The 70176-nt window shown below is 45.8% G+C and overlaps 7 protein-coding genes and 1 long non-coding RNA gene across 8 annotated transcripts in view; 3 read left to right on the plus strand and 5 right to left on the minus strand.

Annotated features, from left to right (window-relative positions):
- Nucleotides 1-3011, plus strand: part of LOC101780934 (signal recognition particle receptor subunit beta) — a 3166-nt gene extending 155 nt beyond the window's left edge. The window contains exons 1-7 of the mRNA XM_004984023.4: nt 1-4; nt 114-264; nt 1152-1234; nt 1604-1690; nt 1822-1970; nt 2167-2298; nt 2593-3011. The exon at nt 1-4 is cut by the window's left edge and continues 155 nt beyond it. Coding sequence (XP_004984080.1) covers nt 135-264; nt 1152-1234; nt 1604-1690; nt 1822-1970; nt 2167-2298; nt 2593-2782 — 771 coding nt within the window. The 5' untranslated portion in view covers nt 1-4; nt 114-134 and the 3' untranslated portion in view covers nt 2783-3011. The remainder of the gene's footprint in view (nt 5-113; nt 265-1151; nt 1235-1603; nt 1691-1821; nt 1971-2166; nt 2299-2592) is intronic.
- Nucleotides 3012-4442: 1431 nt separating this feature from the next.
- On the minus strand, nt 4443-6386 carry LOC106804502. Its single transcript, XR_002675613.1, has 2 exons — nt 6116-6386; nt 4443-5269 (listed from the first exon to the last, which is right to left on the minus strand). It is a non-coding gene; the product is annotated as an uncharacterized LOC106804502 (long non-coding RNA).
- A 5402-nt stretch (nt 6387-11788) lies between these two features.
- LOC101781339 (protein TIFY 10a) lies at nt 11789-14383 on the plus strand. Its single transcript, XM_004984024.4, has 5 exons — nt 11789-12170; nt 12495-12627; nt 13315-13550; nt 13640-13697; nt 13791-14383. Exons 1-5 carry the CDS (start codon nt 12053-12055, stop codon nt 13933-13935), a joined length of 690 nt encoding a protein of 229 aa, XP_004984081.1. The 5' UTR covers nt 11789-12052; the 3' UTR covers nt 13936-14383.
- A 5614-nt stretch (nt 14384-19997) lies between these two features.
- LOC101781736 lies at nt 19998-21256 on the minus strand. Its single transcript, XM_004984025.4, has one exon. It carries the CDS (start codon nt 21083-21085, stop codon nt 20426-20428), a length of 660 nt encoding a protein of 219 aa, XP_004984082.1. The 5' UTR covers nt 21086-21256; the 3' UTR covers nt 19998-20425.
- A 9750-nt stretch (nt 21257-31006) lies between these two features.
- Nucleotides 31007-32373, minus strand: LOC101774204 (chaperone protein ClpB1-like; the record flags this gene model as incomplete). The annotated part of the gene is made up of 1 exon (XM_022829770.1): nt 31007-32373. A coding segment is annotated over one exon (990 nt), but the record flags the coding sequence as incomplete, so codon positions are not given.
- Nucleotides 32374-50065: 17692 nt separating this feature from the next.
- On the plus strand, nt 50066-51496 carry LOC105915181 (probable serine/threonine-protein kinase yakA). The gene is made up of 2 exons (XM_012849108.1): nt 50066-51228; nt 51448-51496. Exons 1-2 carry the CDS (start codon nt 50066-50068, stop codon nt 51494-51496), a joined length of 1212 nt encoding a protein of 403 aa, XP_012704562.1.
- A 5066-nt stretch (nt 51497-56562) lies between these two features.
- On the minus strand, nt 56563-63868 carry LOC101782136 (3-oxoacyl-[acyl-carrier-protein] synthase II, chloroplastic). The gene is made up of 13 exons (XM_004984027.4): nt 63288-63868; nt 62293-62498; nt 61995-62198; nt 61774-61884; nt 61573-61668; nt 61452-61497; nt 61241-61320; nt 61004-61072; nt 60826-60910; nt 60559-60713; nt 60385-60465; nt 57456-57515; nt 56563-57056 (listed from the first exon to the last, which is right to left on the minus strand). Exons 1-13 carry the CDS (start codon nt 63466-63468, stop codon nt 56940-56942), a joined length of 1491 nt encoding a protein of 496 aa, XP_004984084.1. The 5' UTR covers nt 63469-63868; the 3' UTR covers nt 56563-56939.
- A 3030-nt stretch (nt 63869-66898) lies between these two features.
- LOC101782820 (40S ribosomal protein Sa-2) lies at nt 66899-69442 on the minus strand. Its single transcript, XM_004984028.3, has 5 exons — nt 69204-69442; nt 68319-68581; nt 68036-68233; nt 67728-67932; nt 66899-67279 (listed from the first exon to the last, which is right to left on the minus strand). The coding sequence occupies exons 1-5, from the start codon at nt 69349-69351 to the stop codon at nt 67164-67166; spliced, it is 930 nt and encodes a 309-aa protein (XP_004984085.1). The 5' UTR covers nt 69352-69442; the 3' UTR covers nt 66899-67163.
- Between the last annotated feature and the right edge of the window lie 734 nt (nt 69443-70176).

Genomic DNA, 70176 nt, shown 5'->3' on the forward strand with positions numbered 1-70176 from the left:
GTTGGTGAGTTACCCTCGGACTGGTTGTTCACGAGTTGGCTTTGTTGGCTGAGTATTTGCTTGGTGCCGTGTATCCTACTCATCTGCTCCATCCATACACCGTCTCGGAGTAGGTTCTTGGGCTCGCGCGCGCGATGGATGAGTGGATTCGGCAAGCAGAGGCCTGGGTAGGCCAAGCGGAGAGCTGGATCCGTCAGCAACCCCCGGAACAGATCTACGTCGCCGCCGTGGTGGTTGCCGTCACAATCCTGGTCCTTATTGCAGGTGTCGTAACGAACCTAAAGTTCTTGTTACCCTGCATTGTGTGTCCTCGGTTCAGGAGTCTTTAGTTGCTGCGTTCAGTTGGTGTAACGCACGATGCCCCAAAGAACATCCGGAAGGTGGCATTGAAATGAAATAGATGTGTTTCAGTTAACCGCTTGGGTGCAGCTCAATTTCTTCCTTCCTTGCTGGAAAGAGTAGAATTGTATATTGTGGTAGGTTGACCTTTTCTATTTGCCGTAGATGTTTGCAAAGTTAGCTGCAGCATGATGTGACAAGGTTCATAGGCAATTGAAGTGTAACTATGACCATGCCCTGTATCTTGCGGTTAACCATTCTGGACAATGAAGAAGAGATTATAATCTGTGCAACTTAGCAACTAAGGCTAGGAAAGCAATCCATAGTGGCCATTTAATTAGTCAAGAAACAACACAATTTTTGGTATGTATGCGTGCACTAGCCCTTCTGTGGAGGGTGTGAATGTTTATTAGTTTTGTAAGTATGATTGTGCTCGCAAAGGGAGGGAGCGGGCAGTAGAAATTTTCAGTTTTGGTGTATACCTTTTGGTTTCATTATGTCACAAGCCACCCGTGTAGTTGTGAAGTGCTATTGATTGAACTAACAGAACTTGAGCCCATGGTTTTGTTAATATGGGCAGGTGTGGCATAGAAAATTTTAATGCTCTTAGATGATATAGAATTTACAGGTTCTTAAACATTAGGTTATATGATGATGGCATGTATGGCGTCATGAAAAGAGGGTATTTGCTTAGAGATAAATTTTTTAAAGTATATGTGAAGTGTCCCCATGTATATTTTGTAAGCCTGTTACATTACTTGTCAAGATTTCTGCTTTTGTATAAGCAATGCGTTTGCTTTTTTTTCCCTCAGCTTCTTGTCTGAAATCTTCGAAACCGAACACCATAGTGCTATCTGGGCTCAGCGGCAGTGGCAAAACTACTCTTTTCTACCAGGTAATTGCCCTTTTTTGGCTCTGTGGTGTTTGGGGTCTTGCAAGCAAAGAACAATGAAGTATATCTAATTTGCAAAAATGATGCCATCCAAGTCCCATTTCACGCATTACAGTTCAATAGAATAGGGAATGGACTTTCAAAAAAAAAAGAATAGGCTATGGCCTCCTAGCTGGACTTCAGTTCTGATTGTTATGGTGATTGGATTTGGTTTGGCTGAATATGATCCTATCTGAGGACTTAACCATTAAAAAACAGAAATGTCTGTTTTTCTTCCTTTTAGTTCAGATTTATTTTGGGCTGTACCAATGTAAGAGTAGTAAGGTACCATGTTCTGTTTCCATGCAAATTTTGACATTATCTTCCTGTCAGCTTCGGGATGGATCATCACATCAAGGAACTATGACTTCAATGGAAGAAAACAATGATGAATTTGTGCTGAACTCAGAGAAGGAAAGAGTAAGGAAATTTTTAAAGCTATAATTTTTTCTGACATCTTGATGTGAAAGTGTGAAATAAATGGCTGCACTTTTAACCCTTTTTATACACAAACTTGTACTTACTAACAGCAACTCTTGTCCTTCGAGCAGAAAGGAAAAGTGAGACCTGTGCATATTGTTGATGTCCCCGGTCATGCAAGGCTCAAACCCAAGCTCGATGAAGTGCTGCCTAAAGCAGCTGGGATTGTTTTTGTTGTTGACGCTCAGGACTTCTTGTCTAGCATGCAAGCTGCTGCAGAGTAAGGATTCTGTTTGTAGGAAAAGAATCATTGGTGTTTATTTAGCTGTTTTCTTCCCTTCAATTGCATGCTCAATTGAAAGTAGCATTGTGACTAGGAGCATGATGTCAAAACATTTCATAAATGGCTGTATCATATCCTATCAATTTCTTAACAAAGCTGGTATTGTGGTACCATATCATGGTTTTTGTCGCAGGTACCTGTATGACACTCTAACGAAGGCCTCTGTAGTGAAGAAAAAGGTTCCTGTGCTAATATTCTGCAACAAGACAGATAAAGTTACAGCTCACTCAAAGGAATTCATCAAGAAGCAGTTGGAAAAAGAGATGTATGAACTACTTCCAACATTTAACTCACTAGCATTGTTATAATGCATCAAAGTGTGTCATTTAACAAAATGCTATGATAATGTGCTTCTGCCTAGATTTTATCTGCACCTTCGATTCGTCCAATCATTTTTTTCGTATTTGTCCCCTGCAAATAATAGAGTTATTTATATATTCTGTTTTTTCATGACCGTAAACACCTGTAAGGGTGGTTGCCAGAATCATGTGGACTAAGGTGAAGTGAAATCTATGGTTCACGAGGATTCTAACATGTGCCGATTTCTCCCATGTTGTAGAAACAAGCTTCGGGAATCAAGGAACGCCATATCATCAGCTGACATCTCTGATGAAGTCAAGCTTGGGGTACCCGGAGAGGCCTTTAACTTCAGTCAATGCCAGAACAAGGTGACAGTTGCTGAAGGTGCTGGTTTGACTGGTAATGTTTCGGCTGTTGAGCAATTCATTCGCGAATATGTGAAGGCCTAGTAGACTCATTGGATCATTTATCTGAGCTGTGAATGATTCACCTGATGGCAAGACACCTTCATAGGTTCTGCTGACCATGTTGGGTCCAGTACATTTTGCGTTGATTCTGCTGACCTTGTTAGTGGCATTACATTTTTCTTGCATTGCTAACTCGTGATGAGCGTTGCATATGCAAATATAGCCTTTTAAAGAACTATCGCTGATTATGTCTGTGCTGTGTTTGTTCCCAGTTTTGATCTTTGGCTGCCTAATGTGGAAAACATAGTGCAGAGCGCTGTCACCCTTGCACGCTTTTCAAATCTGTTTGCTATTAGAAAATCTTCCTGCGTCTTGGTTTCACTGAAGCCTTACTCTATTCCTGCCTTATTGCTGAACTCGTCGAAGGATCAGGGAGAAATCCTTGAATCTTGAGGACTGGCGTGGCCCTAAAAACTCTCTTTATATTCCGCTTGATTTTCAATAGCCTAGTCATTTTAATCCATGGACTGAGGACTGGTCCTCGATAGCGAAGGACCAAGGCCCAACTCTCAACTGACTCGGCTCAACCTGATGCCCTCGCATCTGCATGGCACTAGACTTGCCCATCCCCTCCACGTCTCCTCACACCCCCTCCCTCCACTCCTCTCTTCCATCTCCAAATCCTAGTGGAGCGGTTACACGCATCCCTCTTTGGCTCTCCCGGATTAGCAGAATCTGATAGGTTGAAGAAATGGATATTTTGCCAACATCTTTTCTTCATTTTCCCCCTACAAATATTTACAAGAGTTCAGTCAAAAAAAATATTTACAAGATTCATTTAAAAACTAAAACAATCGGTGCTTTGGAATGGTCGACATTATTATTAACTTCATTAATTTTTGTGGGGGGACACGACAACTGTGTTTCCCGTGTCAAAACCGCAAACGTTCCAAATTATAGGTCATTTTAATTTTTATAGATTTATAGATGTTTGTATACATCTAGATGCATACCAACATCTATGAACCTAGAAAAATCAAAACAACCTGTAATTTGGAACGGATGGAGTACAAAGGAAAACAATGCAGTCCTTCGAGAGCGCTTCACCTTTGAATTCTTCAGCGTGAATGCGACTCCTTTTGTTACGGTATAGTACTGGTTTGTACTGTCTTAGATGTCCCCTTCGCAATTTCCTTGTCTTAATACCTTCTCCGCTCTCATGTTTATTTGACAAACGTGATGGAGGGAGTAGTTTGCTTCTGGTCACCGGCGTAACATCCACAATCACAACGTTTGCTGTGGGTGCGCACTGTTTTTTAATGGCAAAATAGCCATTTCGATCCCTGAACTTTGCACTTTGCACCGAGATCAAGTTCATCCCTTAACTTTCAGACACCAAGGTCAAGTTCATCCCTCAACTTCCAAAAAGACGGTCAAGTTCGTCTCAACTTCCAAACAAACCAATCTAGCCCCTCAACTTTTGTGTTTGCAGGCGGGGCGGGTTGCGGACGTCCGCAAGGCCATCACGCTCGCCGCAAACTAATCACGTGGGTTTGCGGCTGGCCACTAATTCCACCGTGACGCTCACAAGCAAACTGTGGGCTTAGCGGCAGATATGCAGAACCCGCATGACCCGCAAACTCACTTAGCTAGCTTTCTTGTCTGCAAACTACAGGCTGCAGCGCTTCACTTGTAAGCCCAATAAAAAAAGCACTGCATATTACTTGTCAAGAGTCCATTAATCTGGCATCTTACATTATCCAGGATAGCTATATTACATTTTGACATGAACGTTATCAGTACAACAGTATATCAACTTGCTCTTCAGCAATTCAACTTGATACCTCGTAGGGTTTTCTGAATACTAATCAAATCCCTAACTTGCCACTGTGATAATCTTGATAGAAGTTAATGACCTGAAATCTTTGGACACTAACGATGGTGACAAGTAAAAGAATAAACTTTGAAGAATCTTTATCCTCCAAGCACCTTCATTCCTTCTTCAAATCTGAAGTGAAAAAACAAGATTTCTGATCGGAACGGTTTTATCATGGGAACAAAATACAGTTAGCTGTGAGCCAAAACAACTGCATCATATTCAGAATCAAAATTTCTGCCTCAAAGAGTTCAGAAAAATAATGGATGCCAACCTACTCATTGTAGTACTAAAAATACAAGCAGTCAGTAAAACCAAAACAAGTTGGTATTTTATTCAAGTTGGTTGATCTTATTCACATTCCAGGCTCTTTTGTTCACTTGGAAGATACTAGGCCGAAGGCTAAGAGTAGAACTAACCTGATCCCTAGCTCAAATTTACTACTAGTACTACAGCAATTCAATTAGATAGCACTGCCATAGTACAGTACACCTAGAGATTGAATCAATCAAGAACATGGCAGGACTGTACCTAGAGCCGTACAGCTAAAGAAATTACCACTGTACCATTCATCGAAAAAATTAGCTCTGTTTGCATACTCCTTTGCCGTCCTCCTTGAGCAACCTGTTCTCCTTGCGCAGCCTCCGTATTGTCTGCATTCATAGAAGAAGTTCACTGGACCCATAATTACACTTTGCTGCAGCTCATTGAGCGGCTGCTGCTGCAGCTGTGCTGCCTGTGCAGCCCAGCCATTCGGCTGCATGCCAAAATAGCAGTACAGCTGCGCTAGCTGGCTGGGAGCAGTTGTTGAAGAAGCTGCTGCTGTCCTGTAGCGACTGTGCCGAGCAGGCCGTTTTCAGTCCACTGCATCCCATTCAGCATAGCTGCATAGGCCCCCATGTGTATCCAGCACCGTGTGTCCTCCGAGAGTTAAGAAGCCTCTAGAGTTTAGAAAAATTAACAATGCCTAACATAGATCATAGTGAGGTTAAGAAGCTAATGTGAGAACTTCAGCTAGTTTTGTATATGTGAGGTGACTGTCCTGCTGCACAGTATCATCTTCTTCTACAACTTCTCCCAAATCATCAACTATCCTACCCAAAATTGAAGTGCTCGCAAATAGCACTGTCCCATGAGATTCAGGCCAGCGGCAACTCGGGGGAGGCACGAAACGTGCAACACTGAAAAAGTACATATGAGTTACAGTTTGCTTTACTTCGATTAATCACTATCATGCGGCAGTTTCTTATACAACTTTGTTTAGTAGACCATTCGTGCGCAACTAAACACACGATCCGCACATGCATCCACCCATCCAGGTGAAAACCACAACAAACCTAATCAAAGACTTGAAGAAATCTCCTGCAATTTATACCGTCATGAGAACAGATCGAAGAAAACTCGCAAAACCTGACACCGATCGATCCCCCGATCCCCAACCACAACAAATCATCGATTAATAAACCAAATCACGAAACCTCGGCAACAGGAGAGTTCACCTCGTCATCATTGGCGCCGGAAGAGAGCCCGTCCTCCTCGCGCACCCTCGCGGCTGTCGCCGCGGACACCGGTGGCAGCGGCGGAGGATGGGGCGGGGCTGGGGCGCTCTAGGGTTGGGATTGGTAGCAGGGCATACTAGCGGCCAACGTTGACGGTGGCGGCAGCAGCGGAAGGGCGGCCGGGCGTGGACGTGGACGGCGGCGGCAGCTAGGTTTCGCGAGGAGAAACGAAGATGCGGGTTCTTTGCGGATTTCTTCTCTGGTCCGCGGGCCTTAGCACGTTCACCAATGTTGGGCCACCAGAATTTCGCCGCTGGGCCGCATCGGCCAAAAATGATGATTTTGCGGGGCGGGTTCCGCCCCGCCTGCATTCATAGTTTGATCGAGCATGTCTTTTTGGTGATATGAAACTCCGTATTAGCATTAAACTAATATGGAAAGTTATTTTTGTTATAGGTTCCTTCTTTCCCTCCTCAATTTCCACCATATATTAGCAATATTATCCAAAATATATAAGTGTGAACATATACATGTTTACCACGTCGCAAAAGGATAAGTTGTGCTCCCACATCGCTCCTCTTGGGGCGGCTCGGGCGGAACCCGAGATCGGCACCGCCGCCCTTTCCAGCACCGCCTCCCCTCCTCTCCGTCGCCTGCAAGGAAGGTGACGGTGAGGCTCCACCATCCTCCTCATCTCCTTTCCTCCCCTCTAGCGCTCTCCTTGGTGGCGACCATGGCGGAGGCGGCGGTCGTTGAACGGCCGCAGCCGGATCTGCACCCCCGACCGCCGGATCTGCACCCCTGTGGCCTCAGTGTGTCGGGGATTGCAGCGGCGGTGGCAGGCCCAGCTATGCGTCGGCGGCCTCCTTCCACACCGGCGGAGTTTCAGCTAGGCCACAGCAGCGCCGGCGTCCACGACCGCGTCTGCGGCTCGGCTACGGCGGCGTGCCCCGCCGGCGGCCTCCTTCCACGATCGGTGAAGCTTCGGCTGGGCCACGATGGCGTCGACAGCCGGTGCGAGCGTGGCTGCGGCTGGGCACAGCCCAGCCACGAAGGCGCGTGCGTCCGGCGCATGGGGATTGGCTGCGGCGGCGCCCGCAGTGGCGTCGCGGCCTACCCTTGCGTCGGGCAGGCTCCAAGGTGCTGTGCAGCAGTGTGTCGGTGGCACCGTGGTGGTGTGGCTGACAATGGTGTGCTCGGGCGCATTCCAGCGTCGTCGTGGTAGTGTCGTTGGTTGCGACCATGCAGAGGCTCACCAGCAGCGCCATGGTGGTGGGGCTAGTGGCGTCGGCCATCTCTTTTCACCGTGGTGATGATGCGGGTGAAAACCCATCCCTCCTTGGGACGGTGTCGATGGCGCCATTGGCGTCATGTCCTTCCTGAAGGCGACATCGGGCATCTCTTGCACGAGCCTTGGCTCCTATTTGGCTTCCATGTCGGATGAGGCGGGTAAAAACCCAACCCAGTTTGGGCTGGCATCAACGACATCTTTGACATCTCGACCTTCTTGAAGGCGATGCCAGGCACTTCTGGCAAGGCAGTTTGCTTCGGCGATGGTGGCTCCCGAGAGGGTCCTTTTTTTCTTTTCCTTTCTTTCTCTTTCCTTTTTTTATAAAAAAATCCTGTTTGTGGCGTTGGTTGCATGGTGGCTCGTGTTGACGTTCCAATCCGACCGGGCAAAGTTCGTGGAGGCTCAGGTCGATGTCCCAATCCGACCGGGTGGAGTCTTCGTTGAGGCTCGTGTCGATATCCCAATCCGGCTAGGCGGAGTCTTCGTTGAGGCTCATGTCGATGTCCCAATCCGACCAGGCAGAGTTGAGAGAGACCCAGTTGATGTCCCAATCCAACCGGCAGAGTTGAGTGTGAGTTGTGCATTGGCATGGTACGGCACGGGTTGATGTCCCAATCCAACCGTTCGGTGCTGTTTCTTTGTTGTTTGCCCAGTCTAGGCTTAATCTTTTTTTTTATTATAACAAAAGCTTTCCTGCCAGGTTCGTTCAATATGTGTGTGTGTGTGTGTTTACTGAGAGAATACATACATGGAGGATGTACATCATACCATGAGTATATGAGCGCATGTAAACTTTAGAATATGTGTGCAAGTTGTATATATCATGAAAGATTATGAGTACGTACATTTTGCATACCAAAATTTAATTCGTACGAGCACATGCATGATTTTAAAATGTACGAGTACATACATTTTTAGAAACTATATTTTTTGTCAGTTTAAAAAATATATTGCTGTGTGTATGTATCAAGAGAGTATGAGCATATGCATGTTTGACCTACATGAGCCAGGGTAAAATGGACTCTTCACAATGGTCTCATACTAAGATATAACACCACATCAGTACAAGGATGAATTTGACCCAAAAATGGAAGTTGAGGAGTTAAGGGACAAACTTGATCCTTGATGTAAAGTTTAGGGACCAAAACACCTATTTTAGTTTTTTTATCTCTAATAGCCCAAGTCCAGTCATGCTCTCGTCCGTGAGTGGCACAAGAAATCCGGATCCTGCTGGTGTGGTATACTCCCTCCATACCTCCTGGGCGAGTGGGGTGTTTTCACATAGGATGTCGTTCTATACTCGCTGGGGAGTATTTGGACGCGTTTGCCCCCGGCATACATTTCGGCTGCCATTCCGCTGGTCAAAGCATTAATCGCAGCGCTTCGTTTCACTCATCTCCCTTCCTCGCCGCACTGCAGCATCGCCGGCTCGCCTCGCTTCCAATCCAGCAGTCTCCCTTCTGCTCGCATCATGGACTCGGCGATGGAGGTGGCGCCGATCTCGTCGGATGAGATGGCACCACCGGAGTCAGAGATGCTGGTGGCGCTGGACTTCGTCTCGTCCAAGAAGGTTTTTCCGGATTCCATGGAAGATGGCCTCAAGCAGGACTCCACGGTCTTTGCCGGCACCATGGAGATGACTTCGGACTCCTTCGTGCCAGACTCCTTGCTACCGGAGTCCCAACCTTCTCTTTGTGTTCGCTGCGGCACGTCCCATACCGACAACGACGATGAAGGCTGCTTCCAAGCTTGCCGCCGCGCTCGCAGGTGTGCTCGTTGCGGTCTTCTACATAGCGACTACGATATCGCAGCAAGGATATTGCATGACATAGAAAAATTTGATTGTGAGACCTATATTTCTGACGTGGAGAAACTTCAAATGGATGGTGACACCATACTTGTGCATGAGCACATTATGAAGAAGTTGGACGAGCAATTGAAGATGAAGCAAGATGCCTCCATGGAGATAGCGACGGTGGACGGCGCCATGGAAGATGCAAAGAAAGATCGGTAAGGTTACATGTCTCATTCATTCAACCTAAGGTGCATGCATCTCCTAAATTGCTTCTTCTAATTTGCTCCTAATTAACTTGCATCTTCTAATTGTTTGATGCAGGAAGACTAGCAATTGCTTCAGCTAACAAGGACGCTTCACAGGAGATTTGCAATGGCAACCGATCTTCTTTATCTAATTTTTCTTTTTGCACGTGAGGAATCTTGATCTTGTTGCATCCTTTAACCTTCATGGCTTCCTTCAAAACACTCTGAAGTGTTACAAAAATTATGTTTGCTTTGTGTGGACAATATTCTATGAATGCCTACAAAACATGTGTTGAAGAAATCAATCAATGAGTGGACAATATTAATATGAATGCCTACAAAACACATGTGAACAATCGATCCATTTACCTGTTGCACTATTGGAACTAGATCTTATATTGTTTTTGCATTCTTCGCTTGAATAGTTCGAAAAAACCCAAGTCCAGAATGTTAAAATCTGGAGAATTGGGTGGTTGACAAATTAGGCGAATGTCAAACCCTTTTTGCTTAGCAGCCTCACAAAAAACAGGATTATTCTCACGTAAATGTGAAGGTGCATTATCTTGTTGTATGAAAATTGGTTTGTTCACATCTTCTCTTGGCCATTTGGCTTGAATGGCAGGCAACACTATGTTTATCATGAAATCTCTAATCACATCTCTTATGATTGAAGTTATTGGCTTGATTACTTGTTCTCCACGAAGATGATTCTAACTTCTTCTTACAGCAGTTTCATAAGTGACAAGTGAAAAACAACCAATTTTCCCATCAAAAATTCACTCTCCATTCCTAAACCTTGGCCGAGCACAAACACACAAAAATATGAGCTTAGGGATGTAATTTTTATTCTTATAAGTGCGATGCGGTTCATCTTCCTCGGGTAGCAAGTAATATTTCTCAGATTTTTGAGAGAGGTAAAACCATTTTTCATCAATGAACACAAAGTTAAACAATGCCTTAAATCTTGGATCACCAAACAAACCCAGCTCAATCATGTCAACACACCACTTTAACCGAGATCTCTTGCTAGCATCTGTGAGGTATGGTTTGATGCTACTAGAGTGGCGCCTAAGAAAATCTTTTTTCAAATACCTTTGTATCCACGATTTGCTCATGTTAAGTTTGCTACACACATCTTCTATGGTCATCCTTTGCTTGAGAGAAATGTTGCGTAATTGTTCCAAATCAACAGGGACTGCCTTACGATCACATGTACCCTTCATTTGACTAGCAACCACAACCGAAATGTTATGAGCAAGTTAGATTGTACCTCGCTTCCATAAACGCTGAACTGACCGAATGTGTACTCCAAAGTGATCAGCAACAAATCTTGTATCTTTCTTGCCTAGTTTCTCATTCTTGCTTCTAGCCAACAATGCTTGATACACTTGTCTTGTAACTTCTTCTGTCATGTCTTTCCTTCGATGGTTTACTTCAATGGGAGTCTAGTAAAAGAAAAAAACAAGCATGTTCAAAATAAAAGCATTTTTTACTTAAAAAATCTAATAGTATCAAAAAATTACCAGCGAGATTTTGTACAAAATCGAAATCAACTGCACCATATTCGTCTAGTGGCAAGTTCAAATCCAATCCTGTCAAAAAAGGAAACAATGATATGAGAAACGAAACTAATTTGCTCATATGTTGTGAGTATCAAATCAAATCATATGAAAAAGAAAGTAACAACAGACATATTACCATTATCGTTGTGATCCTCCAATATTGACTCGTTGAGATTGAAGGTAAGATTGCCGTTGTCATCTTCTTCTATAGGAACGTTCAGATCAAAGCTAGGGGAAAAAATCAACAATTGCACTGTAGATGGAAAGAGAAGAGGTGGGAAGAGAAAAGGTGGAGCACGGCAGATGGAAAGACACCGTTTAAATAGGCATGGTGTAACCCAAATAACGGAGACAAAACACTCCAGAAACGATCACAACAGGGAAAAAAGCGCGCCATGCAGCCTCCGCGCACGCCAGGGCAAAAAAAATCAAAAACGAGCGCATGCAAATAGAAGCCACCAGCAAAAAAAGTACGCCCACCAAGTATCGAACTTAGCTCCTCAAGACTCACGCCTTGCTGCACTAATTGATTGAACTAGGAAATTTTCTCGCACGGAATGCACCCACAGCAGGCAGACAGGAAAACTCTACCTAATTAGTCGCTTATGGAGGGAGTATGATGGTGACGGTGATCCGATCACTCGGCAATCAAGCGCGCTGCTCCAAACACGAAGCACCAACCGTTCCAAACCACCAGAACCATGCCACCTGGAGCATCTCCACGCCAGCTGCCGGCTCGCCCAATCTCCAGTTCTCTCCACGGGAACAACGTGCTCAAAACATAAACTAACCGAGAAATGGGTAAAGGGTCCAACTTGCGGTTGCTAAGATAAGCTCAGCCCTTCAGGCATTTATACGTGCCCAGCCACGCCAATCGCCGGCGACGACGACGACACGAGGAAGGGGAAAGAACAAACACCAGGAGAGCAGCAAGGACACCTGACCTGGGGGCAGAGATCGGCCGAATTGAAGCAAGTTTCGTGTTGGTTAGGAGGTTTTCTACCTCTTTTCCCGTGAAGTTTGAGGTGTGTGTGCTCGGGAAAGATGGCTCCTGGGAAATCCATGGAGAGGGCCAGTAGCTTCGCCATGGCCTGCAGCCTCCTCAGCCGCTACGTCAGGGAGAACGGCGCCGCTGCCGGAGAGCTCGGCCTCGGCATCAGAGGTGAGCCCTGTTTCCTGAATCTTGACGAGGAGTTGGAATCTTTAGCAGCTGAGTCCGCTTTCTATATCAGTTGGAGTTTAGAACTGTAGGATGGGGAAAAGTTGTAACTTGAGCTTTGGTTCGTGCAAAAAACTGCGATTCGAGGTGCTCCCGTAGTTATCTTGTGTTAGATCTGGACCCAAAGTTCTGATTTTGGAAGCAAAAGTCCACCTTTTGGTTTCCGTCAAGAACTTGGGCATCGATCAGCTCGAACTTCTTGAATCTGACAGCTTCTTATCCATTTGGCGATCGTTTTGCTAAAGAAGTGCACTCCTATGGTTTCAGCTGAAGCAGCGGATGCACAGAGGACGCCGGCAGACGCAGAGAAGGGGGACGCCAGGAAGCAGACCATGGACCTCTTTCCACAGGACGCTGGGTTCGGCACCGAGGCCGCAGCGCAAGAAGCCCCTGATGCCAGGTATTGGACGAAACGAACAACTCCCATATGATTTGCTTCAGTTCAGAGTAGTTCTTGTTCATACAAGCAAACTGTTCTAGTTAGTTGATTCACTTGTATATATAGTAAGTAAATGGAGCAAACTCTTGTGAGGAGGAAATGCTTAGTGACCAGATCTTGTTCGAAGGAGCTTTGGTTTGAGTCATGGCCCTAATTCTTCGTATGAAGTAGGTGGTTCATTCATAGCAACATGGAGATCGATGTCTAGAAACGAATCTGTGATAAATATGTTCCCTGGTGGTTTTGGAACATGATCTGAACTGAATGTTAAATTCCTTACGCATGTTAGGTTGCAAGGCACACTTTGCCAAATTTTACATGGCAAGTCTGGCAAGCCCACAGTTTCTGCGCCAAACTTTCTTGTTATGAAGTTTTCTGTGCCAAACCTTCTTGTTATGAAACTTCTGAGCCAAGCTTTCTTGTTATTACATAGCAAGTAATTAATTCATGAGCATGGTGCTGAGAAATAAATGGATGGTAAATATGTGCAGCCCTAGTTCTGGAACATAAAACTTCAATCCAGCGAAGCTGTTATTCTGGATATGCTGGCTATCTATTAGACTGAAGATTATACATATGCATGTCAACCAGAATTTGTGGATCTAGTAACTGGGACTCACAGCTTTGTCTTGTCATAACTCTTGTCAGGGAGAAAGAGAAGCACCAGCTGACTATCTTCTATGCTGGGAAGGTCCTCGTGTTCGATGACTTCCCTGCTGAGAAGGCGAAGGACCTGATGCAGATGGCCGGCAGGGGTGCATCCGTGGCTCAGAGCTCTGGCTCGCTGCCTTCCCCTGCAGTTGCAACCGTTACTGACAGCACTAAGGTCGCAGCTGTGCCAGCTGCACCAATTCCTGTGGTCAGTGCCCAGAAGAATGCAGCAGGTAGTTAGTCCACCCCTTGTTCGAAGCACATGACATCTGAATGATCAATTTCTGTCTTGCTCATTGTTCTGAAAATGTATGTGCTGCAGATATACCTCAGGCTCCGAAGGCGTCTCTTCGCCGGTTCCTTGAGAAGCGAAAGGACCGGTAGGTTTCTCTTGCTGCTAAGATGGAACAACTGCTGTTCAGATTCCTCAAGTCTTTGGAGGATGATCTAACTTGCGCTATTCCCTGTTTCAGCCTTACTGCCAAAGCACCATACCAAGGCTCCCCTTCAGATGCTACACCTGTGAAGAAGGAGATGCCGGAGAGCCAGCCATGGCTCGGGCTAGGTCCTCAGACCGCCAACCCCGACCTGAGCCTGCGCCAGGAACGCAACCAGTGATCAGTGATCCAGCATCACCATCTTCAAAACCGCTATAAGTATACTCCTGTGACCAGAGGACAGGATCACACAGAGTCTCACCAATCATGTGTTTGTGCTAGGGCTATGATTTCGCTGTGATACTTTTCGCTCGGATAGTCGAATACATAGGTGGTTTGGATGTAAAGAAAGTAGCTGATGATGAAACGTGCATGAGGATTATTACAGGTGCCGGGGCTGGTTTGTTGGCTGATTAACCCGTGCCGACCTGACCCATACTGTACCATGGTAGAAAAAGGAAGAACCTGTGATGTAGTTGCTAGAAACTCCTCCGTATTTTGTTTCCGGGATGTCCTGTCATCCTGTGTCGTTTGGCTTTGGCACCGCCGCGTGCTACAGAGCTGGTGATTGTAAAAGAGATACATGCCGTATGATCATTTTACTTTTCATCTTCATGTTAATACTCTTAGCTTATGATTGGCTGCTGACTTATGGAATAATATGCACTGCCATGAAAATGTGCCGATCGATCAGGATCGTGCTATTGTGATGTGAGCAAACCAAGTTTGGGCACTCCAATTTTATCATCCGATCCATTTGCACGCAACTTGCCCCAAAGAAGAAGAAGAATGCGACCGCGAGACAGCGGCTACAGGGGGTGAGTGGATTCTGCACGCTGATCGCGCCTGAGCCAACATCGAGCACACAAGCGGTGAAGCTACTGTGGCAGCCCTAGACCAGCGTGTCTTGTGCGCAGCAAGTGCCGCTTCACAGACAGTAAAGAGAAATCTACACCAAAAGGAAAGAAAGCAAGAGAGGGATAGAGCTTTTCAAAAAAGAACAGAAATTAAAACAAAGAAACACGATGTCAGCTTCGATTGCCGCGATGATGGCTCGTGGCCGGCACCCGGGAATCTGCGTTCCGATTCAACAGATTTTGTTAATGGCCGATGGTACTCTGTCCACTGTCCTGCAGCAGCAGGGCAGATCCATTTCACCACATGCCAATACCGTATCGCCCATCATTGACATTGTTTATCAATTTTATTAAACCAAACGAGAGCAGACCAGATCTCGAGTGGCGAAAACCAGGGGCTGACGAGGAAGGATGTCCAGAGCTGCCGGCCCTGCTGCCGCGGTTTATAGTAATAACTTACATGCTGGAGTATCAAGTTAGCAAAACAAACACCCGCCGCGCTTTATTCAACAGTTTGCCCCCGACCAGTCGCCTTTGCCTGCGGCATGTTATGCATGGTGAATAGGAAATGGAAGGATAAGAAAAATATCTGCCGATGTGGCCTGCCCGTGGAAAGGAAAGGATCGTGGCCGGCAAGCGGGCAGCTCGCCTCACACACATCCTTTTAATAAGCAAAGAAATACAGTATTGTTGAAGTAGACTCTCATCTTCATCAATGTTTGGTTTTATAATGTTGTCAATTTGGGTTGTGGCGGTACGTAATTGGTATATGATGATTGGCCACATTGATCGCATAAATGAAATCTATTGGCTACAATAGAGATGGAGGTATTTGAGTTGCATGCACGAACCGATTCAACTTAAGAACAAAAAATAGACGAGTCACCTATACTTGACCATGAGGATTTCCAAACATTGGAAAGAATATATGAATATATATGTGGTTCAGTGGTTGCACGTAGATAAAATTGATTTACTCCTTCACTAAATGATAAATACTATATCATCAGCTTTATTTATTTGTAATTTAAATGAAACTTTGGATGGAAGTATCCAATGTGCACCGCACCTGCTAGCAATGTTCCAAAAAGGCGGTGATCCACGTTCGCCTAAGCACGCTTATGCGCTGGGTGGCGGGGTACCGCGACACCTAGGGGGTAGACGGTCCCCTAGGCGGCATTTGGCAGCGACGGAGGCAGGAGATGGGTAGCGGCGGAGGAGAAGGTAGGGGCGGGTGCGCGGCGGAGGCGGAGGAGGAGGAGGCAGGGCAACTGCAGAGGAGGCAGGGGTAGGTGCAGAGGAGGAGGAGAAGGAGGAGCAAGGGTGGTAGCAGAGGAGGTAGGGGCAGGCGCGAAGCAGGTAGGGGCGGTGGGGTCGGAACAAGAGGAGGCGAGGCATCAGGAACGAGAGAAGGGGAGGAGATAAGGTGGGAGGTGAGCTGTTGGGTTTCTTTGATGAACTTACTTTTCGACTGAAGGCCCATTGGTCCTTTGTTTTTCTTTTCTTTTAGAGGTATATGATGTGTATAGCGAGGTATATGTATGTATGTGGCATCGTCTAGAAAAACATCTTGAAACGCCTAGTCTCCCCTAGGCTATAGGTCAACGCCTAGAGAGCGCCTGGGGCCTTTTGCAACCTTGCCTGCTAGTAGAGCAGCTTTTCTTTCTTTTTTCTGAGAAAAAGTGTGCAGCACAGGCACAACAGCTGCGAACAAATTTGTCGCTCGTTTCACTGTTTGGGCCAACATGTTGCATCAGATGGGTGGGAATGAGGGGATAAACAGGCCGTCGATCTCCCTTTCGAAGGAGTCCTTTTTCTGGGCATACAGGCCCATCGTGGTTGCTGGACTGTTGAACAGAAGTCGAACAGAAGGACGGTTCGATCCCTCCTGTCCTGTGTTTAACATCGATGCGTGGGGTCCACATACCATAAAAAATATTCTCTCTCCCCTCCGTTCCTCTTCCTCCGCGCGAGCAGAGGAAAAATCCCAGCGCCGTCTCCATCTCTCGTTCCCCATCCTTTCTACTCTTCTTCCCCAACTCTATCACTCCAGCCATGGATCAAAGAATCCATGGAGGAGAGCAAATCAGAGCACATTGAGGGCCTGCTAGAGCAGAATAGCAGATGATGCTCCTCAGGGACAAGCGCCGCACGTTCTCCGTTTCCCATCCTTCTTCCTCCCTATTGCTCCTCAACAATTTGGCCATGAATCTACAAAATTAGTCTTAGATGTGAGCAGATTGGATCATTGGAAGGCCAGTTTGGTTTCTTTGCCCACATAAGCTAGCTGAGCAAGGATTGCCTAACCTTGCCCGGCAAAGCTAGGCAAGCAAAGAGCCATGCGTTTGGTTTCACAATCAGTCAGCCATGCAGGAGCCCCATGCGCTGTACGCAGCTTTTTTTGTGCCAGGCGCTCGCCTTGCCGGTGCGGGAGAGCGAAATTGGCTCGCCTGGCTCAGCAAGGAAATCCTTGCTCAAGCAAAGCTAGCTTGCCAAGCAAAGCTAGATTTTAAAGCTAGTACCAAACATATATCCTTGCCTGGCAAGGTGAGGCTAAGCAAGGCAAGGGTGGAATTGTTGCTGCAGAGGACAAGGCGGATCCGGACGGAGATGGAGCGGCGGCGGTTGCTTGCCATGGCGTCGCCGGCCTCGGCGGCGGCGGATCTGTATTCCGTGCAGCTCTACTCCTAGCCGTCGCCCCCGTCGCCGTTTCCATCCAAAGCTCATCGTCACCGCCTTCTTCGCTCGGTGGCCGGAATTGATTTTAGAGCAACACCGGAGCTGCCCTTACAATTGCAGTTTTGGCTGCAGTAACAGACTTGACGGCCACCCAATCAGCGCCCTTCGAATATCTATCTGGGCTATGTTTAGTTCACTCTAAAATTCTAACTTATCACTGTGCAAAAAGAAGATTTCCCATCACATCAAACTTGCAGTACATGCATAGAGTACTGAATGTAGACGAAATCAAAAACTAATTGCACAGTTTTGTTGTACTTTGCGAGACGAATCTTTTGAGCCTAATTAGTCAATATTTGAATAATAATTCACAAATACAAACGAAACGCTACAGTGTTGCTACAGTAATTTTGACACCTCAAAGTTGGGTAACTAAGACCCTAGTCTTGCCTCGTGTCATGCTGCACGGAGTTACAGCAAAACCAACTAATCCCAGAGATTAGAACAGAAACCTATAGAGTCTCTGTCAGAGTGTGCATGGCGTCCGGGACACCCACACAACGGCGCTCGGCGTGTTACTCAAGAGACGAGAAAAAAGAAACACGAGGGGCCCGGCGATAAGATAAGCCGGCCGGTTGCTATCAGCATGGCATCCAACGCTGCTAATCGCCACACGGCGACCGTGACACCTGCTGCATTTTCTTCTTCTTCCGAGTTCCAACCATGCGGCTACAACTATTGACTAGCATAAGAAATGCACACGCATCGATCGACTGATGACGATGCACGCCGCGTCACTGTTTTGATGACAACAGCGGTTAGTAGTAGTATATGGTTTGGCAGGATTGACTAATTCATTGTTAGATCAGTATATTCAGGATCGTCATGCATCCACTAGCTCGTTAAAATTGCTGTGAAAAACTGAATATATATAATGCTTATTCGAGAGGCGAAAATCGTAAAGTGAAGATGACTGGACAGGCTAAAGCGACGCGGTTGAACCTGGAGGTGTCAGGGTGTAGTGGAGAGAACAGCAGCTGATCCTTTTAGCGCAGTCAGCATTTCGTAGCTTTGGCCTTTATTAGGTGATGGATAACCCAATTGAATCTGTAAAAGGCCCCCCTGTTTCACGATCCTGGAAGCTATAAGACATTTTCTCCTCCTTTCAATTCCACAGGTTTATTGATATGGCGATCATATATAGCCTGGAAAGCATGGAGCTGAGGCCTCAGCAGCTACCGTTAGCCCATGCATCAGGGTACTTAACGAGATTTGGGTCCTTGTAGGATCGGAATTTACAGACTTGCATATGAATTTATGATCTCTGTGTTAGCTAGTTCAGTGGAACGGGCTGACCACAAACCACCAAAGGAAAAGAAAAAGAAAAAGGTTGCATCACGAAGATATAAACTACAAAGTCTGTCTCTTTCCTCCGTGACATTTCAAGCAGATTGCGATCTAATCTGTTTACCCCATCGAGAGCAACATAGTTTCTTCTTCTTCTTCTTCTTCTTGAAAGAGAGAAAAAAAAAAGAGGGTGGAGCCAAGTCCTGCTTTCCAGGTCATCCAAGTCCACGCAACTGTTTCATATACTGGACAGTGCTGTTACCTACAGATGGTGGCCCATCCGTGTGCGTAGTATTCAGACGAATTGCCGTATGGTTGCATCTGAACTGAAAACGATGTCAGTAGTTGAGCATGCAAAAGAAAGCACTCTTTCTCTTCTGAATCCAAAACATTTGCAGCGCTGCAGGTTTCCTTCAAGGAACCATACGCGTAAAGCATGTACTGATATACCGCAACGGGCAACGGGCAACAGCCGTGCTGTGATTCCTCGTAGCGCTAGTTGCTGCAGGCTGCTACGGCTAGTGCAAAACCTACGTGCTCCACTCCCAAGTCCCAAGTTCAGAGAGCGATGCAGTACAGAATCGGAGGAGACAAGCAGTGGAGGACCGCGCTCTGCAGGCGCACGGTCGTCACCTTGGACCTTGGCCTGGCGCTGAAAGGAAAGGAGTACGTACCGTGACCAATTGACGAGGAGGGGAAGGGAACACCCAGAAAGATTCTTTTCTCGAAGGCGTCACTTCACCTTGTCGATCTGTTTCGTTTCACCTAGCAGTAAAAGAAGATCCCGACTGCCAGTAAAACTGATCACTGTTCCCCAATCCCCATCGGCATCCTCCGATCCAGCTGCCAGCCGAGCCAGAAATGGGCCATGGATCCATCCATACTCCCCAGTAGGTATGCTACGTGTACGTACACAAGTAGTAGATGGGAAGGAAGGTCCAATCCAAACCCAACCACTCTTCTCCGTATGGAGTCCGGTGGCATGGTAGATGCATCGTCCATCAATTATTGGATTGGTTTGGCAAAAACCCTCCTCTCTTTCTTCCCCAACCCAACAGACGCATCAGGACGGACGACCTACGGCAGGGACCAGGCAGCCATTATGCTCGATTAAAGCGGCTATGCTTCTGTTCGGGCAGGAAAACAAGCCTAGGACAGTCGCAGCGTCAGATGAGATCTCTGGAATCCTGCTGCCTCTTTTCTTCCGTTGCAAAGTTTTCCAGCGAGTGCTTTGCTTTGAGAGAGTTTTGTGGTCAGATACAATCTTTCTTGATGCGTCGTTCATCAAACACGTTGACAGTTCTTTACCATACGGAAAGGCTCAGTTCGATAACATGATGATTCATTCATAGAGCAGAGCTTTCCGAACGCCATGGAATGGATTGAACTGAGGAGGACACAAGATGTTTATTCCTTTTGACAGTGGGGAAACAAAAGGGAAGCAACAATCCTTGGAAAACTTGTCATCATCCCTTCCCTTCCATCCCGCTGCTACGAAAACATCTCGCCCATCGCCGCATGATCATAAGAGTTTTACTACTAATAATACAAAAAAATCAAGATCCAAATAATATCAAAACCCCCGTGCTTCCTCCTCCTCGCAAAGAAAGAGAAACAGCAAAAATTCCCCACCCCCCTCTCTACACAGACACGCACGCACCCTTATTTTCTCTTCGTTCTCTTTTTTGTTTTATTTTTCTTCTTGTCTTTTTATGTTACAGCCGCCGCCGGTTCCTTCTCTAGCTGCCTTGTTTTGGTCACTAGATAGAAGAAAAGATCTGCCGCCCGTCAGGCGGCGACGATGCCGGTGGTGAAGAAGATCTGCCCGCCGCCGCCGCTGCACGGCGACCCGGCCATGTCGGCGGCCGCCTTCCTCGGTAGACCGTCGGCGGCGGCCGGGGACACGGCGGCGGCCGCGCGGCGCTTCCGCTCCTTCTCCTCCTGGAACTCGTCGCTCACGATGGCGTGGTACCGGCACTCCATGCTGCAGAAGGCGCGCTCGCCGCGGTACATGAAGATGTCCTTCCCGTCCAGCGCCCGTCGGCACATGTCGCAGCACGACAGGAACTCCGCCACGCGGAACGCGGCACCCGGCGAGCCCGGCCGGCCATCTGACGTCGAGGCCTTCTGCGCCTGCGCGCCGCCGCCGCACAGGCTGGTGGCGCACCGCCCGCTGCACCCGAGCTCCGACACCTCCAGCCGCGCGCGGCGCGCGATGGAGACGGGGGCGGACACCTTCGGCACCGCGGCGGCGGAGGCGGAGGGCTGGGCCTCCAGCGCGGCTAGGATCCCGAGTCCGACACCTCCGACGGCCTCGCGGTGGCGCCACCCTCGGGGCGAAGCGCGGTCCAGCGGGCTCGTCGGCGACGGCAGCCCGTCGGAGGACGCGCCGGACTTCCACTGCGGGATCTCTAGCTTGCGCGCCATGGTTCTGGTCTTCTCCACCATGCCTCGCTGCGGGATGCGGAGGAAGAGAGAAGGTCTTGTTTGCCGAACTGCCGTGCTCCGGTGTCCTTGGCTGGATGCTCCTCCCTGGATCGGTTGTCCTCCCTGGCTTGGTCGTCCAGAGGAGGGAGGGAGGTTGGGGAGGGAGGGAAGTGGGAGAGAGGCCGGAGCGGTTTCCTGTATTTGTAGCCCTTGCGAGGGCGGTTTCTTGGTCTGTGGGTTTTGTTTTCCTGCATTATTTTTTGCTATTTCTATTCCAGAAAAGCAGTTTTGTTGGTTTCCATGTGCGGCTAGAGGAACCCGGAGCAGTTGCAATATCTGTATGCCAACTTGCAAAGCCAGCTTATTAGTGCTGCTACACTGTTCATTGAGTTATAAACTATGAAAGATTCATAGTAAAATAACATTACGCAAATGACAATAAAATTTGACCATAATTTCGTCGCACAAGTGGCCAATGAATGCACCGATACTTGAAATATAATAATGGTGTAAAAAAACAAGTTAGCCACAACTCAATTTTTCTCATGTTTGTTCTTATATACATGTAATGCGTGCACAACTATTTTAAATGTAACATGAACATTTTGACATTTCATTTGTGTCCGTGATGTGATGTTTTTGACATATTTCACAACTTCTTTGTTGAGAAAAGTAACATAAAAACTAATTCAATCAATCCAACTTTATAAACACAAAGGTTGCCAAAAACATTATACAAACCTTATGATGGGATTACTACATTCAAATTATTTTCAATTATTTTGATTCTTTTGTTTCATAAAAGTAGTAGACAAAGAATTTAGATAAAATTCACAATAATCACACAAAATTTATACGGAAATCAGTTTGCACGTCATATTAGTAGAGTTGCACACGGCTATGGCTCTATTTCGTGAACCATGAAGCAAGTTAGGGGTCTTATAATATTTTTTGCAGGTGTAAATTTTATTGTTGAAAGGCTTGAATTGATCTAAATTAAATTTAAGATGCATACATTGTGGTTGGGGACATGTACGTGATGCAAAAGCGTGTGTAGGATGTAGGTGTACGCAAAGCAGCTCCGTTGGAGCAGTGAGCCTGTGGGGCGAGCGGAAAGCGACAGGGGGCGAGGGGGGTACGATCTGTTCGCTGAAAACTATGGGCTTGGAAAATGGTGTGCTGGCTGGCTTTAGGTGGAGCAGCATGGGAGTCTGCCCACGGCCAATACATCACGTCACATCCCATCGTCCTTTTCTTTAAGCATAGTTTCGTTGCACCCAGATTGGGCCGGAACTCCTCTCCTCTTCCTAATAGTCTTGCTAAGTCAGAAATTTTGCTAATATGGCAACAAAATTAATGCTCATTAAATTTCTATGAAACTTTTATTGAGATCGGCCTAATTTCTTCCCCAGTTCATGCCACTTGGTGACTTGGATGCCGGAAGCATTCGGTGAACGGGATGGAAATTATTGGGTGGTTTTTAGTAGTGCAAGTAATGTGTGAGGGAGGCGGAGCTTGGAGAACATTCCAAACTCCCCGGCCTCGGCCTCCAAGGGTAGATCTACTCTTGATATCTGCGTGGCACCGGAAATACTCCTCACTCCTCTTGTGAACAGTAGCCATCCGACCCACCCAAGCCATTGGTGAACGGAACGGAAATCAGGAAACGGGACGAGGATTGGGCCAATCCTATGAATGAAAAGACCGGTAAAAAAAGATGGGCAGTCGACGTCAAACGTACAATCCAATAGGGCAGTGCGTCCACCAAAACCACCCACCCCCGGCTCGGCAGCTCCTCTCCTCAACGGAGATGCGGTAAACAAAGACAAAGATCTGCGAGGTCGGAGTAAAAGATAAACGTGTCCCTCTCCGCCCGTCAATTGAAAATAGGCATCCACATCTGCTCAGCCTATTAGCGGGCGAAACAATTCCTATTGGACACGCTAATCCCCGATTAGAAAACGCTCCCGGGTCACTAACACCACCGTTGAACCTTCTAGAGTGTGGTAGAATTAACGCGAGAGTGGGGAGTGGGAGTGAGCCGATGAGAGTGAGAAACGGGGGTGGCGCAGCACGACTGGTAGGTGGGTCCCGGCGCACGCACTCGCAAGCAAGGCACCCGGCCGGCCAACCAGGCGAGGGATGGGACTCGCCTGGGAGTCGGAGCTCTGGTACTTGCCACTGCCCGTCTGCCCGTGTGGCGGACGCGTGCGGGGACACGCGTACGCTCGTGTCCCCCCTCCGTGCACACACGGCATCGCATGCACGGATCCGGGCTGCCACGCAGGGGGTCTCCTCGGGAGACGTGCCGAGCCACGTACGCGCTCTCCCGGCAGGACGGGCCCCACCTGCGGCGCGGTGGGCCCGCCACTTTTTATTCCCCTCGGTGATGGTGCGGCCGTTGTCTCCTTCCCTTCCCTCGGGCTGGCGATGATGGATGGACATGATGAATGGCGTTTTGGAGCGGTGCGGATCGCGCCGGATGGACGGAAATGCCCCACTTTCCTACGCCCGCCTACTGTACGCGTGGAGTGGTGTGAGGCCTGGTGTGGGCCGGTGGGCGTATTTCGGCCGTAGGAGTACGAATGCAGTGTGCCAGCCGTAGGATTGAGCGGAAGGGTTCAGAAGCATTGGTTCGAGAAGTCTAGCGATGTCCTGCATCCGAAAGTAGCGTGTATCCTCCCCATCGTAGCTCCATTGGGCTCGAGGGCTTTGCCCCTGCGTAATGCAACAATGTCTTTGATTTTCTTCAGCCTGTTCGCTTCAGCTTATTCAGCCGGTTTATCAGCCACCAAATAGTATTTTCCTCTCACAACAAATCAGCCGTTTCAGCTTTTCAACCGACTTATAAGCTGAAGCGAACATGCCTCTTGTTTTATTGCCAGTGCGGTCCTAAGGAAATTTGACTCGGTCGCAAGAGCATGAAAACCTATCGTTGCAAGGCAAGCTCAAAATGCCAACAGCATACCACAGTACTGTTCCGTGACGTTTGTATAAGGTAGCGCTTCCACACAGCTGTTGATATTTTCCGTCCGAACAGACCGGGTGCGCCCCACTCCGACGACTAGCTGATATCCGTATGAGCTCGAGGACTGCCGGACCAGACCCCATGCCTACCGAGCTGCCACACATATTCCGCTCATCTTTAAAACCCCAAACACTACACTACACGCCCGCTGGATCGGTCTCGCTCTCGCCATCGGGAGATCAAACCCGTGGACTCCGCTGCATTAGCGGTGCTACAGGCCTCCTCCTGTTTCGCCGTCACCATGCCCTGTCCCTCTTCATTTCTTTCCGCCAGGAACAATAAACTGCACCCGCATCAATCGCCAGTTCGTCACCATAACTTTTGGAAGTCGACAAGTGCGTACCCGCCTTGGAGCCTTGCGTCAATCTGTGTACCGGGAGGCACAAAACCTGGGCCTTCCACATCCATCAGCTTCCCTTCCTTCTTTTCTTATCTTTCTCTTCCAATTTTTTTTATCCGATAAAATGAATTCTAACGGGAGACGCTTGAGCCCTTTTGTTCCTCTTTCCTGACAGGGGAGCCGTGGCGGTAGGGCCGGGGGCATTCTCGTCCGCTCGCCCGAACAGCGACGCGCCCTGGCCCCCCGGGAAGTCCACCCTCCCGGTCACGTGGCCCTCGCCCGCGTGTGCGCCCGCCATTCGCCGGCGCGGCAGGCCCGCACGCCCCCGCTACGCGACGACGGGGGACGCACCACGTCAGGCGGGGGACCTCCCTGACGTTGACGCATGCTCCCCACTAAATGGGCCTGGGGCCCGGCGGTGGGCCCAAGGGGGCTATTTTAGCATCCAGACCCCTGGAAACTACTTTATCCGGAAAAAACCTCGCGATCATTTTTAATTTTGTACTACTTCCAGCATAGGAGGTGGTAGGGTGCAGGGCCGAGCCGGCACTTACGGAGTACGTGGAATTCAGGGGCGTGACCAGAAAACGTAGCGAGTACGAGCGCAGCGCGCTGCGGGGCCCGCGTGGCACGGCTGGAAAACGACAGGAGTAGGTGAGGTGTAGTACTACGTTCACTGTATATTCAATAATTTCCCCTGCACTGTCGTCACGAGCGGCTGGGTCCCACGGGTTGTGGGCCCACGAGCCTTGAGCCTGCGCCACTGTATACTAGTCGTTGTCCGTGACGAGCCGTGTGATGGACTTTGGAGGGGCCCCCACCGTGGGCCCCGCTCCGGACGGGGACGCTGCCGGGTCCGGCCCGGCATTACCATCATGATCCATCATCCGTCGAGCTCCATCATGCATTCATGTGCAGCTGTGCCTGCTTGCTGAAATCGCTCGAGCTTTCGCTGCTGCTCGAAAAGCTCTTCGAGTCTCCCTCAAAATTTGGGGGGGTACCGCAGCGATCGACGTTACATATATGTAAGTACAATACAAACGGCACCAAAATTGTCAAATTGAGGCACACGATAAGAACTCTTTCTTTTTTTTTCCGAAATACTTCACGATGAGAACTCTTTCTCTTTTTTTTTCCGAAATACTTCACGATAAGAACTCTTGAAGGAAGGCGCATGTCATAAACCAGAATGTTCTTGGCCCGTGGTACAAAACTCTCCGGTTCGTCAAACTCCTTTTTTCCCCCCCTAATGGCTTGTTTTGTCTAATGATTAGTAGCGGAAATCTCGATTTTTTATTATTTTTTCAAAATAAGAATGAAAACCAACTGCCCATTAGCAGTGGTCAGAAAATGACGTTGGGGCAAAGAAATTAAAAAGACTGTGTCAAGGCTCAATGATTTAGCTCTGACGACGCGTTCAATGGTTCTCCAACAGGAAGCAGGGGTTCAGTCTGTGTACGGTCGCTACCAGTGTACAGTGGGCGATTAGTGCGTTTCAGTGAAGCTATTACCTAGGTGCCTGAATGGCAGAGAAGCAGAGGAATCCAAGATGATCCCAACAGCAAACGGTGAAGCCGGTGAAGGTAGATATTGATCTGCATAAGCACGTTTTTCCAGTAAATAATAAATCTACTAGTGCATTAGCATTAGCTAGAAAGTGACCTGAGGCAAAGAAATTAAAGAGACTCTGTCATGGTTGGCTCAGACAACGTATTGAATGGTTTTGAAACAGGATGCAGTAGTACGGTTGCTACCAATGTACAGTGGGCGATTAGTGCAATTCAGTGACGACTGACGTTACTACCACAGTGGCAAAGGAATCCAAGATGATTCCAACAGCAAACGGTAAAGCTAGTGAAAGGAACCAACGATAATAGAGGTTGTCGAACATGAAACGCAGGTACAGTTGTTCCTCTGATGCACACCCTTGTTCTCCTAGTATCATATGATCGAAAACTGTGGTTTCTCTTTTTCGAAGAAAAAGATCATGGACTCAATAAAATACAAAATCAGCCAAAAATCTTGGAATAATAATAAGATTCATATAGCCCATTCTAGAACATAAATCGTACATGGCAGCGCTTTTTATGAAGGATGCCATCAATCCTTCGGACTTACTTCCTCCCCATCCTAAATTATAGGTCATTTTAATTTTTGTAGATTCATAAATTTTGCTATGCACCTAGAAATATATTATGTCTTGAAAGGTATGGATCTAGAAAATATGAAATGATCTATAATTTGGGGTGGAGGTAGTATATATGGAAGCTTGATCGAAACCAAGTGAAAGGAATTTTACCGCACATTTGTAGAAACAAAAGGGGCAACCAAACCTCTAGCTAGTGGCACACCGGCGAGTCCATGAATGATTTACCCGTCTCCAATTCACGATCGATATGGATGCTCTCATCCCGCTTTTCCCGACTGTACCACTAATGATATTGTTCCTCAATTGGTTTAGTTAGCACAATCAAAGCAGTACTGATAGCGATTCGAGAGTTGATCGCCATGATGGCACTCATTGTAGTGGGTGACATCTTTTCCTTTTTCCTTTGATCGCCTTTCTATCCCAACAAAACTTGTGGTTTGTGCAATGCTTTTTCTCCCCCTCTAGATTATATGCTAGACACGGATTGATCTGTTGCCACTTAGCAAACAAAACCAGCTAGTGCTTTGAATTAAGTAGTATACCCATCACTCGATGGCCCATCGATTCGAGACCTGATTATAATTATTAGCCATTGTTGGAGTCCAACTAGTGATTAGCGAAGAGGAAGGAATAAATAAACTCCATGATTATTTGACCCAGCCCCAGATCGATCTCTTTAGGTGAGCAAATCTGCAGATGCATCATCTAAAAACAAGTGGCCATCAGGCCTTGCCCCTCCTGGGAAATAAAAGCCAACTACAGGCATATCGCTTGTTCAGGATGCTGATGGCTTAAGATTCCCACTTGCGCATACAACTTGTTCTTTTTTTTTTTGAGGGAAACCATACAACTTTTGTTAGGGTTTTATGTTGCATGATGAAGTCCTATGTACTGTGTCCCAGTCTCCCTCTCATCTTGTTTCAAATCCTCAAAGCTTTGTTTTTTTATTCTATATTGTTCTGGTAGTAACTGATGAAAGCAAATCAAAGGGAGGATGCAAGCAAGCCAGCTCGCATATAAATTGTTAGCAGATCAATCGATCGAGTGATGCCGTTGTGTAGCATAAGGACAAGGCCATAGCAGAAGATCTCATGTATCAGCAGCGCAATAGAATAGAGCCCGAGAGCCCATTGTATAACGTGCACGGGATGGCCATCGGATCAACTGGGGACTAATGAAAATTCAGGCCCAAGGGGGTGACCTGTCTACTGCCTTGCTTTCATGCAGCAGAGCCTTATTCTATCCTGCCTCGCGCATCACAATCACGATTAACTTAAAAAGCTCTGAATCGACGGGTTCATTACAATACTGTCCAAGGCTACTGCTGGAAGTATCCGTGTATTCTAACGTCTAAGTACAATAATCTCCGGGGAGCCATCTCTGCTGTTTTTTCGCAGTACCCTCCATTCTCCATGTGTAATTTCATTCGCCACGCTCGCACATCTTTTCATGGCGGCGTGCGCATCGGATCCCACCCCCTCCACTCTGTCGGAAAAGACTCGCGTTGCTCGTCGCGCGGGCGGCTAAAGCCGATCGCCGTTCGAGGGCCAAATGCCCAAATGGCCAATGCTCCGTGCATACTTTTTCAGCTCGAGCGACGACATCGAGCATTGCAAGGTAAAGCTGAGCCTTGACAAGGGCACAAAGGCTTTGCAAATCCAAAAGCTGCCCCCCCTGTAATCATGAATGATTGGTAGTATACTAGTAGCTTCCTTGGCACTTGCCTTGATCGATGCTTTCTTGTACGATAACGTTCGAGACCTTTGCTTGCAGAAACAAGTCATTCTGCGTACTGTTGATACCTGACCAATGAACTGAGTGGTGAGTATATACTTGATACGCAAACAAATATCGATTTCCATGACTTGTACCCCAGAAAACCAAGCGATGCTACGTCAAGGCACAATACAATTTCGTATAATGATGGCCTAGATTGCTGACATCCAAGCTGGCTGATAGGGAGGGTGAAGAAAGATTATGGCATAAAGTTCTTCAACAATAAAACTAGAAGTATTCAGATCAACAAGATGAAGCAACACATTTAGGTCAGAACAAGTTGCACAGACAGGAGGAGCTGCGTGTGTTTACAAGCTTCAGCTATCTGTCAAGTCTGATAAGCCGATAGGGGTCAGTTGGCTAGCAAGTCCCCGAATCCTGATAAACAGTGTTTGTTTCGTCTACTATGCTGTTTGCTTCGCGCTCTGTTGTATGGGGGGATATTCTACATTCGCATAATGGTGACCTTGATTCCAGACATACAATTTGGTTTCTCCGCTTCTCTAGTCCAAATGGGGGATCCTCTCTTAGGCACTAAGACTCATGTAGAATCAATGTAGATCCAACTGAACAAACGCAAGAACTTGTTTGAACTTTGGTTACTTTTGTAGTTTAAATACTAACTTGTGTTTAGAACAACAAAATGATGACTTAAAGTTGCAGCGCAGAGCGAATTTATTAGTACCAACTAGTACTTCAGTACTGATATATTGAACTTTTTTCATTCGAGGGGTCACAGTTATAGTTGTAGCCTTATAGGATGTGTTGAATTGAAACACCAAGCTCGCACGGTTAGAAACTCCAGCAATGATCCCTAAATCAGATCATCCTCACAACTTCATCCATTGAATTAGTTGGAACATCATATGCAAGCATGTGAATGACCTAAACACCTTCTGTAATGCCGCGGCACCGAGAAGACTTGTTGCATTTGGTTTTTGCCTAAAGTAGTTGTCATGTGCCTCCACACCATCCACGACACGCAAGAAGAGGTCTCTTGACATTTTGAACCTCCTCCTGAAGAATGTTGCATTGTATATTGGAGGACTTGTAAAATAATTAGCCACAATGCGCAGATTGCCACTAGACATGTCCCTCGGAATCCCTCGGAACTACCTCACGTCTGGGACTGAACCACGACGCTTCTTCTTATGTCTCTCATAGTCCATGTCGGCAAGCATAAGAATTACAATGAGGTCGTCATCATTTAACTCCTCTTCCTCTTCCTTCTCCTCTTCCTCTTCCTCTTCCTCCCACCATTAAGCAATGAGGTCATCATCATCGGAGAAGGCCATCTACAATATTGCAAAATTGCCAGCTTCAAATAAGTAAACATGCAACCAAACAAATAATATTGGAAAACGGAAATGGGCAGCCCAAACTGCTAGTACCATGTGAGGCACAAATACTATAGCCATAGCAAGACTGCATTTAGCTAACATGGCCTAAACTTTGGCACATGCTAATAATTGCATCCCAGGTAGAAAGGAAGCTTGCAGTATCTAGCAATTCTGTCTTGCACTCCTACTCAGTTTGCTATTCATCTAAAAAATGAATTCCCCAACTGAAGCTCTTTAACAAACCAATGGCACAACATACATAATCATCTAATCATTTAGATGAGAACGTCCAAACACAAAAATAGTGCAGATTGGTAGGGAATACTAGCTAAATGTACCATCACAATACGCCATCATACAAATGAAATTGGAAAAAAAAAAACCTTGGCAGCCGGTGGTGGACGGGTGAAGGACCTTGGGGCTAGAGTTGGAGGAATTTGGGAGGAGGCAGCACGTGCCTGCAGGTGCAGAGCCAGTGCTCAGGGCCGACGGTATAACGGCGCGGGCTGCGCTCGGAGCCTCCGGGCCGCGCCCGCTCAATCGAGGAACGGCTGCGCGCGGGTGCTTAGGCCACCGCCGCTCGGAGATAGCGGGCGACGCGACCGCGAGGCAAGGACGCCGTGGATCCATGTCCACGCACGACCGGGCAGTAGCGTGGGAGGACGACGGGCACCGGGGTGTGTGCGGGAGGCGGCGCATTCTGCGGTCTGGAGTTCAACGCGCCAACTTGTGTGGAGCAAACTATTGCTCATGATTGTAACTTACTTTCTGAGTAATAAAGTTCTCTCTTTCTCCTCACAAAAAAAAAGAAGATGTGTTGAAAAAACATCCCTTCAGTTCAATGCTCTTCTTGGAAAGGATTGCTTCAATGGTAATGACAAGTAGGCCTCTCTTTCGCTTCATACTTCTTCACTAGTGGGCGTCTTTTCGTTGCAAGTACGATAGCAAGCACGCAAATCAGGGACATACAATTTGTGGGCTGAAACTGGGTAATAGGCAGTCCGTTTGTTGTTGTGTGAAAGGATGCATTATAGATCGGGCCGAATTTCAGATGGGCTCGCTGTGCTGGAGAATTGATCTTCTAGCTCTCGGCCTCCAACGATCATTCATGCATTTTTCAGTCATCGTTGTCTGATAATTCAGGAGGATCCTAGCACTGATCATCCTGGTAATATCAATGGTATATAATAGCAGTGCAGAGCCTTACACCAAAATGTTGGGTCCTTGAGATGTTAGATACAAGCTAATGGGTATTTTGAAATTTGAATAGACAAAGTTTTGGTAAAATGTGAACGTATGTATGCGCGTGCTGAAAGACACATTTGTATATAATAGTGGTATCCTTTGGAAACTACGATCTACGCCCTCAAAAAAAAAAAGAAAAGAAAGAAGGGAAACTACAGCACGATCTACCATTCTTGTCAATCCTTGTGCCTGTCATTCTGTGTTGTTTACATCAGAGGCATACGATGCTTTTGTATTCGTCCGAGTTCGGCTTCAGGACCGTGAACCCCCAGCTTCCATCTTCTCTTGGTCTGCAAGGTTCTCGGTGGTGAGCACCGGCTCCTCCTCTTCTGCAGGCTTCTCGGCAGTGAACACCGGCTCCTCCTTGTCTGCCGGCTTCTCGACGGAGAACACCGGCTCCATGTCCTCGTTTGCAGAATTCTCGATGGTGACTACCGGATCCTACTTGCCATTGTCTACAGACTTTTCAAAGGTGACCTTCCTGTTCTCACTTTCAGGCTGCTGATCGATGATGACTACCGGTTCGTCCCTGTTCTCATCTGCAGGCTTCTCGACGATCAACACTGGCCCCATGTTCTCGTCTGCAGGCTTCTCGACGGTGAACACCGGATCCTGCCTTTTCTCATCTCCAGGCTTCTCGGTAGTGAACACCGGCTCCTCCCTTTTCTCGTCTGCAGTCTTCTCGGCCGTGATCACCGGATTCTTCACCTCGTCGACAGGGTTCTCGACGACTACGCACATCAGCTCCTTCTTTTGGTCCGCCGGCTTCTTGGTGACGGTCAACACCAGTTCCTTCACCTCCTCGTCTGCGTCGATGGAGATGCAGCAGTCCTCGTGCACCTCCTCCCGCACCACCATCTTGGAGATCCTTGTCACGACGACCTTCTGCACGAACCGTCTGATCGGCCTAGCGCCGTACATCTTCACCTCGCCGCGTGTCTCGGACAGCATCACGTCGAGGGCGGCGTCGGTGACGTCGAGGTCGATGCCCTTGCCGGCGAGGCGCGAGGCGACGCCCTTGAGCTGCAGCCTGGCCACCTTCCGCAGCAGCTGGTCGCCGGCGGACGACGACGACAGGGGGTGGAACACCACCATCTCGTCAAGCCGGTTCACGAGCTCCGGCCGGAAGTGCCTCCTCACGTCGGCGAGGACGCGCTCGCGAGCGGCGTCGTTGTCCGGGTAGCCGTCGAGGTGGTGCGCGTCGAGGTTGGAGGTCATGATGATGATGGTGTTGGTGAAGTCGACGGCGCGGCCCTTGGCGTCGGTGAGCCTGCCGTCGTCGAGGATCTGCAGGAACAGGTTGAACAAGGCGTCGTCCCCCTTCTCCACCTCGTCGAACAGCACCACGCTGTACGGCCGCCGCATCACCTGCTCCGTGAGCTGCCCTCCATTCTCGTACCCAGGCGCCCTGCACGCAGTTACGGAATCATTAATTATAAGGGATTAGAGTAACTTCAAGAGTCTCTAAAATTTCTTCCCAAAACTCTGTATTAGGATTTTTTTAAAAACATTTTTCTTCCAAAATCATACCATCTCAGAGCAACTTCAGGAGCTCCCTTAAAATTGCCCCAAAACCTTCTTTAGGGAAAAAAACAAACAAAACTTACCTCCAACAGCTCACTAATCGTTCTCGTAAAACTGCGCGGACGCTAAAAATACCTCCGTCGCCCCGCATACATGCGGGGTCCAATCCTTCCCCAATCACCTGGCACGCGCACCTGATGGACCTAAATCTGCCTGCATCTACCACCTGATGGCACCACGCCGGCACTAGCCGCGAACGCGTCGTGGCACTTGGTGCTGCAGGACGCTGGCTTCTGCTCCACAGCGCCTGCGCCCCATGGGTACGTCTCTGAGCGCCGTAGCACAGGTGGGTTGCTGATCTCCGGGGGCGTGCCTCGCTGTGCCGCGGCGCTGGAGAGGGCGAGCCGCTGCTAGTATTGGTGGCCGCCGCCGCCGCGGATAGCGGTTCTTGCGCCGCCGGCCCGGACGACGAGTCGAAGCAGACGGAGATGGCCTTTCCCGAGGAGGTCTGGAGCTGGAACTCAGAGGGGGAGAGCGTGAGGAAGGCGTTGTTGCACAAGTGCTCATTGTAGTAGGTGACCGCGTACAATGGCGGGTCGCTTTGGTCCTTCTGTTGCACCTGCTTCGTTGCTGGGCAGTTCATGTTGTCCTTGTAGGTGCGTCTGTAGTAGTACCTGTAGTAAACATTGGGAGAAAATCAAGAACTTGTGAGTGAGATGAACACGAAAAGATCCAGCTTTTCTTTTGGCTTCAAACATTTCTTGAAATTTAACTGTATATTACGGTTGGCCGGTCCGGATGCGGTGAATGTGAGCAAAAGTCAAAGAAGGTTGGTCTATTTTGAAATATTGGGGACTAGTTATTAGCGACCTGCTATGAGTTGATATGTTTTTGGAGGAAATTTTTTGAAAGAGCCCCCAATATATAGGGAAGAACTTTTTGGAAACTCTAGCCTCCCCAATATTTTTAAACAGACCACGTCAGCATTAATGTGCCCATCAGTTGGGCCAACCTCTCTCCTCCTCCGTGAACTCCCTCTCTCTTAACGTTTTTCTCCTATCACCCTCCAACGCCGCCGCCAGTCCTTCCTCCCATTGCCCCTCCTTACGCCGCACAGTAGTTTGCCACTGCTTTCGCCCGTCAAACCTGCCGTTGGGTTCAACAATTCCAACAATCCCATCAGGAAAATCACAGCACAACAATTGACAAATCAGTTGCGCGCCATGTTGCGCTCATTTTTCTACAGGAATGCATGGATTCAGAAACGATGCAAACCATTTAGGGGATACTATGTATCAATAGAAAGATAATTGTCCAATCAGCAAGTACATTGCTACATGTTAGCGGCCGCATAGGTCATCTTATACAGTGCCATGCGACTCATAATATTTCCTTTTTTCATATGCACATATTAAGAAATTATATAGCTCTACTAGACAACTTATTGTATAGGTTACTTGATGAGTCGTCTCAAGATTACGTGTCAATGCATGAGACCACCTATTAGATGACACCAATGAACTTACCTGATAATCTCGAGCATGGTAGGAGACCCCCGATTGGAAGCTGATGTATGTTTGATTCCCAAAAGGCAAACGACTCCAACAACTGACAAATCATCATGTTGGGCAAATTTTTCATCAGGAATTGATTCAAAAACTATGTCCCTGGCTTCAGAAAAAGGTAAGACCAAATACTGATGCCGCCGCCGGTCCTCGACCTTGCAGATCACTTCCCAAGTTGGTCCTCGATCTTGCAGATCACTTCCCAAGTTGCCACCGCCGGTCCTTGACCTTGCAGATCACTTCCCAAGTTGCCGCTGCTGGTCTGGCCAAGTTCGGCCACCAATGAACCCGTGCAAATTTCGGTCCCCGACAGGCCATTGGTGTAGGTGGCCGCCGACAGACAAGACTTACCGCACCTTGTTGCTGCCGCACCGTTCTTGCCCCTGCCGGACCGGAGCATATGAACGTGGTCGATGCATCGCAGGCCCGTTCGCGCCGCCACAGCAAAAAGGGCCCGCGCTGCAGCGGAAGCCTGCTCGTGCCGCCGCCGCAACGCCGCTCGCGCCTCCGACACTTGCCTCACGCACGCGGGGAAAAAATTTGGCGGGACTGGGTCTGCGGGCGGGAAAGGAAGACCTGTGGCCGATTGGGGGAGGAATGGCGATGCGGATATATGCGGGGTGATTGGGGAGTTTTTCGCGTTGTTGTATCTTTACGGAGAAAATATGGGAGTGTGGGACTTGTTTTTTCATTTTTCTCCTAAATTAGATTTTGGGGTAATACAAGGGAACTTTTGGAGTTGCTCTTATGTGTGCAAGTGCTGGAGCATGTCGTGAGGATTTGTGAACATATATACCCCAGAGGCGAGCCGATGAGGCTCGTGACGGAGCTTGCGCCGACGTGCTCGGACATGTCGATGCGGATGAGCGCCTTCTCGTTGCCGAAGAGCTCCTCGGCGAGGGCCTTGGCGAGCTCGGTCTTGCCGACGCCCGTGGGCCGAGGAAGAGGAAGGAGCCGGACGGCTAGTCGGGTTTCGCGAGGCCCGACCGCGAGCGCAACACCATGTCAGGTCGAGCAGCCTCTTCCGGTCATCCCGCCCCAGGGCCGTCACCGGGATGCCCGTCCATTTGCTCACGATATGCACGGCATACATTCGGAACATCACGTACTATTTATACATGTGTGATGATCGAAGCAATTGAGAATGCAGAATCGCCCAACATTGCTAGCACCTGCGCTATGAGGTCCGGTGCGACGACGTTGTCGTCATCCATGGGCATCCGCTGTCGCTTCCTTGTTGCCTCTTTCGCCATTCTTTTGCAGCCTCACGGCCGCGCATGCCTCGTCGATCAAATCGATAGCCTTGTCCGCGAAGTAGTGACCTGATGAAGAGAAAGACCCTAGCATTAAAAAAAAATCTATTCCTCAACCAGATTTTTTTTCCTTAGTAAAAGACCCTAACATTAAATTTTTTTTATCGGCATAAATAAAGTAAATAACATTTCGATCAGTGGTTTAGCTAGGCCAATGATTGACTGATCATGCAATACAGATATTCCTGTTGCCGTACAAGTTAGTCCACGTAGATCTTTTTCTATACGTATATATATAATAACTGACTGAAAATGGCTAATAACGGGGAAGATATTTGCATAAGCTAGAAATCTGGAGGAGATTTTGCTTGGATTCTATGCATGTGGGGTCCACCGAATCAGCACAGGACCCAAGGGCCGAAACAAGCCGCCGATGCTGATCCGCCGAAAATGCAAGCAGATGGTCCCTCCATCCTATTGGATCAGCGTATTTGTTAGCTTCACGGAGACTAAGGAAGAAGAAACACTCCCACGCAAATCATTCAACGCTTCATTGCCCATCGTCCTCAGTCTTTGAACGATTTTCACCCAAACGCATGATCTCAGTCAGCGTGCGACCGCAAGAAAAATCTTGGATCTTTTCGTGTGACAAATACGCCGATCAAACATATATGGACGGAGGGAGTAAACTCGTGATCATAATCATCACGCTGATCGAGATGATTCGGATGGCAAGTTATTAGAATTAAGGGATAGTCTTCTAATTATAAATTATAGCAACCAAAGTAGGAAGGTCCAGTTTCGTAGCTAGTCATATACGGAGTACTCCTACTTTGGTTCTATGAAACACGGTGCATAGGGTTTAGAAAGTTTTAGCACGTTCTAGTTGTGGCGTAAACTAAACTCACACCTAAGCAAGTGTGACGCGCCTAGCTTAATTATGGTGTGTACATGGACTGATGGACCAAACAAGTCTGAAACATATATATCAGATTACATTTATTATAAATTTAAATACGTTCTAGCATATCGACATAGTTACTTTCATTAATAAACTCTATGTGAAATATATCTTCAGAGATGGTCGCTTAAGTGAACCACGTCTAAAATGGAATAATTTTTAGGGGCGATCGGCTTAAGCGGTAGCTTTTGAAAAATGGTAGTTTTAGAGTTGGTCTATTACCTTAAAAATGGGTATTTTCAGTATGGGCAGAGTTTCTATCGGGGATATCGCTCAATTAAAAAGAGCCGAGTGCCCCCTATGTATTGTGCTTTATGGTATGTTGGATCCCATACTCTCCCTTATCTCTTCCTTCTCTCTCATCCTCCCATCTATTGAGATCGACGTGCGTTGAGAGGTGGTTAAGGCAAAGCGGTCATTAACAACCAACGGTGAGGGTAGGCACTGCTGTGGGAGGAGAAGGCGTCATGGTGGGCCCGCTTAGTCGTAGGTGGAGCTATGTCTCCTAGACTCCTAGGGGTTTGCAAGAAGCCTTACTTGGTGTGGGCGTTGCTCGGCAGCCTCTGCAACCGGTTGTTGCTGTTGCTCATGCTCGGTGAGGATGCGGTGATGGTAGCTTCAGGTACATCGTCCTTAGCCTAATGCCGCACTTTACCATCTTTGGGTATGGCTTGTTGGTGGCACCTTGGTGCTCCTCGACAATAATGCCAGTCGTTAGCTGCTTTTGCTTCTTTCATGGTGCATTTCAACATTCATCTATAGCTCATAGGAATAAGTTTTGCCTTCTATTGTGGACGCTGTTGCGTCAAGTTGTTTGGACAAGTTGGTTGTTTTGGCGTTAGTTATTGAATTTAGGAATCCTAAACATCATATATTTGACGCAAGGAGTACAATGGAGCATACCAACAATGATGCAAGGTGGCATGGTGGCGCTCTTCCCCCATATGGTCATAGGGCGATGATGATGCTATTTTGAAGAGCTGGGGAACATGTTGTGGTTTAATTTCGTAGGAAGTCGGTGCTGCTGCATTTGCGAGCTAGGAGCGATGACCTACGTCCTACGATTGACACAGGTGGGACACTGCTAAGTTCTTGAATTATTTTAGTTGTTTTAGTGGTGCGCTTAGTTATGCAATTCTGAGCGGGTTGTGGTGTTGATTTCATGATTTGTTAGTTTGAGCGTCACTCTTTCATGGCATCTGTACAGAAGTTATGCGGCGATGAATAGTTTCCCTAGTTATATGGTTTTCGGGCATGGTTATTTTTTAAATCAAAATATTCTTTATGCTACTTGTCCATTTGCTATAAGATCATAATTTGTCTTAAGATTTAGTGTTGAAAATTCTTCGAATTCTATCGTGAGTCACGCGAAGGTGCATACTGCATAGAGGACCCGCGATCATCGAGTCTAGAAATATTTGTTTTTGTATTTGATTTTATTCAGTTTTTTCCACGTTGTACGCACCTCTTGTCAGCTGCACCGGAAGAATTAACAATCCTTGTACTTTCATCAGATAGTAAATATTGTTGATTAGTGCCCATGGTGTTTCCTCAAGAGCTTTCCACATAAAATTCATGTCTGATTTAACACCTTCACACCGCAAGCACTTGTCGCTTCACCCCTCAAAGGTCAAAGCGGAACAACAGGAAAATAAACATGACTGAGCACGTACCAAGGGCAAGAATGCCAGCAACGTACGTCCTGAGATGATAATGCTTCCTCCTGCAACCCTATGGTTGGTGACGAAGTTCCGCTCTTCAACTCTGAGGTTGGGGCCGTAGCTTTGTTCTTCAAGTTCGAGAACTTTCGAGTCTCGTCCGCGTCCGGCTTCTGGGCCTCGTCTGCGTCTACAGACACGTCGCCGTCGCCACCCACCGTCTCCTTCAGCGATGGCGGTGATGGTGCTTCGATAATCTTCTCCGGCTTCTCGACGTTGAACACGAACTCCTTGCCGTCTGCGTCAATGGAGATGTTGCAGCCGTCGTCCACCTCCTCCTGCACCATCATCCTGGAGATCCTTGTCATGACCATGTTCCGCAGGCACCGCCTGATCGGCCTGGCGCCGTACACGGGCACCTGGTCGCTCGACACGGACAGCACACCATCGATCGCGCCGTCGGTGACGTCGAGGCCAATGCCCCTGCCGGCGAGGCGCGCGGCGATGCCGTCGAGCTGCAGCCTGGCCACCTTCCGCAGGGTCTCGCCAGACAGTGGCCAGAACACCACCATCTCGTCCAGCCGGTTGATGAGCTCCGGTCGGAAGCACCTCTGCACGTCGGCGACGACGCGCTCCCGCGCGGCGCGCATGGCGTCCGGGTCCGGGCAGCCGGACGCCGCGCCGGCGTCGAGGTGGTGCGCGCCGAGGTTGGAGGTGATGATGATGATGGTGTTGGTGAAGTCGCGGTGTAGCCCTTGGCGTCGGTGAGCCTGCCTTCGTCGAGGATCTGTGTCCAGGTTCACCTAGTTGAGGGACATAGGTACACCATGGGTTCCCACCGACTAGGATACTAGTCGGACAAGTGGGCCTGTCCAACTAGGACGTGCGAAGCGAGGACATGAAGTTACTTGGAGTACAAGACAAGATAACTAGACAGTTCAAATCTACTCGGATATTGCGCAACGTGTATTGTAGTCCAACTTAGATTACCTTTATCGCTGAAATAGCAGAAGAAGCCGGACAAGATCTGCGGCGACTTCTTGCGGAGGTCAGGGTCGGAGCACAGGTCGTGCCATAATCTAGACACGCACGCAGTTGAAGCGGCACAGTGACCTGTCGGGAACACGGGATAGGATTTCGAAGATGAGGTCGTCGGGTAGGTTGGGTACGCGCTGCTTCTTCTTCCTCGACCTCTTTGCCATCTGGTCTGCAAATGGTGGCTTGATTGATTGATTGATTGATTACAGGGAATCACCTCTCCAGGTTATGAAGCTTTAATAGAATTTTCGTCTAGAGAACCATGCATCATAAGAGGAAAAATAACTCCACAATATCTTAAGGAAAATAATGGTGCCAGCACAGTTGAAATGCTGAGCTACTAGGCTATGCATGCCCATAACTTTCTACTCCACATATCGGCATCTTTTACAGGCATCATCTACCTTTGCCCTAGCTGCAGCTCACCTCTAGCATGCCCGTCATTCATTCCTAGGCCACCACCCACATCAAATGGCCATTGGCGCCACCTGAACCGTACCGCTGCGCCTGGATGCTTAGATGAGGCCATGAGAGTCCTCGTCCCGTGTAGGTCCAGGGATGATGGATCGATATAGCCTTAGAGGCGAAGATTCTGACCACTAAAGACTATAGATTGTAACGCATCACTGATGTAATAATGATGAAATTTGGTAATAAACTAAGATTGTTGGACAATTGTAAGCATCACTGATGTGAAGGCTAAGAAACAATACTTGTATTCCACCATCTAAAAATATATACTCCTAGTTGATTGTTAGATAAGAGTCAAGTCAACCTGAACACAAGATCATTAGTTCAGGTTGACTTTATTAGCACTTTGATAACGAGCTGACCGTATACGTTGAACTGGCCATGCTGGTTCGGACGACAACGAAAATTAATATCAAGGTTTGTAAGCATTATTCTTAATGGTTCACTAAATTTGCAGTTTGCATATACCAAGAACCAAGAACCAAGCATACATCATATTGAAACTAGTCACGGTTTCCATTGAACTATCGGTTTGAGAAAGACAATCTCACGCAATGCTAGCACTAATAGAAGAGTTGAACTCACCGATGGAACATTCAAGCAGAATTCACGGAAGGAACCTATCCTTTCCCCAACCAAGGTGTATATGCGAGAAAAAAACAGAAAATTGAACTCACAAGGATACATATCAAATCAACAAATAATAATGCAAGCAAGAAGGGTAAAATTCATATGTACATCATAAAAAAAACAGATAAAAAGCAGCTCCATGACGGTCCATATCTGTAGGAAATGAAAAGAAATATAACCTAAAAATGCATCAAATTCCGGGCACAAATAATGTGTTGTTCTCTCACGTTAGTCATTAACCGACAAGCTCATAGTAATCAGTACATGAAAGCAAGTCGAGCCACATATAATCGAAATAACATATTCCAAACCACATTACTAGAGAAAACGGCTCTAGTACCAGTTGGTAAAAACCGGTACTAGCAATTCGGTACTAGAGGGGGGTCCTTTAGTACCGGTTGAAATAACCGGTACTAAAGGGTATTAAAAAATTAAAAAAAATCAATCCCCCCTTCCCTGCCGGACCTGCCTCCCCCGCCGCTGGCCTCCCTCCGCCAGCCCCGCCTCGCCTACCCGCCTGCTCCTCCGCCTTCACCCCTCCCCACCGCCCGCCCGCTCCTCCGCCTCCACCGCTGCCTCCGCCCCTCCCATCCGCCTCCATCACCGCCTCCGCCTCCGCCTCCGCCTCGCCATCTCACTTCACCCCGCCACCGCTCCTCACCGCTGGTGAGGGGCGAGCGGAAGGGGGAGGGGAGGGGAGGCAGATCTAGAGGAGGAGGAGGAGATGAAGTGTGTGGTGTGTGAGGGTGAGAGAGATGAAATGTGAGGAGATAGAGGAGATGAGGATAAGAAGCCTGCGCGCAGGTGACAGAGTGTCAGCTGATAGAGAGAGAGAGGAGGGGGGAGGGGTGCGGGGGGATGGGAGCTTTAGTACCGGATGGGGGTTCCACCCGGTACCAAAGGGGGTCACGGGGACCTCATCGGGGACTATCTATTAGGCTCGATACTAATGCTTATATTAGTACCGGGTCAAAAAGTGACCGGTACTAAGTCTCGGGATAAGAGGTCATTTTTCTAGTAGTGCCAGTTGTTAGCACTGCTTATTAGCACAAAGGTGAAGACAAAAAAAAAGACAAGACATTCCCTCAAAAGCGTCAAAACATGAAAATCTTACTAATTAATAGAAGCAATATGCCATGCTAACTCAGCCAAATGAGAGGTAGACCAAACTTCTAGTGACCATCTGATAACTGAAATTCCCCCAAATAGGGAACGTAAGGTACGGTGCACTTGGAAACAGATAATCTCCATCAAGAGAGCAGATAAACTGCACTCCTCGATTGCCCATGTTGTATGACATAAGACCTTGTCGCTCGAACGCTCGCCAGATAATGAAAACCAAATTACATTCTGGATGGATCGCGATCACATCATAGAACTCGTCACTGCTGCGATGAGATCTTCCAAACAGTTCCACAATGCGAAGAGTATTCTTCAGGGTCCACTGTTCACTGCTATAATCTTCGAGAACCCAAATTGATAGTTGGCAGGCATTAGATAGATCTACATGCATAACATACAGACGTCCCTGAGAGTTGCAAATGGATGTACAACGATGATCCATCATGTATGACATAAGAATACGTCTCCACGTCTTTCCCTCTGTGTCCACAGTGATTAACCAAGAATCACGAACACTGGTCATATGCAGAATGCCATTAAAGAAGACTTCATGTGAATCATCGGTTATTGCAACGCTTCTGGTGTCGCCAATAACTTGCTGTTCTTGTAATCCCAACGTCCAGTTTCCGACGAGAAGATCATCACCCCTCTGATTGGGCTGCCGCAATCGGAACCCGACACAAACATAGTACGTGGGAGGAGATGGTCGGATCAAAACCCAATCGATACGCTTGCTTGCTGCCCCGAAATGCCATTGTATTACGGGGCAGTACAGTCCACTGCTCGTTGCAGGATTGCACACGACATAACAAAATTCAGTGATCTTTCTAGGGCGTCTCCAGCACTGGCAGAGGAGAAGGCCGTTGCAGGAGTGAACAAGCCTGATGCATCCATAATGGCGCAGGAAAGGGAGAGGTGGATCGAGAAGAGGCCGACCGTCGATGTTGAGGAGATGGAGGTGGAGTTCTCCGTCGATGTTGTCACTCTTGTAGAAGAAGAAGCCGGATACGGTCTGGGGTGACTTCTTGACGATCTCGTGGTCGGAGCAGAGGACGTGCCACGATCTGGATACGCACCTGAAGCGGCACAACGACTTGTAGGGCACCCGCGACAAGATGTCGATGAGAGATCGTTGGAGAGGTAGGTCATGCGGTGCTTCTCCTTCGTCGACGACGACCCTTCCATTCTATCCGATCTGTAGAATGGTGATGAAGGGCATCATCGATCGCATCAATTTCTTGCAAAGATGTTCTTGTCAAAGAAGAGGGCAAAGAAGATCGAGAGGAGCTTTAACCCTCAAGTGCGACACGTGAAGGCCGGCAGCGGCGGCGGATGGAGAATTATTCAGGAAGTGCGTGCGGGTGCGGCGGATGGGACGTGATTGGTGAATTTGGGATAGCACGGAGCTGTGAGAGGTTTTTGCGCGATTCCGTTCATCTAACGTGGGCTGTGCCGGACCATGACCAAAACAACTCCAAATTGGAGCCCCTTGCTTCTTCGTTGGGAGTGGACTTTTAGGCCCAGCCCAAATATTTTCTTTCCCTTTAATTTTCCCCTTCCCTTCTGGCAGCATATCACGTTCTTCATCTCTAGCGATATTTTTTTAGAAAAAATCCAAATTTTTAGAAAACCTTCTAAACTATTTTTTTTGTTTAATTTACCCCTAAACTATACTATTTGGTTCAATTTACCCTATAATACAATTTATTGTTTCTCCGTACACAAGTTGAATTTTAATTTAAAATTTTGTAGGATGGTATTAGTCGACACCATATAATATATGTTTAAAATATATTATAAATTTTTAATTATTTGATAAATATTCTAACACGATAATCATATATAGAAGTAATTTAGTCGCGACAACATTATTCTATACACTTTTTTAATTCATGGTTATAATTCATGCTCATAGGCTGCATCCGCACTGTGCGCACAGGAGGAGTGGATGGGAGCACAGACGGCATCTGTACAAGGGGCAGAAGACGATTGGGTGTGGGGCCCATGGATGGCAACCCCTAGGGATCCAGGCGTGTGGGGGTGTGGGTGAATATAAGATGTCTCTTCAAAGTAGATCGGACAACTAGAGTTTTTTTTTACATCCATCTTCTAAAATTTAAGTAAGGATTTGTTTAGAGGATCTGCTGGAATTGCTTCTGAATAATGAAATCCAAAATATGCTTTGGAAATGCAAATATTGAGTGTCAATCAAGATTTCTTCCACGAATGACTACAGGCACCACAACAGCCGGTGTCGGCTCAGCCTGAGGCGTCATATATATCTCTATCTTCAGTTTGTAGGTTTGTTAGACGGATTGCAGCTGGCTAGTTTGTTTCTTTAGATCATGTTTGCAGCAAGACGCGCTATTTCCTCATCACCTCCGATCCCTGCGGAACAACTCGACGACAAGACGCAACCCCTCCATCCCCTTTCTCTCCCGGAGAACACGCCTCCGGTCATCGTTCTCGCCTACGGTCAAGAGGACGACGACTCAGGGCACTCATTAGCTAGCTCGACGTCGTCGTGCACCAGTCGATCACGGCGAGCATTGGCTCGATCGGCACGCCACCGTGAATGCGACGGTGAACGGCAATCATCTCGGCGAGTAAATACAATTTTCAGGATATGCATCACGCTGAGTGTGGCTAGCAGCTCTAGCCACCCTATAGATCGTCACTCTCTCCTCTTCTCTCTCTTTCCTTTGCACACGCCCGTAGAGCTGTAGAGGAAGCCCCAATCTAGCTCACCTTTGTAGGGCGTAGACTTTTGCTGGATGGATGCTTCTAGTTTAGCCACCGTCCATGTAGCCAATCACATTGCCTTTCTCTCTCTAAGTAGACCACCAGCAGAGAGAGAGAGAGAGGGAGAGAGAGAGAGAGAATCCCTCAGATGCTGAACGTCGTCGTCGATGGCCGTGCTGTGTAGTAGTTGAGGAGGGTAGTGGAAGTGTCTTGTCACTCTGCCACATCTCTGTCTCTTAAGTGTTAATGCCTCTTGGTTATACATGTCATCGATAGGTCGGCTCTATGTGTAGGCCGGTTTCAGCCTATATACGTAGACGACTGGACTCTCCTTGATGGATCGATCGGTAGCCTGCATGTGATGCATGAATGCATGCATGCATGCAGCTAATGGATGTCAGATGTGCTTTGAGATCGACGGCCTGAGAATTCAGCAAGCAAGCTAAGAGTGTCGTTTTTTTTGACACGAGGACGAATATTTCAGCTTGCCAGCTCATGTTGTTTGACTTGGGAATTCATATACTTGTTTCTTCTCCGCATGCGCATGCAGCTCGTCATCTTTGACATCAACACCGCGTTTGGCCGTCTCAAAGAAAAAAATGGAAGAAAAACACCGCGTTATAACACAATCGTGTGGTTCGTTTTTTTATTGAAACACAGTACATACCATATGTAGACCTCACAAACACGCACGAACCCTCGCTCTTTACAAACATATGCACACAACCCTACTCCTATGAGCACCTCTGAGAGACCGAACTGGCAGATCCTCGAGATTGATGAAGTCACCACTGATGCATTATGACGGGCACGTCACCTACGACCGAAAACTCGACACCGATTAAATTCTGAAATAAATCTAGAAAAATGCGAGCACTATAGTACCGAGTCGAGGGCTCGAACTCTGGTGGATAGGTTCCACAACAACAAACTCTACACTCAGTTCGCTCAATCGTGGTGGTTCGTTCCTCAAGGGTTTTGTTCCTATATATCAAGATGGAATTGACAAACTGACTTCATTTTTATAACATGATATCTAGACCACTGGACATTTTATGGTTGTACTTGGCAATTGATTTTTCCTTAATTAACTAATAAACAAACTATACGAGACCGAATCGCCCCGCGTCGTCCGCTCTAGGCGGCTCGGGCGGCTCCCCCGTCCCCCATCCAACCCACGCGCTCCCTCTCTCCCTACCTCCGCCACCACCGGAGCTGCTCGTCGAAAGCCCAGCAAGCAGCGAGGAAGGCGGCGGTGAGGCCACCTCGCTCTTCCCCCTCCTCCCAAGCCCCTCCTCCCTCCCCCTCCTCGCTTCCTGCTCCGGCGTGGCTGCCGGCCAGATCCTCCTCAGGGATGGCCGGATCCGTGTGAGAGGATGCCAGATCTGTGCGGAGCTCGTGGTTCTTGCCAAGTTCCGGTGGCCGGCGGAGGTGTTGGCTCCACTTATGGCTGGACCATGGACAGCGGCCGGGGCTTGCGCGGCTCCATCCATTGCGTCCCCTGTGGTGCGGGGTGCTTGCAGCCCGGTTTTCTCGGTGGATGGCATGGTTGCCAGTGTGGCGGCCATGGTGCGCCCGCGTCGTAGCGAGCGGTGCGCCGCCGCCCCTTCCTGCCCCTCCTGGCAGCTCATGACCCAACGTGGTGTCTCGCAGCAGGGGGCAGCAGGGACGGCTCACGAAGCCCTTGATTGTGAGCCAGCGATGGCACCAGGAGCTGCCACGGAGGCGATGGCCGCGGCGCTGTTGTCATCCGAGTCTGTGCGGAGGTGCGGAGGTGGCGTGGCCGGCAGCGGCTTGGTCGACTGCACTCCAGCGATGCCGTGGTGGCGTGGTTGGTTGTGGCCAAGCGAAGGCGTGTCAGCAACGCCATGGTGGCAGGATTGGCGGCGTCAGCCACCTCTTGCACCTCTGGTCCGCGTGGGCAGGCATGCTCCATGTTTCCATCACTCTCTCGTGGATGGCGGTTGAGGTTGAGGTGAAAGCCTGGATGGCAATGTCTGCGGCTGTCGTTTCCTCCTTGGAGGCATCCACTCTAAACCTCACAGTCTCGTTCTACTATGCTATGATGATGCGGGTGAAAATCCAACCCTTCTTGGGCCGGTGTCGACGGTGCTATTAGCGTCGTGTCCTTCCAGAAGGCAACACAGGCTTTTCTAGCGTGGTGGTTCGGCATATGCCGCCTGGCTGTGGCGGGTCGTTTCTTTTTCTTCTTTCTTTCTTTCCTCACAAAGTAAAAAATCAAAAAAAAAAAGAAGAAGAGAGAGTTGCTGGTGGTGGTGCAGACGCTGCAGAGCGGATGTTGTCCAATGGAGTGGCAGCTGGAGATGCTGCGGAGCTGCCGAGGCCGCCGGTGGTGGAGTTGCGGCAAGATGACGATGTTGTGTGGTACGGGTTGATGTCCCAATCGAACCGGCCAAATGATGTTTGTTGAGTTGAGTAACGAATTGCTTGGTGCGGCATGGTTGAAGTTCCAATCCAACCGGCCGATATTGTTGTGTAGTTGAGTTGAGTTTGAGTAGTGCGATGCTTTGCGGCGCGTATTGATGTCCCAATCCAACCAACCTGCTTTTTTTATATTTGTTGTTTGCTCAACCTGAGCTTATTCTTTTTTTATATAATCGGCAGCTCTTCTACGTGTTCGTTTCAGAAAAAATAAACAAACTATACCAAGAAAACAAAATCAACAAATAAAATAGAAAAGGGAACTTTGTACTTAAGAAAAACGTTAAGATTCTTTATCCTGTAAGCATATAAAATTGTTAGGTTAGGCTGGCTAGTATCTGAAGTTGTCGTTGTCAAATTATTATTCCATTTGCCAACCGCAATGATTGTGCCGACGAAGAGCCCTTTTGGAAAATTGACCATCGATCCCTAACAAACAGGGGAAAAAAAAGTGAGGAAGCTTTAGCTGGAGATAGATCTTGCTTGCAAGCTACTATCGTCATGGGCTTCAAGTACATAGTACAACGAACTAAAATAGGTGTACACAGGACATATATACACCACGCGGGCGCAAACACTGCAATATTCTAATTTGACCACGTGAAGATGACATAAAGATGAGCGAAGTGCATCACAGTTAGTTTAAACCTTTTATTTCACAGTCTTTATTTTCAGCTACATTATGTATGAGCCATCCCAAAACATACATACAAGCATCTGATGCCAACTTTGGTAAATGTTAACGGGCTTGTTTGCTTGTTTTCCTTTTTTTTAACACAGTACACAGTAGTAGACGCTCACATGTACATACACACACTCAACTCTATAAATACATGCACACAACCTTATCCCTTTGAGCACCTTCGAGAAACTGAGTCAACAGATCTTCGAGATTGATAAAGTGTATGTTACGAGTGAATCGAGCTAGGATATGGATGCTTGTGCAGCTAAAGATAGGGTGTTAGTATGTTACGTCCATCCCTGCTAAAGAGCCATGCATGGCAGCAAAATAAATGTGTGTTTGCCTGCGTTAAGTTCCTTCGTACACTTACATACGGTCTAATAAGGACCATCCTCTGGAGACAGGAGCACTAGCTAGGTATAGGATTTGGAGGGCATGTCGTCGCCTCCTTACATCCTGCGACAGTATACTGCATGAGTTGCAGGTTTATATATTGCTGCGATAAACAGCTAACGGGTACTAACGAATGGTTGTGTAAAAAAAATGACAGTACCGTTACTTGAGAACAGGGTTGGAAATTGAACATCTTACTTCAACTAATAACTTGGGGAATAAAGCACAAGCAATTTTTTCCTTGGCTGAAAGTTAAACCTATAGTATATCGTCTCCCCCCGTCCCACAAGCAATATAATTTTTTTCGACCTGTCAATATGTTTGGTGATGGTTGCAGGGAATTTGGGAGTACATACACAATTGATATCTGCTGTGTCCACCACACAAGAAAGATCGCCCTGTTCATTCTCCATCCATTGTGATAGAAACTTTTTTTAAAGATATTTTGGATATCATCATCGACACATAGTCCCCCAAAGACTCAACTTAGGCTACTACTTTTTGTTGTAACATATTCATAAGTATAGAAAATATACACTATCATGAAATTACGTGCTTTTCAAGGCAAAATCTACCGTATCGTTTTCAAATATTCAAGCTCAACATAGACAAAGTAATTTGTAACCAAAGTTTGGAATCGTTGCCACATGCAACCTAAATCATAACTACTCTTCGTAATCGTGGGTCGAAGTACGTAGATCTTAAGACCGGGTAGTTCTCTTAGGACACCTCTCGATAAATTTACCATATTGATTCGGTGATCTCACCTTGCTCAGCAGCCACTCGCTTAGGGCCACCTAGCGTGCATCATGATGATCTGTACGTGACTAGGACGCCGTCCGATCATTCAAGCTGAAGGCTCCGGGGCGAGCGCAATATACATACATCACGGCCATTTAATCATGCATGCATACTAGACTGGGCCAAAAAAAAAGAAAAAAGAAAAAGAGCTCGACCGACGACCAATGCAATATCATCGTGCTTATATATAACCGCTGAAAATCCAATATGCATAAATTCAGTATGCATATCAATCACATTGCGGCTGGTATATATGGTCGAGATATATGCAATAGGTTTTGTTCGGATTGAAGAGAAGATCGGTATAGTACATGCGATCGTCTAACTCTATCTTTGAACCTTTTTCCACTTGCATCATTTATAATTTTTTAGATAATGGAAAGAGTATCCGGCTTCAACCCCTCGTGAAGGGAGAATCAGTCCATACATTATTACACGTGTAGTAGCTAGACATACGTTACACGCTCGCAATACAGAAAGTACCAACAAAGCGTGATTTTGAGGGGTACGTTCCATAGCTAGACATACGTAGTCATCTATGGGAGAGGTGAAGAAGTGAAGTGCCCGACTAATGGACCGTCATCATTTTATTATTCACATTACGTGCATATGCAGAGCGTGATTTTGAGGGGTATGTTGATTCAAACTAAACGCCCCTCTCTAGCTCGGCGCATGCAAAGGGTCATGCACTAGCGGTCAGACTTGAACGACAGCTACAGTATGTTGCATGTATGTGGCCAGCACCCCCTCTCTGTTCAGTTTTGGATATGTACGTACTCGGTCGTTCATGCAATGAATGAATTACGGACTTCAGTTGCGATGGGCCGGCAGCTCCTTTTCGGCCCTCAAATTGATGATAGCTTGGTCGTTTCGACCAAAATTCATCACTAGTACGAGCAGTACAGTAGACTTTCCCCTTTATATCTCAAGAGACAGACGACGACGACGACCATGCTCTGTACGTAGCCAATCATTCTATCAGTGTGTAGGGTACAAGGAGAGATGGGACGGACTGCACTTGCGGCTAAAGATACCGTCGATCGTCTGTATATTTAATGCCCGTGTTGATCTCCTATCGTGGAAGAAGAAATCATGAACATCTACGTTGCTATCTGTTTTGTAGGCCACCTGCTTATCTTTATGTGACTGATTGGTGAATCTTATCGCCTTCTCAAGTCCGTTAGCAAGCCCAGCAGCAGCCAGGCAGCAAAACAAAAAGGAGCTGGCCATATTTGAATTCCATGCATGGACCTTCGTTCTCACTCGCGCACGCATGATGCCACCTGCAATCCACTACAACTTGTGCAATCTTTTTGTAGGCAGCTGCTATATGATTTCTATATTGATTGTAGCTTTGTTTTCTTGGTATGAGTTTTTAATTTGCTCCAACAAAAAGGATATGAATCCTCAACTCCTTCCAATGGAATCTATCCAAAACCTTGACCATGAAATCCCAGACCATCTTGTACATTATACTATCCATTCATCCCTGGTATGTGGGGGGAGGTACTTTTCAGACTTGAGCGGAGTCATTTTCCTTCTTTTTTTTTTCTCGCGACCTGCAGACTTGAGGCAAGAGTCAATGCTATACCCCAAGTACCAAAAAGATGACTCAACGTTGTGTGCTGTCTTTTTTAGCTACACTACCTGCCAACCTACCACCACAAGACCATATGACATGCATTGCCAAAAGGATAACATTGCATCCTAACAAACTCTATGTGCTTCCTAGTACCACCCTATTTATATCACCCCATCACCCTGGCTTACACCCTACCATTCTCACACGTCTCTTGTTTCCTTAGCAAGAAAGAGAACCTGATCGATAGCTAGGAGGCGAGATGAGGAACCACAAGCTAGCTCCTACCCCTTCCTCCTCCTCAAAGAACAACAAGGTCCAGGAGCAGCCACACCTCTCAGGAGCTTACATTAGGAGCCTTGTGAAACAGCTGAGCTCCTCATCTGCAGCAAGATCCAAAGACCACGGCACCATGGGCGCCAAACCGCATGCCCAACCACAACAAGAAGATCAGCAACAAGCCCAAACAGCACCACCACCGCAGCAGCAGCCACACAAGAAGCAGGTGAGGAGGAGGCTGCACACCAGCAGGCCGTACCAGGAGAGGCTGCTCAACATGGCAGAGGCCAGGAGAGAGATTGTCACAGCTCTCAAGATCCATAGGGCCTCCATGAGACAAGCCAAAGAGCAGCAGCAGCAGCAGCAGCAACAACAACAATTGATGCAACTGCAGCTGCAGCAACAACAAGAGGTTCATCTATTGCAAGAGCAAAGCCAAGCAGCGACTAGAGCTTCTGCGCCTACGAGCTACGGTTCCTACTCGGATTACTTGTACAATTCTCCATTTTCACATTTCACTAGTCCTAGCAGCTATTCATCCCCACTCACTTACCAAACACCAGTCGCGCCCTTGGTTAATTCTGAGCATAACTTAGATCATCTGGTCCCTCTTCCTGCACAGCCACTAGGCCTAAACCTTAGCTTTCAGGGATTCAATAGTTTCGTCGGTGATGATACCAAGAACAGTGCTTGTTCTTTCGATCCTCCGTTGCTCCAACCATCGCCTACTTCCTCCTACTCAGTCTACTCCTCTCCGTCGGTGACGATGGCGAGCCATGACCTGTCGGCTGTCACCATGGAGAACACTTCACTGGCAGCAGATGCGTCACTGCACCGAGTGCTCGACGACGAGGAGATGGCGGCCATCTACTCCATCGGGGAGCAGCACGACATCGAGTGGAGCGACACCATGAACCTGGTCACCTCAGCATGGTGGAGCAAGCTCCTTGAGAGCATCGAAGACAAAGGCAACGCCAGCGCACACGCCGGAGGTGCTGCGAACACGGCGGAGGATCCGTTGGTGGACATGCCCGGTTGGTTTGGCGATAACTTTGGCCATGAGGCTAACGAAGAAAGCAGCTCTGACGCCCCTGGGATGCATTTGAACGACTACTACCATCACAACGTGGATGTCTCCTTGCCCGGGTAAGTAACTGATAGTTTATATCATATTTATTATTGCGAAATACAAAAAAATATTATATGTATTCTGCTTTTCCCTATCGATATACACTATATAAGAGGAGGCATATATGCAAAAATGTATCTGTTGGAATCGATAGCTGCTATATATTGTAGGAAGGAAACATGTATGTGATGTGTCATTGGTTTGTCCAATATGATGAATATGACTCTTATTTGCAGTATGGACATCGGAGAAATCGAGGGATGGGATGCAGAATGGTTCTCTTGATCCTGATTGATCTGTCATATATGGGAAGCAATTTATCGAAGTTTTGAGCAAAATTGCTCCCCCTTTCTGACATGCTTTTGCTGTATCTCTAATAATAAATGGCTGGGCTATTAGTAATAGATTGAAATGTCAAAAATTTGATCCCGAGGAGTGTGTCTTGATGTGTTGAGTAGCATTGATCTGAGAACATTTCTAGATGGTATCAGCCTTTTGTAAGATCCATGATGGTGTACTTACAGTGTTATCTACGATAATCAACAAATGCAGTATTTTCATCATCTTGGTATTGTGTCTAAAATTTTGACTTCAGATGTGGTGTTGATGGATAAAATTTAGTGAAATATAAAGTTTGAAGTGTAAAATATGTATTTTCATCTTGTTTCTGCCCATAAAGTAAGTAGTCATATTGAGCATTTTTAAGAGGTCAATTAGTTGAACAAACTTCCTTTTCTTATGTCAGATACTTTCCATTTATTTGATGTAACTGATTTATTACAGTTTGGATGTGCTTTACATTGTTTATCTAACTTCATGTTGTGGCGGTTAATATTTTTATTAGCAGAAGAATTTGGTTCAAAATAACAATCTTTATAATTTTAAAAATAGATGATAATAATTATAGTAATATAATAATAAGAATTAATGGTATAATATAATCCTAATGAAAATTATAGTATTTTTCTTTACAATTTCTAACTGATGGTTACAAAATTAAGAAAAATGGAATATGTTAAGCATAATTCAAAAAGATAATGAACTAACTCTTTATTAATAATTAACAATATGTACTTAACTCCAGTATTTAGTTTCGTTACTCCAGTATGTACTTAACAATATGTTATTATCTTCATTACTTTATCTCTTCATCTTTACAAGGAGTATTTAGTTTCGTTAGGATAATGCTTTGATTGGCAATAACTCCAGTATTATGTTATTTATGCGATACAAAGTAATTGTCATAAGTAAGTATTTTTTTAATATGAATTAATAGCATCAACTTTTGTGTCACAAGACTTATATTCCCTCTATCTGAAAATATAGCTATTTTTAGGTTTGTCCTAAGTCAAACCAACTTAGCTTTAATCTTGATATATGGAAATATATCACGATCTATGGCACCAAATTGTATCATCAAATCAATCATGAAATATACTTTAGTCGTGTATTTATTGGTGTTTAGATGTGCATATTTTTTCTATAAATTTGGTCAGACTAGGAGCAGTTTGAATTGGGACAAACCTAAAGGTAGGTATATTTTGAGGCAAAGAGAGTATATTATAGAATAATTGTTAGTGAAATGATTTTCCTAAGTTGATGAAATATACCTTGTAAAGATGGATGGAAGGAGTATTATGCAATATTCGGCTTTCACATCCTAAGAAACTGCCACCGTCCACCGCGTAAGTGCTACCATGCATGGGCGGACCCAGTATAGATGCTTGGGGACTACCCTACTTTTTTGGCAAACAATCAAGTACATAGGGTATATACATGTGTATATTTTAGCTAGGCTACATATAATGTACATTCTTAGCCTAAAACTCAAGAAGTCCATCAATTCCTGGCTCATACATCAACTCCAACCAGGATCGATACCCACCTCCCCCTCTGGGCCTGGGATGCTCTCAGCAGTTAGCAGTCAGCATTTTAGTTTGAACATTTTGTACTCTTTATGCTATATTGGTACCGTGAACTCTAACATTCTTTTTGAGTTGGGAATACCCAACTTTGAAATCCTAGGTCCGCCACTAGTGTACCATGGTTATGACGGTCGCCACACAATAGCATGAACAACGTTGGCTAATTGTGCTATTCATTTTATATCATGGTTTGCGTCCCTGGTGACTCCTGAAATACAGGGTTGTCAAAGAACACGGAGTAGCCAACTGGAAAAATACTTGTAGAATTTGAGAGGTGCACGAAACACTTTCTTCGGACCGAAAGTGAAAGGAAAAAAGGAAAAGATGCCTTAGATTTGCTTTTCCATTGCCGTCAAACGACTCGACCAGTTCTGGCCACAACATGCGTAGGATATGTCAGCGAAAAACTAGGTTTTGGCAAACTGCACCATGCCTCTCTAGTTCCCTGGTGACTTGTGCATGTCAATGCAAACACCGTTGTTGCCGTCGTCCAATGCATCCTAACTGACACTCCTGGTAGATATATTACAGCATGCCGTTTCAGGGCGGCTGTAAATTGGTAAACACTTTAAAGCACGTAGAGCCTAGAGGAGCAGATGCTGGCAGAAAAATTCATGCAGAGGTAAAAACATGGGGAGGGCTCGAGGCATGCCGGCATGCGTGATCAGAACGGAAATGCATGCATAGCAGCATCTATGCGATTGTAAAGGCCTCAATCAATATACAGGGTTCTTCCTTCGTCTCGGTGGCTTTTACTATAGCTAGCCCTCATAAAATTTCGAATTAATTGCGCTTTGCTTTGCATCAATGGATGAGTTGCTTCATAAGTTACGAGAATGCAGGTTTTGCTTCGCAATGTGGAGGCAGATTTCTGAGGTTCAGTCCCTCAATTTGCACAAGATTGAGTTTGAGGCGATGGAGGGGTGCGGTGAGGTTTTGAGTTCCATTTCAATTTTGTCTTTCATAAAAAATGGTTCTATTTCTTTTCAGTTTTGTCTATCCTAAAACTACACCTATCTTCAAAATTTCCAACTTTCCTCTTTACCCTAAAGTTTTCATAAATCTTTATATAGTGTCAAAAATATTGTTATTTAGGGCTTGCTTATGTCAGTTCACGTACCGAAATTGATACATTCGAACGATGAGATTTAGGCCCTGTTTGGTAGAGCTTCGGCTTCGGCTTCTTCGGTGGAGTGGCTTTTTTAGTGAAGTTGAAGCTGTTTTGCAAAACGTTTGGTAAAGCGGCTTCTCAATGGCAATATATGTAATTTTATGATCACTTAATGCTTGGAGAGAAAGGAGAAGCCGGTGAAGCCACTTTTTTCGGCTTCTCCTCTCTAGTGTAAGCCGTTTTGCGGCTTCTTCCCGGCTTTGGTGGTGAAGCCGTTTTGAAATTGACCCTTTGGTAGGGCTTCACTAAAAGTCGGTGGAGAAGCACTTTGAGAAGCCCTACCAAACGGGACCTTAGTATCTAAAGGTTTGTTGCCTTGTTGGCCTAGTCTCTCTCAATGTTAGGGTAAGGTATGTGTGCATGTATATATATGAGCATCTATGTCTATGCTTCGTTTCTAAAAAAGTATCCAACCTCTTAGAGATGCTGAGGTAGGGTGTGAGTGCGTTGTGTCTATTCTCGTGAAAAATAAGTTTAGTCTTGTTGTAGAACATTATCAGACCGAGAAAATTATTATAAAAAGCAAAAAAGTATAGTAGAGAAATATCATTATTGATAAAATCTGATGTGTACAGCTAAGTACCACCTCTCCTATATTTATGCAGCACAAGATATCCCAATTTCCATACATAAGTTATCTGGAGTAGATTATGACTCCTACATCTACATGGACCCTGTGGTCCACTTTTGGTTTTTGTCCACATATGAACCATATTTCAACAAATTAAGGACATCTCCAACAGTATAACCAAATCTACAGAGTTATTTGTATAACTAATTCATGGATAGTACAACCTTGTAATTGATTAGCGACCTAGGTTTGCACATGTTACTAGGATCCACACGTGGGGGCCAGAAGCGGTAATAAAACTGGGAGCTCACCTGAACCCATTCCCACCACGGGTAGTCATAGATCTGCGCATCAACGCCTCTTGCTTATGCCACAAGAGCACTCCGGCCACCATCTCTCTATGATTATTGTAGAGTACCACATGTCCAAAACCAATATACTTGTGGCTCTGACTTGCAATTGCTAGATGGGCCACACTTATTAGTAAAGTTATACAAATTATACAAAATTTTAGATGGCAAGAACTCAACTCAATTAATAAATCACTCTCTTAATCCAATTGGTCACAAGTTTGACCGATTATACAAAATATTAGATGGCAAGGGCTCAACTCAATTAATAACTCACTCTCTCTTAATCCAATCGGTCACAAGTTTGACTTTGGGCGAAACAGTTTTCCTTTTCTTTTGCTTCCTTATTTTTTCACCTCATACTTACATGTGAACCTTATCAGGTATATTTTTTAACATCTTATTTTGTCACAAAACTGTGGTGTACGAGTTAGTGACAATTTTTAACATCTTATTTTGTCACAAAACTGCAGTGTACGAGTTAGAGACATTTTTTTTGTTTGGCCTCCATTGCAAATTTATCATTTTTCAAAATTCGGCATAAATTTGTTAGGTTGTAATGTTTTATGATGCTTCTTTTTTTTTTTTGCAAAAGCCATCAAAAACCTTGTAATTCTATGTGTTGCGCACGTGAATGCTAGCCAGTGCATGAGTGTTGTGATAGTGGTAAGCTCTCCCGCTACAAATACGCGTGCAGAAAGATTGGCTGAGAAAACCAACAAGATAGCTCATAACTTAGCCAAGGAGGCATGGAAATACACTTCAACTCCTTGACTACTCTGTACTCTTGTAATCGCATTGAAGCCATATCTAATGCATTGCCCAATTCAACAGGTTTTGCAAAATGTACAATGGGGGTGACTTCATTCAGCCTCGTATCTGTGACTTGCCTTTAATGAATAAATCCTTTATTTACAAAAAACCACAAAATAGACCCAACAAAAAAATATAGTGTATAGATGGGTAGAATATGCTGTCACAACCATCATAAATTGATTCCTTTTCTTTTCCTTGTTCTCCATGCACGAGCTCAACTCTTGTTTGGCGGTTGTTGAGAGCATGTTTTATAGTTTCTCGGAAGGTTTTATGCCTTCATATAAGAGATGCATTTTATAGTTGGCAACGATACTACTAGAGACGCACACGGCACACCCATCCTGGAAATTAAAGCAAAAGTAAAGAAAAAAGAAAATCAACAAACCATGCGCGCTGTGGCTTATGTATGCGGGCGAGAGAATAGGAAATCAAAATAGAGACTCAGAACTCGTGTCACATCAGATCGCTACAGCTACCAACTCATAACTACAGTATAAAGCCACAGCGCTAGTGTGCTCTGCAACAATAGATGAACTAGGCAACATGTGCTAGATCTGCAAGTAAACAACTGTATCTGTCGGACGGCTACACCAAAAATACCGCCCCCAACCAAAGTTCCTATATGACAAATACAATAAGCATCCGAAACAAAAAATAGAATGAGCCAAGGGGTACATGGAACATCTGAATTGATGCTCTTCTGGCTCGGGATAATTTTTGCTTTGCTATTACAAATGAACCCAACTGCTATCCTCCCTCGGTTGTGTAGCAATATATCCTACTAAGCTTTTGGATTTCATCTAATTTGCAGTACAGAAATGTGGCTGAGCCTGGTGGTTTTATAAGGTCTTAATTTTTCGATGATGCATAACCACAAGAAAATCATCAACAAAAATCACTTGAAGGGCGCAAACAAAATCGACGAGTTGTGCCCGCCAAATCCAAATGAGTTCGACAGTGCCACCTTCACATCACACCTTTCCTTCTGTTGACCCACCAGCAAGCTGACATCCTAAGTCAAGATGGGAAAAGGCATATTAATATAGAATTTAAAATAGATGGGTAAAAGAACAGCACAAACAGGTTTATTTTAGGCTTTAATTGAACAAGTCGATGGCTCAGGATTTGAGACTAGCTTTTATGAACAAGGCTATTGAATTGAAAATATGCTTTCTGAAGTTAAACATGATTTGGTTCAATGAACCTATGCATATTAGATTCACCAGGTTTCTTCTTTTATTTCAACTTCATTAGAAACAAGAATGCCCCAACTGAACAGCGTCAACCTGGCACCACCATTCCATATACTGATGGAGATGGTCCAACACATGTTAGATTTGGTTATAAAGAAAAGGTTCAAAACAGATTCAACATTCAAGAATGGAAAATTCGCAGTAAGAGAGAAAATTACCACATTTTTCTCCGGATTATCCAAATTGATATTTGGATGTAGCCAACCAGTTCTTATAGCCTGCAAGTACACAGAGCAATAGAAATTGCATCAAGACTTATGATAGATCCAGCATAGCATTGATAAAAAACAAAAACAAAAACATGCATCAAGTACACTAAAGTTGACTCTTAGCATATTCCTATAATAAAAACGCACGAGTAATAAAGAACAAAAACAACTGAAAGCGTAACATGTTATCGATATCCATGGTAAAATGCTATCAAGTAGCAAAATGCTGGTTGTTGGCCATCACACACTAGATTTGGAGCTTTTAGAAACAGTTACCTCAGTACTTTTTGATGAAAACCTAATCTATCATCTTTGGGGGTGGTGGGGGTGGAATTGTCTAAAAAGCCCATGCATCATACCATTTTCCTTAAATGACAAGGAAAATGTATGATGGCACCCCAGAGATAGATGCCATGAACAAAAATTAACCCGTAAGAGTTAAAAGCTTCCACTTGGAGGCATAAAATTGCATTTCTTATAGAGGCTCAAACAAGAAATCACATGGAAAAAGTTACCCATACATCCTCTGCAAGGGCTAGACTATAGAATGAACCCTGGCAGTAACCTTGGTACTTACTTTGGAAAATAGTCTTTTCAAGAACATAACATCAAAACCCCTTACTTCGAAATTATGTTTGTCAAGATGACTAAAGAATATCATGACGAATGATGAACTAATAAATGTTATATATTTAGGCACTTCATCTAAAAACAATTGATGTTCTCAATATTGTTCTCTTCTTACCCAAGCCAAAAACGACAAAATGTCATCAAAAGAACTTACTAAATTCAAACAACTAGCAAATAAAAATATTTGGATTATTTGTGTTACTTGCAACTTTATAGATAGAACAAAAGAACTGAAGCTGGTCATTGACATTACTACCTTAAAAATGAAAATGGTGACTAGTGTGAGATGGTGCTACCCAATTTTATCAAGGCATCACACAGGCAGTCAACCTTTAAGCGCATGGATCTTCATGGGTATTTTTATTAAAAAAAGAAAAAGGGTATTTTTCATCCCTCAAGTATTGCAAAAGTGTGACTTTCATCCCTCACATTTCATTTGGTGCAAATCAACCCCTTAACTAACTAAACCGGTGCATTAATCATCCCCACCTTAGTTTAATAATGGTTTAGTACCATCTAATGGCAGTTTATAACACGTAATCATCTGACTAATCCCTGTTTAGTGATGTATATGCTGAGTTGAAGATATAAAAAGCCCACAAAAATTTAGTGCTCTAAATTGGCTACCAAAAAAATTTTATTGGAAAAATTAACGGAACCGATTCACACCGAAATATTATAGTAATTGAATCAAAATTAGACATGGATAATCGATGATTAGTAAGATGATTACATGGCCTAAACCGATATTATATGACACTAAACCATTGATAAAAAAGGTCGGAATGATAAATGCATCGGTCTAGTTAGTTAAGAGATTGATTTGCACCAAATGAAACATCAGGGATGAATGCCACACTTTTACAATACTTAAGGGACGAAAATACACTTTTTCCTTAAAAAAATCCCCACCTTTTTCAATTATGGCCCACCTACTTCCACCCCATTTCCAATTGGTGCATCATGCACATAGTGTGAAAATCCAAAGACCAAACATCCATGGGACAACCACTAGATCTAATAGAAACTTGAATATCAGTCACAGCATTAAGTTATCTATTATGAAACCAGAGTGTTAAATTAATGCTTTGTCACACCGCTGATATTATGATGCGGTTCTAATTGACACACAAAGCTGATCAGAAGGAATGAACATCTGGTTATAAGTTTACAATATAGTCTAAAAACACTTTCTGCTACTAATATGGGTACCCACGTTGTCTGGTACCTGAGTAAATAGTACTCCCACAAGTCATTACTACATGGTTTTTTTGACAACCAAAACAAAGTAAAACTAGTTATTTGTTTGTCAAAAACGCCATTCGTCTCCAATAAAAAAACATCTGGAGGTAGTAAGTATTTAGAAAACAGGTCTACCCAAAAAGTCTTAGTAGACTGGATCTAGATAGTTTGCGAACCATTGTGAATTATGAACTTGGTACATGCATCAGAGTCCACTTGACCAAGAAATTGTATGACTAAGGAAATAAAATGCTGTAGTGTGGTGCTTTCTTATGCCACAGTTTCAGCACGAATACTGCCATTAGGTAGCTTATCCGTATTGGACACCATATAATAAGTAATAAACCTTTGACACTAAACTGATGCTAGAATATCAATGGATACTTCCCCAATACTCCTCTGCACATGGTGTGACCAGCAAAAATCAATCTTCAGGAGTACAATATCTAAGTAACTCAAGAATTAGACATTCACCTTGTATTTATTTATGTAATCTATGGACTAGGCCATCCTATCATGATTTACTCTATTATGCTGCCTAGTTGTATCGGTTGAAATTGAGAGTAGACACTTGAAATTATCGATCAGGTTTATCAGGCTATCAGCTACCTTTTGTCTTTTTCCTACGTATATAGTGACTGTATAGCTGTATTAGGGACTGGTAATTTTGCATCTGCACATTACCGTACTGCTACCACATATGTGTGCTTCCTAAGTTTGTGCTCAGATTTAATACAGGCAAGACTCTTTTTGTCTAACTTGACTCCACTGCACGGTGCAGAAACACCAATCGGTTCAAACAAAAACAAGCACTGCAGTCTGGAACTCTGGATATGTGCAACAACTGCCCATGATAAATGGAATGGTAGATCATATCTTAGCAGATGGCACTAACATATAAAAATTATGGACCCTATAAAGATATAGACTACAGTTCCTGAACCAAACAGCACAACTTTTCAGTAAAAAACAACCCTGATAGAAAAAGCTATATTAGCCTCCTTACTTGTATAGCAGCGACAGCTTCTATTCCACCCGCAGCACCTAGGAGATGGCCCGTCATCGACTTTGTTGAGTTCACTCTTAGCTGCCATATATATAGGACAAATCATTTACTCGGCCAAATTGAGGAACAAGTTTTCTAGTTCTGAAACATAAGATTCTGAAATACGAAAATTGCCTGAGGATTTTGGCCAAAACAACGTGTGAGAGCTTCAAATTCCTTCAAATCACCCATCTGCGTAGATGTTGCATGGGCATTTACATAGTTAATGTCTTCCTTTCTTACGCCTGAATCTGCTAGTGCGTTTTCAATACAAAGAATAACCCCTCTCCCTGATATTGTATTTGCATGAACATATTATTAGCATAATAGCATCAGGACAGCAAGATGACGACACAGGAGAATGCAAGACAAATGCACCACAGCATTAAACAAAAATATGACCTTCTGGATGAGGCTCTGTCATGTGGTACGCATCACATGTGAAGCTTCCTCCTAAAAATTCAGCGTATATTTGTGCACCTCTTTGCTGCAGAAATCCAAATTAGAAGCTCTTAGCATTTGAACAATATCAGCCTAAACCAACAAGACAATGGACTCGAGAAAATTGCATGAATAAAACCTTTGCGTGTTCAAGTTCTTCCAAAACAAGCACACCAGACCCTTCTCCCATGACAAATCCATCACGATCCTGTGACACACAAGATAAGAATACTGATACAAATAAGAAACAAATTGATTCCAAAATTTCGACAGGCACAGAAATATATGCACCAAACCAGTAAGTATAACTGATAAATGTATCACTAACATATAACGCAATTATTTGGCTAAAAAAGTATGTAATATTCTTACTGACCACGTCCCAAGGCCGAGAAGCTTTTGTTGGATCACTGTTTCTCTGTGAAAGAGCTCTGCAGGCCACAAAACCTCCCAATCCTGCATTTAACAGTTTTCAAAAATCAAAACAGTGAACTCCATATATGCATAAGAAAACTTGAGGTTCATGTCAAAATGAAACAATAGCAATTGGGAGTGAAGATGCCTCAAATAATCAGAGTGCACCTTACCAATAGGGATGATCGGTGCATCAGAACCACCGCAAAGCATCACATCCTGTATGTTTAGGTTACAACTGCAATTAGGCACTACTCATTGCAGAAAAGATCACAAGAAAATGAAGTTACTTACAGCTTCCCCTTTTCTGATATGATTAGCTGCATTCAGAATGCAGAAGTTGCTAGTAGCACAAGCAGTAGAGATTGAATAATTTGGGCCCATCCAACCCTGCATACGAGATGCAATTTAAGTAATCAAGAATCATCATATCTATCAACGAACAAGGGAAGCAATGAAATAGCATTAGAAGATGACTCATATAAGGTACCATACCAGATCCATAGCAAGTATGGCAGAACCCATATTTGTAGTTGCAAAAGGTACACAAAATGGGTTCATCTTCTTGTAGGAAACCCTTAATGCTTCAATCGCATCACTGAAAACCTGATCAAAATATCATCAGAAGTGAAGCTAATTAGAGGAGGGGGGGGGGGGGGGGGGGGGGGGAACTGCTCTTATTAAGGAAGCACATAATGTACTGCAAGAATCTGCACCTTCATGCCACCCATAGCAGACCCAATGAGAACCCCACACCTTGATTTTTCCAACTCATTCATGATTTCTTCAGTGATTCCAGCATTTTCCAATGCTTTCTTTCCAGCCGTTATCAAATATTGCATGAACTTGTCCATTCGCTTAGCTAGCTTTGGTGCAACCCAACCATCTGTTGAAAATGATTTGATTTCTCCCGCAATTCTCTATGTGAACATAATGTGTCAAAAGAGTACAACATTCAACATAATTGCACAGTGAACCTCAAATTATTATCCTTAAGATGAAGAAAATAAATACCGTGGGATATCTGGAGCAATCAAACGCCTCTATCTCGCTTATTCCACTGATACCCTGTAGAAGGTTATTGTAGAATTCATCAGGGTCATGGCCTAATGGTGTAACTACACCCATGCCAGTGACAACCACTCTCCTTTCTTTGACATCAGCTTTCTTAGTTTCCACAACTCCCCTTTCAGGATGCAAGGCAACAGCCATGGACATTCCTGCAGTTCACGAGAATTTCATTAGTGTACCATTATCAGAAGTCAGCATGTATGACAAATAGAAGAGGACAAAAGAAAAGGCAGTGTCACCCACAAAATCCCTTATATCATTTGGATCCTTCTTCAAGTACCATCTATTGGTCATCTAAGTGACGGATTGAGGAGAAAACGCCAAAATCATCAGATAATATATGTTGGTTTATTCACAGTTCACACATTTCATTTGGTAAGCTTACACAGATGAACAGAATAAAGCAGGCATGATTACTGAAATATCAACGGTTAAAAAAAGCAAGCTAGTGGAAGTTCAAGAGTGGACAATTTCCTCAACCAGATTTCAGTTTTCTTTATCTTGTCAACACCAGATTTTGCAACAGGTTCTGAATTCCCCTGTACACACACTTTACTCTTGCTGGGGGAAAAATCATTGGTTTATGATATGTATGAAGCAACTAAGGCAACCAAACCTAGCAATTGCAAACCCACCAATTCACTCACAAGCAGGACCTGACGGCGAGCCCGAAACCGTGCAAAAATACTAGCCCAAGATGCCAGGATCAAGCAGGGTATAATCCTCTCTCCCCTTACATCCCGGGCGCGCGCACGAGCGATGTGACACCTGGAACCGTATAAAAATCGCACCTTTAACCCTCCTCCAAATCGCCGCGATGTCACTACCGATGCGGTATGCGGTAAAACCCATCCATTGCAGCGAATTTTCACGGTTTTACGCTCGGGCAAGCAACAATGAAAGTAGCCTTTAGAAGAGGAAACGGGAAATGGGCTCACCAGAGCGAGCCCCGCCACGGCGCCCCGAGCCGGGGCGGCGGCGCGTGCCGAACAGACCCCCGACGCCAACGCCGCCGCCGCGGTGCCTTCGATGCTTCTCCTTCTCGCCAGAGCCGCAGGCCGCGGAGAGGCAGGCGGCGACGAGCCAGGTGCACAGCGGCGGCGCCACCGGCGCCGCCATTGCTCACGGCCTGGATCCTGACGGCCTGGATTCGCGGCACGGATGGGGTCGGGGACGCATCCACCGGCCCAAGAAACGGCGGCGCCAAGAACCGGGGAGCAGAGCGCGAGATGCGTTCGGCGGGCGAGCGAGGGTTGGGGTGGGTAGGCGGGGGAGTTCGTGGGAGCGGGGGACGCGGCGGGCGGTGGGTGGGGGGCTCTAGTGAGAAAGGCGGCGGCTTGGGCGCATCTGGGAGGTGGCGGAGGGGGCGGAAGCCGCCATTGCCAGGTGCTCGGCGCTAGGTGTGGTGGTGGTGGGGAGGGGAAGCGGAGCCTAGATGGTTTTAATAGCGAGGAAATCCAACACAGCCAGATGGCAAAACTTCTGCTCAAAAAAAAAACAGATGGCAAAACTTTTTGGAGTTTTTAAGCTTTCTCGAGGGTTTTTAATACAAGGGCAGAGATTTTGGAATTCTTGGATTGTTTTCAGGGATTTTATAAGAACTTCTCTATTGGCCTGTAGTGGTATGTGTGTGGAAACTGAAAGCTTGAGTATCGAGAGAGAGAGATAGCGACTGGGTGGCGAGGTTTGTTTGGGATTTTGATGCGGCCAGCTAGGGCTCTGGATGCTCCACAAAATTGCTTTTGAGATGGATGGATTGGAATTAGATAATACATGCGGTGCGAGAGAGAGAGAAAGTAAGGCACATCAAACAAAGTGAGCATGAGTTATATTGTGCACAACTAATAATTTATAAAACTTTCTCTTTTATTCTGGCTTTCATATCCCTTTCCCAAAGTATGACTAATTACAGAGTAAACATGCACGCTTAACAATACAATTTCTACATGTAACTAATAATACAAATGACATCATGATCAATTATAGATAATTTATTGGTGCCATGGCATTAACAATTTCATGCGTCAACGACTTTATCAATAGAATGGAATTATTGGATTATATGTATGAATACGTATTTGGCCATTGTAGGTTTCTAAACAGCCACATTTTACTATCTAATGTAGACTGGGCAAATACATATATCCTATATTCTAATAGTAAAATTTCAGAAATATTCATAAAAGGTTGTTTGGCCAGCAATAAAAGAAAGTTTATGCACATGTATGAGGTAAAAGAAAACGAAATTGTAATTGAAGGAAAAGGTTCTTGAAAAAGTTATCAACAAATAGGAGGTAAAAGTATCTATTTCACAATCAATCTTTGATGTTGGGGAGCAGGTGTGGACACCGAATTCAATCAATCTTGGATGACCTAAGGTGGCTAGAACAGCGACAAAGTGGTCAGCATCACCAACACAACGCCATTATTTTAGAGGAGAAAAACAGAGTACTTTCTTAGATGAGCAGAGTATTATTTGGAAATTTAATAGCACAATTACGTATTTTTCTTGCCTGGCACAAAAATTTGGATCTGTACTCCTCATTTCAATGAAATGGAAAACAATCATCCGATTTTTCATACCTAAAATTCCACTTTCTTAACAGCCGTGCCTGCTGCAATTTCCTTCGGGACTAAAGTTTTCTTCTTGAAAATGAAATGAAATGCAAGAACAACCGGGGCAAATCAAGTTCTGTGCGCCTTTTCTGCGGAATCACTAGTGGTTAAAGCTGGTGGCACGTAGTGCTTACTGCCTAGTATAGAGGTCAAGTTCTATGAACTATGATAGTGCTCGGTAAACATCCTAAACTTCAAAGCGCAGGCCATAAAACTACATGAAATTCGTGGGGCCGTTACGAATGTTCACATCGGGATGCTGCGTTCTTGGCAATGCTAAAAGCATGAATATGGTTGGAAGCCCAATTTGGACTTCATGTCCCACACAAACTTCATGCACCTTGCTGCATTTATCGTCTGTCCGCATTTTAAGCTAGCAACATGACTAGTCCTTTTGGACAACGGAATCATGCAGCGTTTTCATTCTACACTGGATCGAGCAAGTAAGCACATAGTGAGTCAGATTGAGCTTGGTCTCTATTTAAATATGATATGTTCGCATAATTTTATAGGTTACAGTCTAGAATGATGATCTCGCACACCTCATGAGTCATGACAAAAACTAAACAAACCCATTAAAAATTTCAACATCAAGCTTGCAACGGACGAAATTGGAAAAGGAGTGAGAGAATGGCATGCTGAACCTTGACCTTTTGACACCTTGAAAACGTGATTAGATCTGTTCTTAAGATTTGGAGGCTAAAGAGCAAACTTGCACAACCAGTGGCACCAACTCACTGTTTGATAAATGATAACGACGAGAACCACCTACACACCATGGGCAGAAGAACAAAAGAAACACATGTAACTGTTGTCCTCCTTGCCTTCCGAGTTTCAGGTAACCTGCCCAAGTCGAAATTGCAAGCATCATACTAGCAACTGCGAATCAGATTCCATAAAGGAGTATTTACTAGCCATGGTTCCGAATCAACCCACAGATTTTTACGGCTCTGGAAGAATTCCTCTTTGTCAGATGGTATAGCCAAACTCTTTCGCTTTCCCAGAAAATGAAAACAAAAAAGAGATAGCTCATACAGTATTTGATTTCCCTGTAATGCTGAAAGCTGTTGCTTAAGCAATGCTGAAACCTTGCAGCATTTCATGGTTCATGCACACTTGATGAGCATTGAGCTCACATCTTCTCTGGGTTGTTGCAGCTGCAGCTTGCAACTCAACTCAAAACCCAGGCGGTCCTGCATCCAGTCCCGGCAAATCGGATCATCTTCAATTGCCTAGCAAATACGCGACGCTATCCAACCCGTTTGGTCCATTGTGATCTGACCATCTCATCCGCCAGGCACGTTCACTTGGGATCAGTTCTACTTCACCTCTCCATGCTTCAGATCTGTTCCTGCCTTCAGGCAAATCCCATCCTCATACGAATACCATTTGCATCTCGGTTCTGGTCCAAGAGTACAGGATTCAAATGGAGATGCAAACAGTGGTTAGTGTCCGATCATTCTGATGAGTACGGGAGCAGACAAGAGCATGAACAGGCACGTCCACACCAAACATAGGAGGCACTAAAATGCTTGTCCAAGCAAGTAGCAGGAACTCGACAAAATGGACATGACTGCGACGACCCCAACGGAAATCAATGGGCAGGAAAAGTAGTTCGGAAGGCCACTATGATTTGGCCAACATCAGCTCTCAGACAGTCCGAGGAACAAGCACTCCAGCGAAGCTACAGATGGGATTAGAAAACCTGACCCAGATGGTACGGGAACATGAAACAGAATTAGTGGGTTATAAAGGATGTCTCGATGATCAGGCGCCCAGGCACAAGGCATTTCTATCTTTCCGCTAAATTTTGCAACTAGAAGAGATACGAAACCAAGCATGCAAAAACAGCAGCAATCTTCAATGACCTCCACACCCCTGTTTCCAGTTACCTTTTCCAGAACCTCCGAAATAGGATGGCTATGCACTGATATGTGGAAGACCAAAACAATTACGCCAGTGCTAAAGGCATATATTAGCAAAATGCGCTTGCAGCAACACTATCCATGAAAGGTGGCAACAAAGAGTAAACTGGCAGTGCCCAGCTATGTCAACCTCCAAAACTGACTTGCATTAAACATTACACCATGATCAACATAGCTAGAGCTACTCAAAACAGATCTACCGACACAAACATAAAGTCAAGTGACTCTGCTTCCCTCCTGTTGATGATGAAGGACAATCCACGCGGAAACCGCTTACTGCCAGCCGGTGGGGGCCGGGGCACTGCCTTCTTCCCAACCAGTGGCAGCTGGAGCGGCAGCTGGAGGAGGGACAGCAGCAGCAGGATCCCATCCATCAGCACCCGCAGGAGCTGCAATTCAAATGAACAACAGCCTTAGGTACTGGTCACAACATCTGATGAGCTATGTGCATCAGGCCCAAAAATTAAACAACCAAGCCTTTGCTCATAAATATGATATTAAAACAGATAGAAGGCTATGCCCAGTTCAAAAAGAAAAAAAGAACCGGTACAAGGCGCAAGGAAAATGCTACATTGTTTTTTAACAGAAAAGTTGTAAACAATTGAATGGATCAACATGGTAAATTCTGGAAAAGCACCAAAACTCAACAAAGTTCTTGCAACAAACGCATACTACAACTTTGACTCTATTCATTCAAACTACATTATATTTTTACCAGCCAAACCATGCAGATCAAGGTGAAAAATAAATTTATTACAAAAATGCATCATCATCCATTCGAAATAAATTCAGTAACGACTGAAGTAAAATAACTAAGACACAGCAAGACGAACTGACCTGGAGCAGCACCCCACTCAGCACCAACAGGTGCAGCAGGGAGGGCACCAGGTTGAGCCTCTGTAGCACCCCATTGTTCAGTTGCCCAGGTATCAGCTGCAGGAGCACCATAATCAGCCACTGCAGCATAGTCAGGAGCAACGGGAGCCTCCTCTTCCTCCAGCTCCTTTGCTTCCTCTGGATCCCTGTAGAAGAAAAGATCAACCTAGAAAAGGAGGAACAAGTCCAAAGTTAGACCATGAAGGAACAAGTCATATGAAATAAGCGGACCAGCAAGCAATCAAGAAGTCAAGGACATCAAAGATTACCATGACTTCCCACTTGTGTCCAGGGAGAATTGTGCCACGCATCTGCAGAACCATTCTTGCAAGCAACCAGAAGAGGCAACCAATGCTCTGCTTTCCCTTGTTGTTTGCAGGAATGCCAATATCAACATATCGCATGGGAGAATCAGTGTCACAGAAGGCAATGGTGGGGATGTTCCCAAGAGCAGACTCCTTGATGGGCTGCACACAAACCAAACCATCATTTACAAGACGGCTCATTTCCAAGAACCCATTATTCAAAAGCTTGCAATCAAAAGAAGGGTACCTGATGATCAGTCCTTGGATCAGTCAGGATGAGAAGACGTGGCTCACTGAATGAGGTTTGCAGCTGGTTGGTGAATGTACCAGGAGTGTGCCTGCCAGCAATGGCATGAGCACCAGTGTACTGTGCAAACTTAAGGACAGCCCTCTGACCATAAGGCCTAGCAGACTGCACAATGATGTCCTGCGGGTTCTCGATCGCAACAATCACTCTGGCAGCCAGCTGAAGCTTCTCCCAGGTCTTGCCAAGGTTGATGATAAAAATACCTAGACAGAAATTACAAAGAAATTTATTTCCCAATCAATCAAAAAAGGAGGTTCTTAATCATTTGCATGTTAAAAACCAGAGACTAGTGTTATCTATCCAACCATCTTTTTCACTAAGTAACAATCATATCAGGTATTCCCTGATGCCCAAGATTTGTCCTGTTCAAATATTTTTTTTAGAAATGCTTTTCGCCTCTGACCTTTTTGTTCAGAAGAACTGCTAGTGCAGCTAGCATATTCTAAAGTCGGAGTTCGATAGTTAAAATCAAGAGACTCAATATGACAGTAATGCTTCATCTCATTCATATTAACAACCCCTTAGAGAACAGCAGTTATATGAAAAATAACACTCATGTTACTGTGTTGACTCATAGTTAAGAAGATCTAATCCTCATGCGCAGGGCATCTGACATGTATGCGGGATCATAAGCCAATATCAGCAACCTAAACGAACGAATCTATGCATCCAAGCCAAGCAGGAGAAAACTACGTTACGCCTCAGCATCACACACACCAGCAAAGCCGGATCTATCTAGACACACCAGCCAAGACGGCGTTTCGTTTCGCGCCCGGCGAATCTAGAACGCGGAAGACAGAAGAGACGCGTGATCTGTGGATATACCGTCGGTTCGGCGCTTGAAGACGTAGCGCTCCATCTGGAAGTCGCAGTTCTTGGTGCCCAGGTGCACGTCGGCCGCCAGCATCATCTGGATGTCCTGCTCCTTCTGGGAGAGCGCCCGCGGGGCGCCGCCTGCCGCCGCCGTCGCCATCGTCGCAGTCGCCGCCGGAAGGGGGATGGGGGAAGGTAGGGTTTCGGGTGCGCAGGGGGACAGGAGGTGGCGGCGGCGCGATGGGAGGGGAGGGGGCTGGAGCTGGGAGGTTTATATTTGGGCCTTTTGGGCTGCTAAAACCCTAGGCCTGGTATTTTGTGGTTATTATGCTATTTTTTTCCTCTAGAAAAACACTTGTGTTTGTGGTTAACTTGCCATTATTTGCTCTGCTTAACAATGCCAGAAAAACAAAAGGGAATGGAAAGACTTGCTGACAAGGAGGATTTTCAGTAGCAGCAATTCTGCAAATAATTTTCACTTAACCGTGAACTGAGTTAAACATCAGCATATTCCTGCTTACAGGTAACTCATAGAATTAGCCAATGCAATCGATGATATGCTGAGACCATTTTTTCACTCGGTTGAGTCATTCACAAAACTAAAACATGATGTCTTGCACTCTTTTTCGCATTTCGCCAGCAATAGCAAAGCTGAAAATCACATACAGAAAAAGCTACACATTGTGCTTTTAGTGTATTATTATATATATTAATTAAAAAAAACATAACTTCAGTGGGGGCCTAGGTAAGGCGTGGGCTGGACCTCAGACAGCGTGTGCGCATGGGCTGTGTGTGTGTGGCGCTGACTTTCATTCCACGAGACAGGCCTCGGGCTCCGTTATGGCCTTATGGGCCGTAAAAAGTCCAAGCCGTCCACCTTCTCCGAAACGGCTGTTCATTGGCCCAAGCAAGAAGCCTCTGATTAAAGAGCTCAGACGTGATTACCGTCGATGGTCACATACAGAGAGCTGTCAAGTTAACTTAA

Source organism: Setaria italica, chromosome IX, assembly GCF_000263155.2.
Source record: "Setaria italica strain Yugu1 chromosome IX, Setaria_italica_v2.0, whole genome shotgun sequence".
NCBI classification, from domain to species: Eukaryota; Viridiplantae; Streptophyta; class Magnoliopsida; order Poales; family Poaceae; genus Setaria; species Setaria italica.

Bases quoted from the DNA above. Each gene is read 5' to 3' on its own strand.
- LOC101781339 (XM_004984024.4), top strand. From the start codon at position 12,053: ATGGCTCCTGGGAAATCCATGGAGAGGGCCAGTAGCTTCGCCATGGCC. The intron at 12,628-13,314 runs GTATTGGACGAA...AACTCTTGTCAG, and splicing joins CAAGAAGCCCCTGATGCCAG to GGAGAAAGAGAAGCACCAGC. The intron at 13,698-13,790 runs GTAGGTTTCTCT...TCCCTGTTTCAG, and splicing joins CTTGAGAAGCGAAAGGACCG to CCTTACTGCCAAAGCACCAT.
- LOC101781736 (XM_004984025.4), bottom strand. From the start codon at position 21,085: ATGGTGGAGAAGACCAGAACCATGGCGCGCAAGCTAGAGATCCCGCAG.
- LOC105915181 (XM_012849108.1), top strand. From the start codon at position 50,066: ATGAGGAACCACAAGCTAGCTCCTACCCCTTCCTCCTCCTCAAAGAAC. The intron at 51,229-51,447 runs GTAAGTAACTGA...TCTTATTTGCAG, and splicing joins GTGGATGTCTCCTTGCCCGG to TATGGACATCGGAGAAATCG.
- LOC101782820 (XM_004984028.3), bottom strand. From the start codon at position 69,351: ATGGCGACGGCGGCGGCAGGCGGCGCCCCGCGGGCGCTCTCCCAGAAG. The intron at 68,582-69,203 runs GTATATCCACAG...ATTTCTGTCTAG, and splicing joins CTTCAAGCGCCGAACCGACG to GTATTTTTATCATCAACCTT. The intron at 68,234-68,318 runs GTACCCTTCTTT...GTTTGTGTGCAG, and splicing joins ATCCAAGGACTGATCATCAG to CCCATCAAGGAGTCTGCTCT.
- LOC101782136 (XM_004984027.4), bottom strand. From the start codon at position 63,468: ATGGCGGCGCCGGTGGCGCCGCCGCTGTGCACCTGGCTCGTCGCCGCC. The intron at 60,466-60,558 runs GCAATTTTCGTA...TATATATGGCAG, and splicing joins GTTTTGGCCAAAATCCTCAG to CTAAGAGTGAACTCAACAAA. The intron at 57,516-60,384 runs GTAAGGAGGCTA...GTGTACTTGCAG, and splicing joins AAGCTGTCGCTGCTATACAA to GCTATAAGAACTGGTTGGCT.